Source organism: Zingiber officinale, chromosome 7A (assembly GCF_018446385.1).
Source record: "Zingiber officinale cultivar Zhangliang chromosome 7A, Zo_v1.1, whole genome shotgun sequence".
Classification (NCBI taxonomy): domain Eukaryota; kingdom Viridiplantae; phylum Streptophyta; class Magnoliopsida; order Zingiberales; family Zingiberaceae; genus Zingiber; species Zingiber officinale.
Window position 1 is genome coordinate 140,861,150 of NC_055998.1, and position 60,948 is coordinate 140,922,097.

General features: G+C 39.7%; 7 protein-coding genes across 11 annotated transcripts in view; 4 read left to right on the forward strand and 3 right to left on the reverse strand.

The window, feature by feature from the left end:
* LOC122002944 (plastidic glucose transporter 4-like) overlaps nt 1-4,019 on the forward strand; it is a 5,658-nt gene extending 1,639 nt beyond the window's left edge. Inside the window, exons 7-14 of one of the 2 annotated variants that reach the window (XM_042558344.1) lie at nt 47-159; nt 1,482-1,575; nt 1,665-1,818; nt 2,002-2,148; nt 2,247-2,320; nt 3,245-3,333; nt 3,439-3,553; nt 3,717-4,019. In XM_042558344.1, the coding sequence (XP_042414278.1) occupies nt 47-159; nt 1,482-1,575; nt 1,665-1,818; nt 2,002-2,148; nt 2,247-2,320; nt 3,245-3,333; nt 3,439-3,553; nt 3,717-3,899 (969 nt within the window). In that variant the 3' untranslated portion in view covers nt 3,900-4,019. Of the gene's footprint in view, nt 1-46; nt 160-1,481; nt 1,576-1,664; nt 1,819-2,001; nt 2,149-2,246; nt 2,321-3,244; nt 3,353-3,438; nt 3,557-3,716 lie in introns of those variants that run through there. The other variant, XM_042558345.1, reaches the window with a different exon arrangement.
* A 13,361-nt stretch (nt 4,020-17,380) lies between these two features.
* LOC122002945 lies at nt 17,381-20,795 on the forward strand. The gene is made up of 7 exons (XM_042558346.1): nt 17,381-17,678; nt 17,875-17,960; nt 18,110-18,256; nt 18,348-18,456; nt 19,673-19,796; nt 19,910-20,180; nt 20,292-20,795. The coding sequence occupies exons 1-7, from the start codon at nt 17,549-17,551 to the stop codon at nt 20,391-20,393; spliced, it is 969 nt and encodes a 322-aa protein (XP_042414280.1). The 5' UTR covers nt 17,381-17,548; the 3' UTR covers nt 20,394-20,795.
* Nucleotides 20,796-25,780: 4,985 nt separating this feature from the next.
* On the forward strand, nt 25,781-29,078 carry LOC121999789 (aminotransferase ALD1 homolog). The gene is made up of 7 exons (XM_042554423.1): nt 25,781-25,891; nt 26,364-26,426; nt 26,506-26,610; nt 26,738-26,788; nt 26,871-27,191; nt 27,257-27,463; nt 27,538-29,078. Exons 1-7 carry the CDS (start codon nt 25,781-25,783, stop codon nt 27,835-27,837), a joined length of 1,158 nt encoding a protein of 385 aa, XP_042410357.1. The 3' UTR covers nt 27,838-29,078.
* Nucleotides 29,079-29,779: 701 nt separating this feature from the next.
* Nucleotides 29,780-33,641, reverse strand: LOC122002946 (diacylglycerol O-acyltransferase 2D-like). The gene is made up of 9 exons (XM_042558348.1): nt 33,331-33,641; nt 33,174-33,248; nt 32,950-33,035; nt 32,736-32,842; nt 32,470-32,625; nt 31,057-31,143; nt 30,748-30,845; nt 30,530-30,617; nt 29,780-30,252 (listed from the first exon to the last, which is right to left on the reverse strand). Exons 1-9 carry the CDS (start codon nt 33,624-33,626, stop codon nt 30,151-30,153), a joined length of 1,095 nt encoding a protein of 364 aa, XP_042414282.1. The 5' UTR covers nt 33,627-33,641; the 3' UTR covers nt 29,780-30,150.
* A 514-nt stretch (nt 33,642-34,155) lies between these two features.
* On the reverse strand, nt 34,156-36,089 carry LOC122002947 (uncharacterized protein At2g39795, mitochondrial-like). Its single transcript, XM_042558349.1, has 3 exons — nt 35,783-36,089; nt 34,955-35,304; nt 34,156-34,592 (listed from the first exon to the last, which is right to left on the reverse strand). The coding sequence occupies exons 1-3, from the start codon at nt 36,047-36,049 to the stop codon at nt 34,436-34,438; spliced, it is 774 nt and encodes a 257-aa protein (XP_042414283.1). The 5' UTR covers nt 36,050-36,089; the 3' UTR covers nt 34,156-34,435.
* Nucleotides 36,090-36,836: 747 nt separating this feature from the next.
* LOC122002948 lies at nt 36,837-45,252 on the forward strand. Of its 3 annotated transcripts, XM_042558352.1 has the most exons (5): nt 36,837-37,116; nt 39,658-39,957; nt 40,062-43,180; nt 43,289-44,603; nt 44,695-45,252. In XM_042558352.1, coding segments are annotated over exons 2-4 (4,395 nt in total). In that variant the 5' UTR covers nt 36,837-37,116; nt 39,658-39,955; the 3' UTR covers nt 44,563-44,603; nt 44,695-45,252. The 3 variants fall into 3 exon arrangements, with proteins under 3 accessions (XP_042414286.1, XP_042414284.1, XP_042414285.1); XM_042558350.1 differs by having other exon boundaries at nt 40,062-44,603; XM_042558351.1 differs by having other exon boundaries at nt 40,062-44,603; nt 44,761-45,252.
* A 1,663-nt stretch (nt 45,253-46,915) lies between these two features.
* Nucleotides 46,916-59,791, reverse strand: LOC122002949 (kinesin-like protein KIN-4C). Of its 2 annotated transcripts, none has more exons than XM_042558353.1 (26): nt 59,437-59,791; nt 59,032-59,178; nt 58,793-58,945; nt 58,355-58,602; nt 57,477-57,658; nt 57,288-57,412; nt 57,011-57,047; nt 56,833-56,924; nt 56,639-56,752; nt 56,465-56,578; nt 56,136-56,222; nt 55,890-56,052; nt 55,553-55,653; nt 52,817-52,915; nt 52,634-52,747; nt 52,439-52,555; nt 52,278-52,358; nt 52,032-52,103; nt 51,851-51,941; nt 51,748-51,779; nt 51,514-51,599; nt 50,666-50,941; nt 50,385-50,523; nt 48,470-48,571; nt 47,629-48,222; nt 46,916-47,543 (listed from the first exon to the last, which is right to left on the reverse strand). In XM_042558353.1, exons 1-26 carry the CDS (start codon nt 59,569-59,571, stop codon nt 47,235-47,237), a joined length of 3,810 nt encoding a protein of 1,269 aa, XP_042414287.1. In that variant the 5' UTR covers nt 59,572-59,791; the 3' UTR covers nt 46,916-47,234. The 2 variants fall into 2 exon arrangements, with proteins under 2 accessions (XP_042414287.1, XP_042414288.1); XM_042558354.1 differs by having other exon boundaries at nt 58,793-58,941; nt 59,437-59,578.
* Nucleotides 59,792-60,948: the final 1,157 nt, after the last annotated feature.

A 60,948-nucleotide genomic window follows, 5' to 3' on the forward strand; every position in this document is an offset into this window, starting at 1 on the left:
AATTGGTGTGTCTGTCATGTGGCTAAACTGCACCTGCTACTTTCAGATATCTCCAACTGAAATCCGTGGAGCTCTTGGATCAGTAAACCAGCTTTTCATTTGCATTGGAATTCTTGTGGCATTGGTAGCTGGATTGCCATTAGCTGGAAACCCTTTATGGTAACTTTTTTTATCACCGTATCTGTTTTGCGGCACATAGCATCTTAAAATTTGTAGTTCAATTATTTAAGTTTAAGATCTTGTTAAGGATGTGTTTCTTGTCACTTACTTGGTGAATTTACTAGTTGTGAAATGTTTGTTACACAGACAACGAACTGAATTTCTTGCCCTCGTAGAAGGCATATATTAAAAGGGAAAACGAAAGAATTAACAACATATCAGTGTGTTAATTCTCGAGTCCTATCTTCTCATGTTTTAGAATGGTAACTAAGTTGAAGAAGCAAAATAATTGTTGACAATTGGAGCATGCTTCTGTTCATACCTTATGAAAATTTTATGGAAGAAAGTAATTGAATATATCAGACAACCCTAAACTAAACTGGATGATCCTTATAGTTCCATAACTGCATCCAAATCAAATAACAGTTGCTTTTCAGTGTGCCATTTCTTTTTCATTAAAATTCATTTGCCCAATTTTTAATGCTTTAAAATGGTAACCGGGTGATTAAATCTGATATTACTTTTTGTGTATCTTTAAATTTTTACCAACCTGCACTTATTGCTCTAGATGCTGGTTAGTAGTTTTGCATAGTCAAATAATTTCTTTGCTAATTTTGCATCCTCACCATGATTCACTGGAAAGCCAATTAATATTTTATAACATTGCTGTTAGGATAAGCTTTTTAGTTTGTGCTGTTATGGTCATGTATCTATGTTAGCATAGTTTTGTCTTATGTTCTTGTCTAGTACCTGATTAAACAAAAAATATTTGGTGATATTCATGTAATCCATGTAGATCATAATTGCAAATCCTGGAGATACTCCAAGTCCTTGGACAGCAAATTAGAACTGCTGAAAGGTGGCTTTTCCCTCTTGATTTCATCCATGTAGTCATTACTGCAAATCTTGGATATACTCCAAGTTCTTGGACAACAAATTAGAACTACTAAAAGGTTGAGTTTTCTCATGAATTAACTAGAACTCTTAGTTCCTTACAAGTTAAACTATACTATGAAAAGCATGATAAACAATTGCTTGAAGTTCTTACTTTATACCTCAACATCTTACTTTTTATTGTCTATTTGATGGCACCTTACCCTCTTCTATTTGTGACAAGATACATCTGAAATTTGGTAATACTGATTGTCATCATAATCTTAATTGGTCTAATTTTGTCTATTCTTTCACTGTGTTGTTATTGCACTTCTTTCATGATAGTCTTAATCTAATTTACATTCTTGTCCTTTTAGAATCGCATGGTGTAAGCATCTTTCCTTATGACCATATTTTGGTGTTCTTATGTAATTTTGACCTTCCGTCAGGTGGAGAACAATGTTTACCATTGCAATCATTCCCTCGGTGTTGATGGCAGTAGGGATGGCTTTCTGTCCAGAAAGCCCTCGGTGGTTGTTTCAGGTTCATTTTTTTTTTTATTTCGACTTAAAGCAATGTGATTATCAATCTCTGTTGCTTACCCAACGTTCTTGTCATCTTGTGTGCTGCAGCAAGGAAAACTTTCTCATGCTGAAACAACTATAAGGAAACTATATGGCAAAGAAAAGGTTGCTGATGTTATGTATGAGTTCAGGTCAGGTGGTGAAGGTTCAACTGAACCAGATGCTGGTTGGCTCGATCTTTTCAGTAAGCGCTATAGGAAAGGTACTCTTGATAATATTTAAGTTGCCTAGATCTGTTATAATGTTTTTCCCATAGAAAATTTCTATTTCAGCCTCTGCATCTGGCTTACAAGCATTCTTTCTTGTAATATATATTTTCTTCTTTGCTTCTTCATGGTAGCATCATTTATTATAGCTAGTTCTCTCAGCACATTACCAATTGCAGTTGTTAGCGTTGGAGCCGCATTGTTCTTGTTTCAACAACTGTCTGGGATAAATGCTGTTGTGTACTATTCTACATCTGTATTCCGCAGTGCGGGAATTGCTTCTGATGTCGCAGCTAGTGCTCTTGTTGGGGCGTCAAATGTTTTGGGTATGTGTTTCCTGTTTAAATGTAAACACAACAATTTCTAGTTCAAGTCATTCACACAGCATAACCTATGATTCACTATTAATATGCAATTGTTACAGGGACTGCTGTTGCATCTTCTCTGATGGATAAGCGAGGAAGGAAGAGCCTCCTAATAACAAGTTTTTCTGGAATGGTAGTCCTTTTTCTCTTGTCTATATTATCGATCTCATTAAAGTATCACGAGCTTAGAAACAACTTTTTTTTTCGACTTGGTTTATTTCTGCAATTTGGAGTAGTAGACATTTGATATCATTTTGAAAATCTGTTTTTGCTTGCTTCAAATTGTTGTCGTTCAATGACTTTATAGTATCTAAGAAATCATGTACTTTTGGCTGAAGGTTACTGAATTAACTCTAGGAAGTTTAGTCCTCTCTTTGTATTTTCCGTTGGTTTATCTTCATGGATGCAATATTTTTGACAAGATACAATGTTTCTAGAAAGATAAGTTCGATGGCTACTATTTGCAAACACCAAGGTTAACTTGTTCTCTAACAAAATTTAGTTTTCCCTCATAACTTGTCATCGATTTAAGGTATAAAGTAAAGCATGCTTCACCATTTGTCATCCAACTTCTCATGTCTCCCTTCTGAGCGGATAAAGTGTTACATAGCCATTATGTTTAGCCCATTGATTCCTCGCATTATGGAGCAATATAACTGTCTTGAGCTTATTTTACTATTACTATTAGCGCGCACAGCCTAAATAAATTTGTTGTAGCTGTTTCAATAACTGTAGTTTGTGGGAGATAATCACTGGATTCCCCAGGTCAAAATGGTTATGAGACATTTTTTCTAGCATTTCTAGCTACTTAACTCGATGCTACTATCTCTATACACCGAAAAATGTTTGAGATGTGCAAGTTCTTGTTCTAAAAGTCCATGATGATTGCTTGATAGAGGAAATCAAGATGAAAATAGCTAAATGCATAACATTGTAGGGAACTTTAAAATGCTTCTCTTAAATCTGTTATGCTCCTGAAATATGATTGTTTAAATGACTCTTTTCAGAAGTTGATTTCCCAACACTAATATTTGCCTCGTAATTTCTATTTCTGTAGGCTGTTTCCATGTCTTTGCTTTCCTTGTCTTTCTCATGGAAGGCACTTGCTCCTTATTCAGGAACCCTTGCGGTCCTAGGCACCGTCTTGTAAGTGAATGGAACTTCGGTAGAATTCGCATCTCTTCCCCCTTTTGTACGTGATTTTGTACTTCTTCATCGTGGCTCCAACTTTGTTAAATTGTATTGCAACAGATATGTGCTGTCCTTTTCGCTGGGCGCTGGCCCGGTACCGGCTCTTCTCCTTCCGGAGATATTTGCCTCTAGGATCCGAGCTAAGGCAGTCGCATTGTCTTTCGGTATGCATTGGGTAAGAGAATTCCATCGCCTAGTGCACCATTCTCAAACTGAATCATAAGGGATCAATGTAGCCAAGTCTATAGAATGCAAACTTTGCCTTCAATTGTACAAATGCAACAAGTTTGGTCGATCGGTCGGAGCCGTTTGTACTAACTCGAATCCTTTTATCGTAGGTCTCCAATTTCATCATCGGTCTCTACTTCCTCAGTGTAGTGAACAAGTTTGGAATCAACAAAGTCTATCTGGGATTCGCGGTGGCATGCACTCTTGCTGTTCTTTACATAGCCGGCAATGTCATGGAGACCAAAGGGCGGTCACTTGAAGAGATCGAGCGCGCCCTCAGTGCTGAAGTTTGATCCAAAGAGCAGCCAAAACCGCTCCGACCGCAAACATCCATGATCGAATTAGTGTCATGTAGTTCTTTGTTGATCTTAAAGCATGATTCTCTATTTATGCATTGCAAGTTTTTTGATATTTTTTTCAACGGTTTGAATCGGACGGAATGAACTCTCCTCTCCTTACTCAAACTCATGGCCTTGTCTCGTTCGAAAATAATCTCTCACAGTGTTGTTTCAAGGTCGATCGGGTGGCTCGTGAGGTTGCTCATATCGGTCGTGAGTGATCTCGTAACGACGAGGTCCGGTGAGGTGGTTGCAAGCCATTGTGAACTTAGTCACAAATGAAATAATTGATATTATTTTTTTTAACTATAACAATGGAATAAGTTGTGTACTAACATATTAATTCATTCAATTTTTTTTAAAAAAAATTATATAATGTATTTAATGATGATCCTGTCCGAACCAGAAGTCAACAGACGCTGGGCACGTGGCGTTCTCCGACTCGCTGATGTAGATCTCCAACTGGCGGCGCGATGCTCCGGCTAACCTGCACAGAAGTCGGGCCGGGAAAGGGGTTCCCGGCGGCGACCCTCCGACGCTCAAGTCAGGTAAATTACGATGAACAAGGTGGCTCCCAAAGTCTCAGAATACCTCGCAAAAAATATCCCTCCCTGCCGGCGAAGTCTGAGGCTCTTTATATAGAGCTGTGAAGGGTTTGGGCACGTGTACCGAGGTGCATACGTGTCCTCTGTCCTTTTCTAGGTATGCGGCTGTCAGAAAGCTTACCTGACCCATATCGCTACAGTCAAAGCATGCCCTTGATGGGACAGCAGAATCCCCTGTCACAAGATTTGGAGCATGACACACATGTGAAACCTACCGGTTGTCAGAGAAAGAAGTCCCCTGTCCTTTTCCCTTGCTCCAAACTTGTCGTCCGGGCGGACAGCTCCCTCAACATCCGGCCGGACATCCGCAGTGGTTTACTTGTGCTTTGTGGAGACTAATAAACAGGGGTGCTTTATGACTTTGGTCGGTCAAAAGGTCAGCTCGGTCCATGACCTTTTCCACTGAGCGTTGGAACACCGATTTGACAGGGTGCCTTCCAACCATAAGTGCGAGCCGGTCGGACCCATCCGGGTATTCGATTCCATCGGCCGGCCGGCAGTCCGGTCGGACCGGCCGTCTACGGCCGTCCGTCCGATCAGACCACACTCTCCCCGGATGGGTGGCTGCTCCGGTGACTTCCACTCGGCGTTGACTTTGCAAAGGGGGGGGGCCGCTCTCACTACCGGATCAATGGCCTTCACCGGATCTCCTCGCGTTCTGCGCCAATCTTCGACATCAAGGTTGATCATACCTTCATTAAATGCTCCGAATGATTGACTGCCACGTGGAGCAATGCCATCAGAGTACGGAGGCGGTGGCATGATATTTTGATGTGATCGAAGCAATTCGAAATACACGGCTAGATGCATGCTTTGATTCCCGTGACCTGGATCCGACGGTGGAGGCCGCCCGACCCTCACCCTATAAATTCTTCGTTTCCTTCTCACCTTCACTCACCTCCGTTACCTCTACTGTTGCCCTCTGCGCTTTGGAGCTCCGGCGATCTTGTTTCTGCCCTTTGACGCTCTTCGGCGCCTTTCCTCGATCCCTCTCCCCTCAGTAAGGTTTTAGATCTTTCCTTCTTCCTTTCCGGTATCTAATTCGCATTTCTTCCCCTAGCTCCAGTCTTTGAAACTCCTTTTCTTCGTCTTTGAAACTTCTTTTTTGATTTCTTCTGTCCGGATCATGGCCAGTTCTTCTCATCCCGAAGAACAATCCCTAGGCCCATGGTATACTACCATGCGGTCCCGTTTCGAACAACGGGATTTTGATATTTTGGCTGACAATTTCGAAATCCCCGAGGATTTCGAAGTTCGCCTAGCTGGTCCCGCCGCTCGGCCACACAGACCGCCGCGCGACGGTTTCTGTGTCTTTCGCGACCAATTTACCGCCGGTCTGCGGTTCCCCGTACATCCTTTTATAGTAGACGTCTGTAATTATTTTGGCGTGCCGCTCGGAAGTTTAGTACCAAATACCTTCCGTCTCCTCTGCGGTGTTGTCGTTTTGTTTAAGATTCACAACATTCCCCTCCGACCGGAGGTCTTCTTTTATTTCTATTACCCTAAGCAAGCCGAGCCGAGCACCTTTATGTTCCAAGCTCGGCCCGGTCTGGTCTTCTTCAATAAACTACCCACTTCCAATAAACATTGGAAGGGCTATTATTTCTACCTCCGCATGCCCAGTCAGCCAAACTTTCCGACCCAGTGGCAGGTCAGTCTACCTCCTACTCCTGAGTTGAAGAAATTCAAGACCCGACCGGATTATCTTCACGCCGCAAATGTACTAGCCGGTCTGCGGCTTGACATCAACAAACTTCTTCACGAGGGAGTGATGTACATTTTTGGGTTGAGTCCTATACGGACCCCGCTTCCGACCGGCTTCGGTAAGAATTTTGCTTGGGCATTTGCTTTAATTGCTAACTGATTTCTTCTTCTTTTCATGCAGCTGACATCGTCATGGACTCGGTGATGGCCGGCGTTCTGAAGAGAAAGGCAGCAGCGCTGGAGGCCGCGGCGGCCAAGGAAATGGAGGCGCGGGGTATTCAGCCGGTTGGTTCTCACGAAGGAGAGAGCGGCACCCAGGCTGAATCGGCCGCTCAGGCCTCTCAACAGCAGGTGGCCAGCGGAGCTACCCCCTCCAGGGAACCAACGACCCCCGAGGAAGGGTCCGTTCGGGAGGAGGAACAGCCACTGCAAAAGAGGCGCCGGGTGGAGACTCCGCTGCGCTCGGCTACCTCCGCGGTCCAACCCTCCTGGGACGCGCTGACTGCTCCGGTTGAGGCCACTCCGGTCGACACTCTCCCCCTGCTCACCGTTCAGTCCAACGCTCGACCATCCATTCGCGGTTTTCTGCGCCAGCTTCTGATCCCGGTCGGGCGATCCCTGGTCACGGCCGCACAATACGGGTTACTCTTCATCTTCCAACTGAAGAGTTGCTACCAGAAGCCGACCGGCCAACCGTGCCCGAGCACACCATTACTTTGAAAGGGCCCCTCGCCGAGATGTGGGCCGACGCTCGGGCGCGCGTAGCAATGATCCCCCTCCGGAACTTAGCCAACAGCCACATGCAAGCGGCTACGGGGGTAAGTTTGTTGTTGTTTTTTTTTGTTTTTTGAAGTTTTGCCTGAATATTTCCGCTCGGCTTTTAACAACTGCGCCTTCTTGCTTCAGAGATGGGTGGAAGAGATAGCAGTTTCCAGCCGCCTGGCTATGGCGGACGAGGAGATAAGGCAACTGCAGGCGGCAGGCGGTCCGAGCGGCTCCCAAGGCCCTTCCTACTCCGAGCTGCAAAAAGAGCTGAAGAAAGCTCAAACTCTGCTGGCTGCTGAGCAGAAGAAAACAGCTGACCAGGCCCACGCCCTAGCCGAGTCCGAGCGACAAGTCAAGTCGCTTGACACAAAGATAACTCTGGCCACCACTCGGAAGAACACAACCATCTCCGATCTGGAGAAGAAAAACGTGGAGGCCCGGGGCCTGGAGTTGAAGATAAAGGAGCTGACGGAGAAGGCAGGCCGCTTGGCCGATGCGGAGAAGATTGAACATCTGAATGAGGCCCTCACAAGCTCCCAGGCGACCTTCAAAGAATACCAGTATGCCGAGCCGAGCCGAGTTGCCGCTCTCCGACAAAGCCATATCCGATCGCCCGAGTTCTCGGAGAAAATTTGCTAGCGGATGTACTCAGCTTTCGACTTGGCCATTACGGCCACTATGACCTATCTGAAGTCGAAGGGCCTTCTTCCGGAGTCCACCAGTATTCCAGCCGGCGATCAGGTGGAGCTCCTGAGCAACATTCCGAGGGACCTCTACGACTACATCGAGTAATTCTTGTAATTTCGACGCTCGGCTGAACATGAATCTTTTTGTACTTAGGTCACTCGGCCTAAGGTTTTAATTTCAATGAAATGCTTTCCTTTCGTGTACTCTATCTTTTTGCACTGTCCCCTTGCTAATACTTGTGCTGCCCGTTCGTCTACTATCACACCTCTGGCATTCGAGGTGCATTCTTTAAGTGTTTTCCACAGCCCTTCCGTTTAGCCGAATATCATTCTTTTTTGCTAGCAAGAATCGCTCGTTATAAGCCGATCAGAACCTTTATACCTCGAGTCTGAGCGGAACTTAGCGTCGGTCTAACAATATCGGCGGAGAATACGGATAATTGCAGTGTCGACGATATTCCGCTCGGATTATTTATAGACGCCGACGCGTCTCTCGATGTTTAACGTCGGAGCTCGACGGCACGGATATTTATAGCCGGACGGCGCGGCTCTCGATCTTTAACGACGGAGCACGTCGGTTCGTCCGCTCGGATCATTTATAGACGCCGGCTCGTCTCTCGATATTTAACGTCGGAGCTCGACGGCGCGAATATTTATAGCCGGACGGCGCGGCTCTTGATCTTTAACGACGGAGCTCGTCGGCGTGGATATTTATAGTCGGTCGGCGCGACTCTACGGTTTAACGTCTGGCTAGACGGTCTTCCGCTCGGAGGGTTTATAGACGCCGGCTCGTCTCTCGATCTTTAACGACGGAGCTCGTCGGCGCAGATATTTATAGCCGGTCGGCGACGCTCTACGGTTTAACGTCTGGGCTAGACGGTCTTCCGCTCGGAGGGTTTATAGACGCCGGCTCGTCTCTCGATCTTTAACGACGGAGCTCGTCGGCGCGGATATTTATAGCCGGTCGGCGCGGCTCTACGGTTTAACGTCTGGGCTAGACGGTCTTCCGCTCGGAGGGTTTATAGACGCCGGCTCGTCTCTCGATCTTTAACGACGGAGCTCGTCGGCGCGGATATTTATAGCCGGTCGGCGCGGCTCTACGGTTTAACGTCTGGGCTAGACGGGCTTTAGCCCGGAGGGTTTATAGACGCCGGCTCGTCTCTCGATCTTTAACGACGGAGCTCGTCGGCGCGGATATTTATAGCCGGTCGGCGCGGCTCTACGGTTTAACGTCTAGGCTAGACGGTCTTCCGCTCGGAGGGTTTATAGACGCCGGCTCGTCTCTCGATCTTTAACGACGGAGCTCGTCGGCGCGGATATTTATAGCCGGTCGGCGCGGCTCTACGATTTAACGTCTGGGCTAGACGGCGTTCAAGGCTAACTCCTTATCAGGTCGAGCGACCTTGGCCTTCATAACTTATCTCGCGCTTGAACAGTTTTTATGCCCGGCCGAACAGCACGGGTCATTTGCTTGCGAATCTAATCGGCTAGGAGGCCTTCGCTATTCGGGCGCTTGGCTTGGATAATCCATACGCCCCTGCCGAACGGTAAGCCGCTCAGCGGAGAATACTCAATGTGTTTTCATCTTTTTGCTTCCTGCATCGCAAGTACATAGGCGACCAAAAAGTATATAAATTTATATTTAGCGCACCTTTCACCCAGCTTGGAGAACGTACTCCTGGCCGAACGGCTCAGGGTCTGCTTCGTCGAGCATTTTGGCTCGGATAATTTACCTCCGGTCGAACGACGCGGGGCCTTCGTTTCTTGTTGACAATGCCTTATATTTGTTCTCTTGATTCTTCATTTCTGCATTTCCAGTATTCAGTCGAAAAAAGTACACAGGATGATTTACAGTGGTACACCTTTCATCCCGCCCGGTAAGGCTGGAGGTGGTTCGCGCTCCACGGCCTATCTAACTGCCGACCGTCCTCATCCTCCAAATAATACGCACCCGAGCGGAGCTTTTCGATGATTTTGAGCCCACGGAGCTTCAAGCTTGCCGACGTCGCCGACCGGTTTGACTTTCTTCCAGACAAGGTCGCCGACCTGGAATGATCGGGGAATGACGCGGCGGTTGTAGTTTTGCTTCATTCGTTGACGGTATGCCATCAGCCGAACGGATGCCTTGGCTCGCTCCTCGTCAATCAAATCCAGCTCCATGTTCCTCCGATCGGCGTTGCCTTCATCGTACAATTGGACCCGGACGGACTCGACGCCGACTTCAACCGGAATGACTGCTTCGCCGCCGTACACCAGATGAAAAGGTGTGACGCCCGTTGCTTCCTTAGGAGTCGTCCGGATGGCCCATAAAACGCCCGGAACTTCATCCGGCCAACTTCCTCCCAAGTGGTCGAGCCGAGCGCGCAGAATACGGAGAATTTCCCGATTGGCTACTTCAGCTTGACCGTTGCTTTGGGGGTAAGCCACGGATGTGAAGTGTTGCTCGATGCCATAGCTTTTGCACAAATCTTCTAGCACCTTCCCTGTGAATTGCCGCCCATTGTCGGAAACCAATCGGCGAGGGATACCGAACCTACAGATGATGTGTTGCCAGATGAATTTTTTGACCATCTGCTCGGTGATCCTGGCTAGTGGCTCGGCCTCCACCCACTTGGAAAAATAATCGACCGCCACCAGCAAAAATTTCCTCTGCCCGGTCGCCATCGGAAATGGACCCACAATATCCATTCCCCATTGATCGAACGGACATGAAACGGCTGATGTCTTCATCTCCTCTGTCGGTCGATGCGAGAAGTTGTGATACTTCTGGCATGAAAGACACGTAGATACTGTCCGAGTGACGTCCATTTGTAAGGTCGGCCAAAAGTATCCAGCTAGCAAAATCTTCTTGGCTAGTGATCGTCCGCCCGGATGTCCTCCGCACGATCCTTGATGTACCTCTTGGAGGATGTAAGCCGAGTCTTCTGAGCTCACACACTTCAACAGCGGGCGAGAGAAAGCCTTCTTGTAGAGCTGATCGCCGATGAGTGTGAACCGACCGGCCCTCCTCCTGAGCAGCTGGGATTCTTCCCGATCGGCAGAAGTGGTGCCCGAGCGCAAAAACTCCATGATGGGTGTCCTCCAGTCGTCCGGAAACATGAGGCCTTCCATCCGGTCAACATGTGCCACCAAAGATACTTGTTCAATTGGCTTCGGGATAATGACCGGCGTTATAGAACTTGCTAGTTTGGCCAACTCATCGGCTACCTGGTTCTCCATTCGGGGAATCTTCTGAATAAGAACCTCGCGGAAATTAGCTTTGAGTTTTTCAAAGGCCTCAGCGTAGAGTTTAAGCCGAGCGCTGTTGATTTCAAAGGTGCCAGATAGTTGCTGAGCGGCCAACTGTGAATCTGAATAAAGTGTCACCCGACCGGCTCCCACATGCCGTGCTGCCTGTAATCCGGCTATGAGGGCCTCATACACTGCTTCATTGTTGGTAGCTTTGTAATCCAGCCGGACGGATAAGTGCATCTTTTCTTCTTGAGGCGAGAGCAGCAATATTCCAATCCCACTTCCGAGCCGAGTGGAAGACCCATCCACATATATTCTCCACAGAGCTTCCGTCTGCACTTCGGTCACAAAATCAGCCAAGGATTGCGCTTTGATCGCCGAGCGGGGCTGGTACTGGATGTCAAATTCACTTAGTTCTGTCGTCCATTTGATGAGCCGTCCGGACGCTTCTGGATTCAACAGCACTATTCCTAGTGGGCTGTTCGTCCGGACAATGATGGTGTGAGCCAAGAAATATGGTCGGAGGCGCCGAGCGGCTAGAACCAAAGCAAAGCCAACTTCTCGAGCCCGGTGTAACGAGATTCAGCATCTTTTAAAATGTGGCTCAGAAAATACACCGGCTGCTCTTCGCCGCTCGCCCTCACAAGTGCTGAGCCTACAGCATGCTCAGTTGACGACAGATAAATATAAAGTGACTCACCCCCGATCGGCTTGGCAAGTACAGGCAGAGAATTGAGATATATTTTCAATTCTCCGAATGCTCGGTCACATTCTTCATCCCACTGGAACTTAGTAGCCTTGCGTAGGATCTTGAAGAATGGTAGGCTCCGGTCGGCGGTTTTGGAGATGAATCTGGACATAGCAGTTATCCGACCGGTCAACCGCTGCACTTCCCTTGTATTTCTGGGAGGCGACATGTCTTGTAGAGCTTTCACTTTGCTGGGATTTGCTTCAATTCCCCGCTCGGTCACTATGTACCCCAAGAAACGCCCTCCTTTTGCTCCGAACAGGCACTTCTGGGGATTTAGCTTGACTCCATATTTGCGTAGCGTTCGGAAGGTTTCTTCCATGTCCTTGAAGAGATCGGCCGCTCGGACTGATTTGATAAGAATGTCGTCCACATAGACTTCCAGATTCCGCCCGATCTGCTCCTTGAACACTTTGTTCATCAAGCGTTGATAGGTGGCCCCGACATTCTTCAATCCGAACGGCATCACATTGTAGCAATATGTGCCGTCGGCAGTCACGAAGCTAACTTTTTCTTGATCTTCATGGGCGAGCGGCACTTGATGATAGCCTTGGTAGGCGTCGAGCATACATATTAACTCGCAGCCGGCCGTAGAGTCCACCAGCTGATCTATCCGGGGCAGGGGATAAAAATCTTTGGGGCATGCTTTGTTTAAGTCCCGAAAGTCGATGCAGACTCTCCACTTGCCGCCCGGCTTGGAGACTAATACTACGTTAGCCAGCCAGCTCGGGAACTGCACCTCGCGTATGTGGCCGGCCTCCAGAAGTTTCTCTACTTCCGCCCGGATGATGGCATTCTGCTCGGCACTGAAATCCCTTTTCCTCTGCGTCCGGTCGGACATGCAACTCATGCTGCGCTATGCTCGGCGAAATTCCGGGCAACTCATGTGTCGACCAGACGAAGACATCATGATTTCGTTGGAGGCATTGGATCAGCTCCTCCTTCTGCTCCTCCTCCAGATCAGAGGCGATAAAAGTCGTGGCCTCCGATCGGGTCGGATGGATCTGAACCTCCTCCTTTTCATCATAAATTAAAGCAGGAGGTTTCTCGGTTATGGCGTGTACCTCGATCCGGGGCGCCTTCCGAGCGGAACAGGCTTCTGCTCGGATCATCTCTATATAGCACCGCCGAGCTGCTAGCTGATCTCCACGTACTCCTACTTTGTCCTCCACGGGGAACTTGATCTTCTGATGGAAGGTTGAGACGACTGCTCGGAATTCGCTGAGCGCCGGTCGTCCCAAAATGACGTTGTAGGACGAAGGAGAGTCGACCACCACGAAATTTATTGTCCTGGTCCTCCTGAGCGGCTCTTCTCCCAGTGAGGTAGCCAACCGGATCTGTCCGACCGGCTGCACTTCGTTACCCGTGAACCCGTAGAGCGGCGTTGTCATGGGTAGCAGCTCGGCTCGATCAATTTGCAGCTGATCGAACGCCTTCTTGAATATAATGTTGACCGAGCTCCCTGTGTCAACAAATATGCGGTGAATAGTGTAATTTGATATTACCGCTTTAATGAGCAGAGCGTCGTCGTGGGGCACTTCTACTCCTTCGAAGTCTCCGGGCCCGAAAGTGATTTCCGGTCCACTTGCCCGCTCTTGGCTACAACCGACTGCGTGGATCTGTAGCTGCCGGACGCCCGCCTTTCTGGCTCGGTTGGAGTCTCCTCCAGTCGGCCCACCAGCAATAACGTTGATCTCGCCTCGGGAAGTATTGCTTCTATTTTCCTCTTCCCGAGCGGACGGCCGAGATCGTTCTCTTGACGCTCGGCGATTCTCCTGCCTTGGAGATCGATGCCGATCGGGCGTCTGTTGATGTCGCCTCTCGGTGCGAGTCCGGTCGGCTTCATGGGTCCTTTGCCTCCTGTCGATGGAAGGAGACCGTCGTTCGGCCTTCCTGGGAACGGGATTAGCCACGAAGGGAAGACTTCGACAATCCATTGTGTTGTGCGTATCCGTCCGGTGGAAGGAACAGAACATAGGGGTCCATTTCTTCTTTGGCTTGCTTCGAGCGGCAGCTACCTCTTGTACTTGGGACCTTACACGAGGGGAGCGGATTGCTTCGGCCCTTGGTCCCCTCGGCGGTTGATGAGCGGAGAAGGGCTTCCGCTCGGCAGGAGGTGCCCTTTCGGTTGATGTTTCTTTTTTCCTGGCCGCTTGCGCTTCTTCCACGTTGATGTATTCATTGGCTCGGTGTAGCATGTGATCATAATCTCGGGGCGGTTTCCGAATGAGTGATCGGAAAAAATCGCCATCCACAAGGCCTTGCGTGAAGGCATTCATCATCGTCTCCGAGGTAGCCGTTGGAATATCCATTGCCACCTTGTTGAACCGCTGGATGTAAGCTCGGAGCGATTCTCTCGGCTCTTGCTTGATGGCGAACAAGCTGACGCTTGTCTTCTGATAACGCCGACTGCTGGCGAAGTGGTGGAGGAAGGTCGTGTTGGTGCAACCTTAGGTCAAGGTTGACCTGGTTGACCTGACTCGAGTTGACCTGACTCGAGTTGTGTTTTGATGTTTGACGATGTTTGACGAGAAGAGAGTTGTATTCTTGATGTTTGACAAGAATAGGTGTTTGGGAGATTGTAGGTGCAACCTGGTTGACCTGATTCGGGAAAAGTCCAAGCAGGGAGCTTGGCACGCGAAAAGTCCAAGTATGGAGACTTGGCACTGGAAAAGTCCAAGTACGGAGACTTGGCACGGGGAAAAGTCCAAGCAGGTAGCTTGGCACGTGGAAAGTCCTGGTGAGTGAAGCCAGGCAGTGGGAAAGTCCTAACTGGGATGTTAGGCAGTGTGGAAAGTCCTGGTGAGTGAAGCCATGCAGTGAGAAAGTCCTAACTGGGATGTTAGGCAGTGTGGAAAGTCCTGGTGAGTGAAGCCAGGCAGTGGGAAAGTCCTAACTGGGATGTTAGGCAGTGTGGAAAGTCCTGGTGAGTGAAGTCGGCTGGGAAAGTCCTAACGGGATGTTAGGCGGTTGGAAAGTCCCGTGAGTGAAGCGAGCGGTGAGAAAGTCCTAAGCGGGATGTTAGGCGGTGGAAATCTGGTGAGTGAAGCCGGTGAAAATCCTAGTAAGTGAAGCTAGGTAAAGTCCTAGTGAGTTAGCAAGGAAAAGTCTAAGTGGGTCAAAAGGATTGACCGGACACTTAGCGGGAGTGCTAGCAGTCGAGGGAGTGACCGGATGCTAGGGATGATGTACCAACAGTCAAGGTTGATTGGATGTTGGTGTGGAAGCCTTTAGGTTTAGGGTGAGAAGTTTGGATCGGTGCGGTGACCGATCCGGTGATCGGTTGCCCGATCGGTCGTGACCGATCGAATCGATCGATGGCTCATCGATCGATGCGGCCCGAGACCGATCGAGGCAACACAACCTCGCGAGAAGAAAGTCGTGGATCGGTCTGTTGACCGATCTTCTGATCGGTCGGCGGACCGATCTACTGAAATCAGAAATCAGAGGTCATGGACCGATCAGGAGGTTCCTGATCGGTCCACGACCGATCGAACGATAGCGGACCGGTCCGTGGACCGATCAGGAGGTTCCTGATCGGTCCATGGACCGATCAGAAAGCGTTCAGTGGCGCTAGTTCTTCTGTCTTCTCTTCTTCGCAGGTGGATGCAGGTATAAGAGGCTGAGGGCTTCTACTGTGAAGGGTCTTCTTCTTGCTCTTTTTCTTGCTGCTGTAAGTTCTACTACTGTGATTTGAGTTTGCTGAGCTCGATTCTGCTTGAAGCTTCGCGTGAGCTTCCTTTCGGGTGGGTTCCTGCTGTTGTAGGCGTCGCTTGAAGCTGTTGCTTCATCCAATCGAAGAGAAGGCAAGTAAGCGAAGGTGTTTCATACATTTGTATTGTACTTTGCTTCTTGCTGCTTTCTACTCCTGTATTGCTGTTGCAAAGTTTGTGGCGAGGTTTCTCCACCCACAAGGAGTATTTATTAGCCGGTTATCCGGGGACTCATCCACCGACGGATTGATAGGCTTCGTCCACCTTACGGACACGCCGAGGAGTAGGAGTATCATCTCCGAACCTCGTTACATCTTCGTGTTGAGGTTTGCTTCTTCTTTTGCGTTTCTATTTAGTTATTTCCGCTGCGCTAACCCTAGTTTGTAGAAAGAAACGCGAGAATTTGGGGCGGCTATTCACACCCCCCTCTCTAGCCGTGTCCATCGATCCTAACAGGCCGTTCGGAAGTCCTTGAAGCTTGTGATGGATCCATCCGGCAGCCTCCGAAACCACCGTTGAGCCGATCCCGAGAGAGTGGTAAGAAAGACTCGGCACTTTACTCCATCGGTGTATTGATGGAGCGTGGCTGTGTTATCGAACTTACCCAGATGATCATCCGGGTCTGTTGTTCCATTGTACTCGCCGATGGTCGGAGGCACGTAGTGCTTGGGCAGAGGGTCTCGTAGAATAGCCTCTAAAAATTGGCGATTGATCCGCTCGGGAGATGAGTCCGCTCGGGGAGCTTTCCCCTTTCTGTCGTCTCGCCTAGGCATTTCGTCGGAAGAAGATCCTCTATCTCTCCGAGCTGGTACGGCTTCAGGGGTGCGGAATAAGGCCCGATGGAATGCGACGGTGGCTTGAGGTGCTTCCGCTCGGCCACCCGACGCAGATGCTGCTTGTTGCTCCGGCCGCTCGGCTGATGCTTTTTGTTTTTGCTCCACAAGTTTGGCGGCCCTCATCTCGACCAGAGCATCGAGTTCTTCTGTTGAAAGCGCCACCGTGTGTTGTCGTCCAGCCTCGTCCATCGTTCCCGTTCGGATGCAGGAGCGTTCCCACAGACGACGCCAAATTGATCCTGTCCGAACCAGAAGTCAACAGACGCTGGGCACGTGGTGCTCTCCGACTCGCTGATGTAGATCTCCAATTGGCGGCGCGATGCTCCGGCTAACTTGCACAGAAGTCGGGCCGGGAAAGGGGTTCCCGGAGGCGACCCTCCGACGCTCAAGTCAGGTAAATTACGATGAACAAGGTGGCTCCCAAAGTCTCAGAATACCTCGCAAAAAATATCCCTCCCTGCCGGCGAAGTCTGAGGCTCTTTATATAGAGCTGTGAAGGGTTTGGGCACGTGTACCAAGGTGCATACGTGTCCTCTGTCATTTCCTAGGTATGCGACTGTCAGAAAGCTTACCTGACCCATATCGCTACAGTCAAAGCATGCCCTTGATGGGACAGCAGAATCCCCTGTCACAAGATTTGGAGCATGGCACACACGTGAAACCTACCGGTTGTCAGAGAAAGAAGTCCCCTGTCCTTTTCCCTTGCTCCAAACTTATCGTCCGGGCGGACAGCTCCCTCAACATCCGGCCGGACATCCGCAGTGGTTTACTTGTGCTTTGTGGAGACTAATAAACAGGGGTGCTTTATGACTTTGACAGGGTGCCTTCCAACCATAAGTGCGAGCCGGCCGGACCCATCCGGGTATTCGATTCCATCGGCCGGCCGGCAGTCCGGTCGGACCGGCCGTCTACGGCCGTCCGTCCGATCGGACCACACTCTCCCCGGATGGGCGGCTGCTCCGGTGACTTCCACTTGGCGTTGACTTTGCAAAGTGGGGGCCCGCTCTCACTACCGGATCAAATGAATATGTGTTAAAATTATTATATTAAATTTAGTAATTAATCCGATAAAATTTGGGGCTTATTGAAATATAAAGCCCATTAGGCCTGTTTAAGTTTAAGCCCATTAAGCCAATCCTACCTAATTCGTCGTCTTCCCACTTCTCTCCGATTGGAAGCGAACCAAAGAAGAGAGGAAGAGGACAGTCTCTTCTTCTTCTTCTTGATTTGGTTGAATCGAAGTGCGTACTCTGTTACTGTGTAATCTATATCTGTAGATATAGAATTATCGGTTAGATCCACTGAGGATCCGGTCAATGGTCATGGCGGAGGAGGGGAGCTCTACCGCTCTCATGGCGCCAGCCCCCGTCACCGAACCCGACGAGATCGACCTAGAAGCTGGACCCGGAGAGCAATTCCAGTGCCGGATCTGCCTCGAAACTGACGGTCGTCTACCTTGCCTCTACTGTTTGCCATCTTCTTAATTTATTTACTTTTTTTTTTTAATTTTTAATTTCTTGCAACAAAATACTGAGCCTTGATCCTGCATCTTGGATTTTGAAACAAAATTCCGGAGTTGATCAAGGTTCTGTGGTGATTAATATATTTCGATCAAAATAAAAATTGGATTTTGGATCTTCAGGACGGGATTTCATAGCGCCATGCAAGTGCAAGGGGACTTCCAAATACGTCCACCGTGAATGCTTGGACCACTGGCGTTCTGTCAAGGTGAGTGAATTGTGAGCCTGGAATTATGCTTTGAGGTTTAGAAGTCTTTGCTGCAGATGCGAATCGTTGGTTGTTGATTCTTTAGATCAATTAGTGAAACACATGCAGTTCTAAGGTAGCTAATCATTTGTCTTTTTCCATTTTCTCAGGAAGGTTTTGCATTTGCTCATTGCACAACTTGCAAGGCTCCTTACTATCTGAGGGTTCATGTTCATGCAGACAGGAAATGGAGAGTCTTGAAGTTCCGATTCTTTGTTACCAGGGATATGCTAGTTATATTTGCAGCTGTTCAACTTGTAAAACTTGATTCTTCATGCCATTTTTGATGTATTTAGACAATTTTAACAAAAAAAAAACACTAAATCATCATCTGTAAATTTGAGGCAGATAATTTCTTCATTGGCATATGCGGTCTATTTGATCGATGGCTCTCAAGACAGTTGGTTGCGGTTGGCTTGGGGCTTTGACAATGAAATTAGTTTCTACTATATATGTGGTAAACTTCTTAACTGTTAGAGCACTTGATGATAATTTTATCTGTTGATTGAATTACAAAGATGCTGTCCCACTTTGGTCCTTGTTATTGAACATTGTTATGATTTTTATTGTTGATTGAATGCAATACATTGGATGAAATTGTTAGTTCATCTCATCTGTCGCAATAATTTGTGGGCACATATAACATTTGGATCTTATTTTGTGATATGTAACAACTATATCATACAAAATATCTGAATTTTCTTGTTAATTTGTGTTACCTTGAAACAACATGCTTTCTTCTATAGTTTAGGATTTTGTGGTTGACTAGCTCGAAATGCTGGGTAGACAAATGTTGGAAACTTGTGAGAAAGTCAGGTCAACCAAGGAATACCTGATTATAAAATTGTAGAAAACGAAAGCACGATTTTTGTGAATGGAAGTGAGATTACTTAAACCATGATAAACTTAAACAGTATCACATCTTTCAAGATGAAATTTCTCTGCGATGAAGAGGAAATCTAGCTGAAGTTTCAATATGTCATAAGTTTCAACTAAAAGCTTAGTTATTTCTTATATAAATAAAGCACAGAAAACCTAGACCAAAAGGAATTTAAATAATATTATGCTTGATAAAGTATACAGAGCTATTCAGGACGTCGAAGTCTCCTACTTGTGTTGAGAAACAGCATCGACAGTTGATATTATCTTACAGTGCACAATAGTCATTTCAGACATTAGGTTTAAGACGTAAGATTCATTTGTTGCTTCTACACAACAGTTAGGCACTTGTTTGTTTTTTTTCCATGGTTCGACAACATAAATCAAGAGTTCAAAAGAAGAAATAGGATATTTCTATTAGAACCACAAACAACTGTGATTCCAATGATAGCCTCCTGATTATAATTCGCCATATGGAAATTTCTAATTCCAATAATTCTTCACAACTTATAAGGTAGTTCTATGAATTCAAATAGTGGAATATATGTGATAATGGTTGTACCATGCTGCATCTTATTTGTCAAATTTTAGGGTTCTATGACCTTCTCCCCCTCTATATCAGGTGATAATGAATCTCACCACACTATGATCAAAATTGAATTTAGCACATGCTCTTAACTCTTTTCACTTGTGTGTTAGACACATCTCCTCCATAAGCATTTTCATATTTGGTCTTTTAGATGAGACAGATTCTTGTTTATGCTTTTCCTAATCGTACTTGCTTGCAAATGTAGGGGCATTATTATTTTTTGCTCTGCTTGGGTTGTCCGGATGCTTTATTACCTGTTATGATCGAAGAGTGCGAAATGATTTGGCTCAGCCGTGTCGGGAATTGTGTCTTTGTTGCTGTCAACCAGGGTTTGCATCTCTCTTCCTTGGTTTTCAAAGTTTTCAAATTTAGGACATCATCTTCCTTTGTTCCCGTTGACGTGCATCTCTCCATATTAGAGGTTCTCTTCTTCCTCTTTCAGAATGTGCGCCGACTGTCATCTTCCGGGCACGCTTTGCATGTGGACTGACTGTACCACTTGCTTCGAAAGTTGTGCGAGTACAGCAGGAGAATGTGGATGCTTAGGAGGGGCTGGTGAAGCCGGATTACCATTGCTCTTTGTCGTAGCGCTAGTTGTTCTTGGGCTCTTCACTGTCATTGGCATATTCTATAGTGTTCTTGTTGCAACGATGGTTGGCCAAAGAATTTGGCAGCGTCATTATCACATTCTTGCTAAGCGGATGCTAACAAAAGTAAGTTTGGGTTTTTACTTATTTACGAATGAAAAAAATCTCCTCGTTCTGTTGCATTCAGAGAGATTATCGAATCTGGATAGCTATTTCTTGATGTGTGAATGCACACAGGAGTACGTCGTGGAGGATGTCGACAGCGAGGGCACTGATTGGTGCCCGCCCCCACTACCACCGGAGCATATTCAGCAGCTCAGGGCACTTGGACTTCTGTAGTCTAACCTTTGAAGACAATATACCATCCACCGAAGAGACTGGTACAAAAACTACTAGTATCGACAATAGGCGCGACACTTTGAAGATACTACATTTATATTACCTTATCCTCTGTTTTCAGCAGTTGTACTATTACTGTAAACCCTACGTCCTTGTGTAAATGTTCTGAAGATGTAGCTAATCATCCTTTTGCTATCTTCTTTGAACAAACTTTGTCACTTTTCTTCACACAATACAGCATGTAGCATCATTTACAATTTTCGGTGTCGATAGGCCAAAGATTTGTGATCTTGAGAAGTTGTAAATGCTCAAGATCACCAGGTTGGTGATCTGCTTTAAGATATCAGTCTGTTTTTGCAAACATGTTTCTGGTATCTATAAAAGGATTCATATGCATTATCAGTTTCTTTTTGCAGTTAAATGATAGATTCTGGAATTATTTGGATTTCTGATAGGAAAAAAAAAATTGTTCAGTCATTTTTAACGCCAGTTGTTTCAGCAACTTCTATGGTTTCTTTCAGTTTACCCCTCATTTGGAATTTTAAGGGGTTATTAACTAATTATCCAAATTGTAGACTGTTTTAAGTAGTGGTGTAATTTGCATAACAAAACAAAAAAAGAAAGAGAAAATCTTTCATAAATTGGTATTAATATTTTTAAAAAAAATATTTGTATTTTTGTAACATTCGTCTACGTTAGGTACACATTAAAATAGTAGAAATTTTTAGAATAAAAGATGCGGAAAATATTATTTTTTAAAAGGAGCTTTTTTTTATTTGAAAAAAAGTGTTTTAACATATTCTTCAATTTGAAAATATTTTCATTTTAATATTATTATACAAGCTATAATATAAGGATTAAAATTATTTAAATTTAATTTAAATTATTTTAATTTAATTATCTATGGTATGATAACAAAAGGGGGAATCCGTCATCTCAGCGGTTCCACACGGTCAATCTCATGATCATCTGTGAGAAGATAAATTGGGAAGTTATAATTCACCAATGTGGAGGAGGATTTTTTCTTGAACTTTGTCAAGATTTGAACTCTTACCTTATGATAGTAACTCTGTTTAGTACTAACCAACTTAATCTTACAATGAGGACTTTAATTTAATTTAATTTAATTTAATTTAATTATCTATGAACAATAATTATATGTAAATTAATTTTATCTCGGAGACATATTATAAGGGGTGACTAGGATAAATATAATAACTAGTACGTTTACTACTTTAGCCATAATTATAATTATAGTGTTAACACGATTTTGACCCAATTTAAATCATTTTGATTAAGTATTTTGATTCGTATATAATAATTTTATTCAAATTATTTTTTTTATATTTTGTAAAAACTACTTTAACCCGTAGCTACTATAATAGGAAATTTATACGGATAGCCATTTTAACTTTTTATAGCAAAGGAACACACTTTTAACCAAAACGATAATTAGAGATGTTGACTTTTTGCCACAAAAGACCTTATGAATACAATAAGAATAATAATAATAAGAAGAAAATATTAGTCAACTTAATAAAACATAATTAATTGATTTAAAATTAGTATTATGAATTTGGCACGTGTCGATCACCTCCATTAATTCGAATAATTAACGTGACCATTAAGCTAGTCAATTTAAATTATTGGATAATTCCTGATTCATCTGGATTCCGAGCCGGTTCAACCCCCAAAGAGCAACAAAATCTACCGACTACGGATTTAAGAAACATTCTCCATAAACAAACATTTGTCTTTGGTGACCAAGTCAATCAAATCTATCAATAATTTCCATAAATAAACAGTTGACTTAAAGCGCCAAAGAGAGGACAGGTGTGAACCCTAATTAAAGATCTCCAAAGTAAGTAAGTAAGTCATTCATATGGACTTTTAAGCGACTAATTGTCGATGAATAATATATTTTAAGAAATATATTCTAAAAAAAATCGATTTAGGGTTCTTTAATTTGATAACAATGCATGCATTCATCATCGATGCACATTTTGTCCTAAAGTAGGGAAGCTAAGTCAACTCTATTAAAAAGAAGGGAAATCTAAATACATGAGTAAACAAATAATAAATAAAAAAATAAAAATATCATAAGAACAGCTGTTTTTTTTTTTACCTAACCGCATATTGTTTAACCGTATAGGCATATTTTAAGATTTCTGACCTAATTTTTATATATAATACCTAAATCATATATTTTTGAAATATTCTCCTCTTTCTCTCTAGATCGATCAATAAATTTCGTGTAAAATTATTTAATAGATCTAGAGAACTCCATCTCACTCTAAATCAAAATTAATGTACTCTTGGTAGCCTGTTTAATATATTTATGTCTTCATATTATAATTTGTAAATTGAAATAAGTGAATTTTTAAACTTGTAAAGTTTGATAAAATTTGTCACAACCTCATTATAAGGTTTAGGATAATGATACTCACTAACCAACACTATCAATAAATTCTTGAAACTCGCCTAATTCAAAAAATATCAAATTTTTAAATTTTTAAATAGTGTAGATTCATGGTTGACGAAACTGATTGATGGACCTAGATAACTTAGAATCATTTCAAATTAAAATTAATATACTCTAGGAAATTTTTTAATATATTTATGTCATCGGATATGAATTTGATAGCGTAAATTGAGAGTATTAAATTTTTGAATGAATAAAATAAAAACTTAAAGAGGTACTCTCAATTTAATTTACTATTTTCAATTTACACTCAATTCATATCCAAGAATATAAATATTAAGAAAATTTACATAAATACATTATTTTTTTTATTTGTAATGATTCAGAATTCTCTAATCTACTAGTAAATTGATGGAGCTAGAGAGAGAGGAGGGGTGTTTTGAGAATACGATTTGGATATTATGAAAGTTAAATATGTGAAATTCCGAAATCTAGATGAACGGCTTAGCAAAATGCGTCATAAAAATAACTAAGAAATAATAATATAATAAAATAAATATAATTCTAAAGGAAGAGAAATGACAAAAGAGAAGTAAACTAAAATGAAGAAGAAGAAGAAGATTGAAGTTCAATTAGGAAATTCATTTGTAGAACATTATTCCACAAGAATGACGAAAGAACTGGACGAGTGAAAGTCAATTAAAATAAAAAGAAGATGGAAGTCCAAACATATGACTAGTTAATTCAACATGCTTGGAGCATTAATTATTATATACCGTGACAAACACAAGATTTACCAAGTAAACACGAATTGGTATTAGTTCTTCCAAACGTATTTGAATACGTTTGGGGTTAATTCAGAATCAATCAATTTTGAAGGTAATTGATCAAATTCTACGGAAGTTTCTCACAAACAACCAAAATAAATCTGAAGGTACAAAATAAATTATGTACCTCATATCCATTTTACTTCTCTTTAGTATTCCCAATCTACTTATAGATTTACTAATCGATTGCTAAAGTATATCCATCAATTGGTAAATCTATCCATCGATTGAGAATGAATTTTTTGTTGTCATAAATTCTAAATTCTAAATTCTAAAATTTGATTCATGTTTAAAATATCTCTCAACATAGTTTGCCAAATTGATGTTTAAGGGTATGAATAAAATTAGAAGAACTAAACGAGCACATATGACATAGTTTCATATCATTTCGAGCTCTTTAAGTTCATAATCCTATTTTGACAAACATAGAGAGTCAGGTCCTATATATTTGTTTAGTTCTCCTGATTATATTTATGCTCTCAAACATTAATTTGACATGCTATATTAAAATTAGTGATTTTTTTAGCACGAATATGTACGAAAAATCTGATTTCGTTTAAAAAAAATTAATATTGATATTATATTAAATTGATATTTGAGAATATGAATATAATTAGTATATTTGAACTCTCTAAGCTCATCAGCTACTTTTGGCAAGGTATAAATCGATTAATTTTTTTTCTTAAACTGACAAATTTAAGTATAAAAAGATTATTGTTTGTAATATATTATGTATATTTGATGACATGAATAAAATAATTCTATGTCATTCTGAGTTCTTTATATCCATCAATCGGTTTTGGTTCGGTTTCGATTAAAATCAGTTAATGGACCTAGAGAACTTAAAATGACATGAAATCAAGTCCTATGTGTTTGTCTAATTCTACTAATTATGCACTCAAAATTTAATTTGACACAATATATCTTGTGAACAATAATTTTTTAACACAAATTGATTATTTTTTTTAAAAAAAATTAATCGATTATTATACTGTAGCAATTGATTGAAGTAAATGTAGAGGGACAAAATGGGTATAGGGTATGTGATTCGATAATTTTAAAATTCAAGTATATGATTGAGATATTTTGAAACTTCATCTAATTCGATAACTTGCTGGAGAAGTAATGCATTAAATAGTCAAGATGAAACATGTGCAAACCCTAAACTTTAACCCTATCAATTAATCGTACCTTAGTTGTATTAAAAATAGTTATCCGAGAAAAAATAAAAAAGGTTTACTATGTTCCCAAGTTGCTTGAATGAATTATGATATTCTCATCCTTTTAATCATTTGATGGTCGATTATAAGTTGATTTGTTATTTATCTTCCTTCAAATTATCTGGGGACGGATTACAAAGAGTGTCTGGATGAACATAATCACATTTTATTATAATGATTTTGGAATGAAAATGAACTAAGAAAAAGAATCAAAGAGACCGTTTTGAATACGAGAGATAAGTAGCCATGAAGTACACGAAAAGAACCTCTTACCAAATTCCCCCACAACCCAATCAAAGTCATATTAAACACCATGGTCAAACCCTTAAATGACACTTCCAACACTTCACCACCTTCTTCTTCTTCTCCTCCCTCCCCTTATAAATACCCGAGCAAACATCGAAACTTTTCAGGCATTAGTTTCTTCCAAACAACTCTTCACTGATCTCGACGACGACGACGACGACGACCATCCCTTTCATCCATGGAGTTCAGTGTGTTTGTGCCAAAGTGACATCACTCAACTCAACTCTTCATTTCTAGCTCTCACTTGCTTTCCGTTCGTAAAATGTGAATCCTATTCTCTTGCTCATTATTCTTCTTCTTCTTCTTCATCAGGTCAATTCATCTCAAGGCAGGGCCTTCATGTATCATGAAGAAAACAATCAAAATGGGTAAACTAATACCTGTTCTTGTCTCTTCTACTAGTTTTTATTATCATATAATTCTTTTTCTTTTACTGAATCTTTTAGGGACAGTGTGTCAATTAAGAGTGTCTCGCAATGCAAACATGGAGAAGCTTCAAAATGGCTATCTGTTTCCTGAGGTGGCATTTTCAGAATTACAGTTTAATTAATTATTCATAATTATTGTTATTATTATTATTAATAGTTTTTTGAAAAAAAAAAAAAGATTGCAATGAAGCAAATAGCGCATATGGAGAAGTATCCAAATGCCAAGATTATCAGCTTGGGGATTGGTGACACAACTGAGCCTCTTCCTCTGCTCATAGCATCAGCTATGTCTAAGGTATATATTTTAAATATATGTTTCTAATAATTTTCTACTCATGTTTCTTTTTTTCATTTTTGTTGTTCGTTTGATCGAGGAGACAAAATATATTAGGATTTTTTAAGTGTGCTTTGAATGATACTTTTTTTTTTTAAAAAAAAATACAGAGTTCAATTTAAGAGAACAAGAGCTCATTTATGGTGTTCTTAAGTTTCATTTAGTATGAAATGAAATAGTTCTCCATTTGTTCAGAGGCTTTGGTACAATAATAAGTGGTAGGACAAGCTCTTTAGACAATGTGAGTTTAAAAAACTTATGACATTGGACAGTCCGTCAGAATCCATATGCACTTTCTGATTTACTATGATGATTAATTAAAAAAAAAAAAAGATCATAATCAAAATGATCACCTGTTATAGAAAAAAAAAAAAAGAAATAGTTCTCCATTTTGGTTAATATTTTGGATAATTTAGTTTGTTCCAATTTTCAGTATTCTCATCTGCTCTCCACCAAGGAAGGGTATCAAGGATATGGAGCAGAGCAAGGAAATAAGGTGATTAAAGCTTCACAATTTTTTAAATAAAGTATATTTTTTATTTATTTATTTTATTTTATTGAAAATATGATTGCAGGAACTGAGAAATGCAATTGCAGCAACCATTTACAAAGACATGGGCATCAAAGACACTGAAGTCTTCATCTCTGATGGAGCACAGTGTGACATCTCTCGTATTCAGGTCACTCAAATTCCTTATTTTTCAAAAAAGAAAAAAAACACTTTTTATTTTATTTATTTATTTATTATTATTTTTATTTTATATATATATATTTTTACCATCAATGATCATTCTCTCATTGTTGCAGTTGCTGTTTGGATCCAATGCCACAGTTGCAGTGCAAGATCCAACCTTTCCTGTAATTTAAATCACCATTATATTAATCTTCCTTATTTTGAAAAAAAAAAAAAAAAAATCATACCTATAAATGTTCTTACCAGGCCTATGTCGATTCGAGCATCATAATCGGGCAGACCGGTGAATACATGAGGCACAGCGGTACGTATGGCGGGATCGAGTACATGAAATGTGGACCGGAGAACATGTTCTTCCCCGACTTCGCGGGTGTTTTGAGGACCGACATTATCTTCTTCTGCTCCCCTAACAATCCGACCGGCCATGCCGCGTCCAGGGAGCAGTTGGAGCAGCTGGTGGAGGTCGCGACCAGGAACGGTTCGATCATTGTGTATGATTCTGCGTATTCCGATTATATTTCAGACGACAGTCCTACTTCCATTTATGAAATCCCCGGCGCTAAAGAGGTACCCCTTTCGGTAGTTCAATTTCATTGTAGTTTCGCGTTGGCTGTGTTAACTTACTGTTTCAGGTAGCCATAGAGATCTCATCCTTCTCCAAACTAGCTGGCTTTACCGGTGTCCGACTCGGATGGACCGTGGTGCCTCACGAGCTCTCGTACTCCAATGGCTTCCCCGTGCACAAGGACTTCGACCGCATCATTTGCACCTGCTTCAACGGCGCATCCAACATCGCGCAAAGAGGGGGCCTAGCATGCCTCTCCGATGAAGGTCGCAAGGTTAGCTAGATGATGAACTAGTATTAACTTTGAATTGAGACGATGCTAACTCTTACGATAAGTCGCGGTTGCAGGCTACGAAGAACCTGATCGGAGTTTACAAGGAGAATGCGAGGGTGTTAACTGACACATTTGCCTCGATGGGTCTCGAGGTTTATGGGGGGACTAATTCTCCTTATGTTTGGGTTTACTTCCCTGGAAGGAAATCTTGGGATGTGTTTACCGAAATCCTTGAGAAGACCCACATAATCACTGTGCCAGGGACTGGCTTTGGCCCGGGTGGGGAAGGGTTTATCAGAGTTAGCTCATTCAACAGCAGGGAGTGTGTCCGAGAAGCATGTCACAGGCTCAAAAACTTCCTCAGACGATATTAAGATCGATCTGCCGAAGAACTATGAAGGAATCAACTGTCTCGGGTCGTCAATTTTGATAGCTTTCACTTCATATTTAAGCAAACTGAAGGACTTGAATGGCTCCTTGTCTTCTGAATAAAAAGGAGCTTTTACTGAAAAACTTGTTCTGAAATAATCAGTCGAAAGTCGCAAGAACCTTTGCTGAAGTTGTGGGATAATCGAAGGATGAACGAGTTAACAACTTATGCAGCATAGTTATCAAACCCCTACACTTCTAACCAAACTATAAAGAACTTGAATTATGAAGCAAAATTCTGGAATAAAATTCACAGAAATCAGAACTGAACTCGAAAAATGCATAAGAGACGAACAACCTAACAACTTTCGAAACATTGTTAACGAACACTGATCTGATCAAGCTTCGGCTAAGAATCAGTTTAAAATATGGCCTGCTACTTATCTGAACATGAACTGTGTTGCTCGACAAAAAGTATCTAAAGAGACGTAAAAATAAAATTGATCCTTCTTCCCTTTCAGATAAAGTCACTAGATCTTATCCAAACAAGATATTTCAGAGCAACAGATAACTCTGATAATGATACAAGCCCGAATCCACTAAATGAAACATCATCTGCTGATTTGCCTGCCTTTTATTGCAGGGAGTTGCAAATCAATGATCCATCAATTCAGTGTCCCTTTTAAATATAAATATCAGGTATTGAAACACTTGTAGAGTTTTTTGATTCATGATTCTTCTGATATAATTGAGGAAGGTCAAAAGGGCACTTGTAGGTGTAAACAGTTGTTTCATCCACTCAAGGAAATTATTATACCTGGAAATATATTAAAAATAGGGGAAGAAAACTAAAAAGAAGAGGCTATAAATACTTACTGTGGCTCAATCTCACTTCAGCAAAAACATACAGAAATCAGAGAAAAAAAGGAAGTCATGTTGTCCCTTGGAGCCAGTTATGCACAGCTTCATCTACAGCAGGAGAAGTGCAAGCAGAAGACTAAGGAGAAGAAGGAAGGGCAGAAGGCCAAGGAAAAGAAGGGAAGTGAAGGAAGAATCCACCCTTCTTCACCAAGAGAAGAAGCCAAGGGTGAGCAAGAATGAGAGGAAATAGGAAGGAAAGAAAAAAAAAAGTTTAGTCATGTTTTTTTTTTCTTTTTCTTTTCTCTCCCAGCTAGTAAACATGTTTTCGGAGTCATGGTTTATGTAGTTGCTATATATTTTGGTACATGATGAATTCAGGTTCTAATATACTAGTTTTTTATTTTGGTAAACATGAAAGATTAAGAACCATATGAAAGAAGCTATAATAAGAGAGTGATTCATTGCGAATTGACCACCTCCGGGGAAGAAAGTAAAGTTTACCTCACATCACGAGGTTGAGTAGAATAGAAATGAAGGTGTTCTAAATCTTCTTGTGAAGACTATTAGAGTGAAGATTCCAAGCCCTCTGATTAGGGTTTAGGTTCACCATTCATCAATTTCCATTAGCACCATCATAATCTTCTCACATGAGAAAAATAGGTGAGAAGACAATTCTTCGTGACAATGAAGTCAATGGACAAAGAGGGCAAGAGGAGCTCTCTTCCTACCTATGTTAGTCCAACAAAGGTCTCTATTGTTGACAAGGACATAGGTCAAAGAAAAAAAAGAACTTCTACTTGGAAGCGCAAGAGAGCACCAAATGGCCTTTACAAGTCTACAAGTATCTTTATGTTTGTGATTACTTGGATGGAAATAAGAAAGAAAAGAAAGGACAAGAGATAAAGTTTGATATTAATCTTCTTTGAAGAAATACAAGAGAAGGAATTTAATTCTCTGCAGTTACCTATTCTCAATTGATTCCATCTGGAAAACAAAAATAATGGAATAGGGTGAAAAAGATTTATTGTTTTTTTAAACTCTATTATGTTTAGGAAAATGATTAGGATGAACATTCACACATCTAAATTCAGAGAAAAACAGAATATATTATGAATGTATTTTCAGTGAGTTGACTATTTGTGGCTGACTACATGAATCTTATCCCTCGATTACAACCATCCAGCAACAGAATTGTCATTAACTTTAAAACACCATTCCACTTCATTGTAATCATACCATGTGATTACAATGAACAATCAATATAACTAATTTCTATCCCAATCATGCAACATATCTATCTTCCCTAATTGGGAATGAGTTGGCGACTAGTTTTGAACTTCTTAATTGATGTTTCTGATGCCATGAAGTATGGTAACAAGGCCCGGTCACCTTCACCTTCACTAGGATGTTCTTAAAATTCGTCAGAGTTCAGAAAAGAGGTGAGGAAGATGAACATATTACATGACTCTGAGTTCGAGATCGGGGCGACCAACTTTACCCTTGTACTTCTCGAAGAGTTCCTCCAGGGCATGAACGTATTTAGAGTGAACCTCATTGATCTGGTAAAAGAACAGAACAAGCTTAAGCCCCCTAGATTGAGGATTTCCCAATGATACATAGGAGTTTTTCAGTTAAAAGTCAAAATTTTGATTCAACTGCAGTGATGACTAAATTTAACAGGGCTGATTGGTTCAATTGGTTGAATCATGAACTAAGTTCAGTAAAAACATTGATTCCAGACCATAAACTGGGACTCGATATGATTTCAACTATGAAGGGCTGATGCAGCGCATGAATAATCACTAACAAAGAGAAAAGCTCGATGAAACACTTTACCTCCTCGGTGGTTGGGTTGGGATTTTTTACCAGCTCAATTGGTCTCCCCACAATTACATCAATTGGGCGTCGATGCGGTATGGGTGTTCTACATGAAAATAGTCAGTCAAGCCTATAAGAAAACTACCACAGAAAGAAAAAACAGAGAAAAAGGATCTAACAGGGAAAGTTGCAAATTTCTGGTACCAACAAGGAAAAAACTAGGCAATGTTAGTTACCCAAATCTTCCCCAATAGATTAATGGTGTGAACTTGAGTGCTCGAGCTATCTTCACAAATGATTTTCCAGTGGGCTTCCACCATCGATAGACGTCACTCTGCCACCAATTACAAAAGAATCAGCAATCAAAATAGACTTAACTTGCAATGGTGATATGCAAGTATGGAGATGTATCATTAGATTCTTCAAGTGCAACACCTTTTTGTTTATCAACATTTTGTAAAACAATATTGGTATCATCAAGCTCACTGAAACTTAATTGTGGTAGACATTTTAGTATAATTTTGGGATCAAATGTAATATGAAACCTGGCCAAAGGCAAAAACTGGCACTAAAGGTCGACCCATCTCCATAGCAATTCGCACAAATCCTCTTCTTGATTTAAGGAAGGCAACCTGTACAGAACCAAAAAATAAAGGTTGCTTTAGCATAGATCTAGTTAGCTATCTCAAAGCACCAAAAGAAACAACATTGGTTGTTCATTTACTGACAACAACGTAATGTGAGTTTCAGGAAGGGAAAAAAATGACATGATTGATAAATATACATGTAAGCATCAACAATTATACAATAAATGCATAATACAGAAAAAAGTTTGATATCACTGATCATTCTTGATTCATCTAAACAGATATTTTGGTTCTATCATTGTCACCCACCTCACTCTACAGTCTAATATTTTGAAGTGTTGATCACCTCATCACTTTACCATTATCCTACCGCTGATGAACTTGCTGAGATCACCTCTGGCACAAATTTAGCCAAGTACATCGACTAGAATTCAACATTTACACCAACCATTCTAATCAATTATTGAAACGAAAAACACAACTAAATATACAACACAACACAGACGTAACCTGATAAACGGTGTGGAATCAATTGACCCCATGAATTTTTATTATATATATATTGACCCCATCAATTAACTGAAAGCTAGTATTTGTAGCATATAAATTAGACCAAGTGGTTCTTAAAAACACTAGTTACCTAGATAACGATAAATTATTTATAACACATAATTTAAATTGATCTAATCCTAATTTCCAATTCAATTCAATAAAAGCCAACACATTTCTCTGTCTCCATGCTTGTCTATAACTGGTTGGCTATCCCTGCATTCAATACCATCAACTCAGCTCTTCTCCACCCCAACGTCATTGTTGCTTGCCAACCTCTGTAGCCATTCTCACCAGTCAGCCAAAATCAACATCCTATTCTTTTAATTATCATCAGTTTTTCTATAATTTAGCAGTTGGAATTGGAGACATCGTGTCAAATTTATGAAGATTAAAGAAAGTGAAACTCAAACAATTGTCTATTTGTACCTCAGCAACATAATAATAAGGAAGGAAAATTGTGGATTAAGTATGAATTACAAGATATCATAGACTAAAACTGAACAGTGGTGCCAGCCAAAGGTGTATTAAAAAACTATTATTTCTCAATATAGAAAATCCATTTAGATCGTGGATATGTGAATTAGAAGGTGGATTAAGTATGAATTACAAGATATCATAGACCAAGCCCCTAATCTGTGATCTATACGGCATGATTTTAAACTAGAGTGTATAACTCAAAACATTGCATATTTCTTTGACTAGAGATATGGTAAACCATGAAATTTATTCTGATCAGAGAAATGATCTACCAAATGAAATAAAAGAGAGAAATTAAGTAACATTAGATTTCTGTGTAGAAATTAAAGTACAGAATTGGACCTCAGAGTCACGGTCCATATGAAGCATCTCCTGGACGCCACCAGGCACAATGACGGAACTGTACCCAGAAGCAAAGTTGGAATAGAAGTTCTTCCTCGATGCAGGAGCAACTCCCATCCATGTCCAAATATGCCTCAGAAAGGGAGTGTAGAAGACCTGACCGTGAACATGACACAAAGCAAACACTTAATCATATGCTGACAATAAAAAAGAGAAATTGTGCCAAAATTTAAGAAAGGAAATTATCAGGAAACAACAAAACTTACAGCACTGCTCGCGAGAGCCTTGATTTTGGGCAGTGGCATGAATCCTGTGTCAGCGGCAAGAGCACAAACAGCTATTGGTAGCACCGAGTGTGGCTCGTATCCAAAAACTACAAATGTCCGAACTCAGTTACTTCACAGTAGTGCCTGAAGTAACAGTATCACTTCATTCACATCAATAGCCAATCTTCTGAACAGTAGCTGGATTAGAGCTCACCGTAAGCTTGATCTGGACTGAAGTCTTTGATGTTTTCCACATGAAGGGTAATCGGAAAGTACCCACAGGCGTACTTGCAAATAAACCTAAGTTTTAAGTTTGACCACATTTACAGCCAAAAAGGGATCCAATTAGCGGGAGAGGAACAAGAAAACAAACTTGAAACCTAACGATGAGACCAATCGAAACTGAAAACTAAATTATCCATGGATAAAAGCACGAACCTTGACAATCTCCGCTCAGATCTACTCCTTTCATCGATCGGGATCACCATGAAGAATAGAAGAATGGCGAAGACCCTGCATCGGAGCAAGCAACCAAGCGGCATAAGCTAGAAAACCAGGGGGAAAGAGAGAAAGATAGAAGGAGAGGGATGCGGACGGTGCGGCGAGGCGGAGGGGGAAGAAAAGGATGGCGACGAGAACGAGGGCGGCGTCGAAGTGGATGGCGCCGAGCCAGAGGGCAAGGGCGAGGTTGGTGCGGAGGAAGGAGTAGGTCGTGCATCGGAACACCGTGGTGCCTTCGCCGGTGACGACTCCGTCGTCGCCGTCGGTCGATTCAGCGCCCATCGACGAGTCAGAGTTCTCTTCTTGGAACGCCGACGAGGAAATAGCGGTGTTGGTGACTGAGCACGAGGCAGTTAGTCCGCATAATAAAGGGTCGACCGACGTCCGCATGGCGTTCCAGAGAACTAAATCTCATTTTAGATTATTATTTTTTTCAAATTTCATTTCAACCCTTATTTTAGATCAATTTTCAAAGGAAAAATACTTTATTTCGTCCCTTACACCTTTATAATTTCATTATTTCACACTTGCCTTTTCTTCTCGCTCTCTCCACACTAAATAATAATGATACACTTACTATTGTATAAAAATAATATATGATGCTGCGAATTAACAAACAATTGAGGTTGAATATGAAAGAAACATTTAATCTTCAAGGAACATATTTTTTTGAAAAAATATTATTATTATTTTTTTGTTACTTTGTTGTTGTTGATTATTTTGGAGTAGATTACTTGTATTGTGAAGATAAAAACAAAAGAGTTGAAAAAGATAGCACTTTTATTCCATCACGTAAATGATGATTTAACTTAGGAATACTGTCGTTTCATGGATTTGTATCAATTCCAAATGGAGGAAAAGCACAAGAAGAAAGAAGCCAAAACTTTAAAATAAAGAAGAAAAGTAAGTGAGATAATTGTTAGGAGAACATAATCATGGATAGTACAAACAAGAACAATGGGGAATTATAGAGGTTCGCCTGAAACAGAGAATATCCAAAAACACAGTTCTTTCTCAGATCAAATACAAAGTTGAGCCATCACATAATCATGGATAACACAATAGAATCTGACCTAGAAAACCAGAATTGGAAGAGATTTAATACCTCCAAACACTATTTTAATTCTCGCAAGTAGACCAAACTGAGGGAGCACCCGAATCCCCTCAGCCTTATGGATAACTCGAAGTAGACGAAAGTTCTAAGCTATGAATTCTTTCATGCTCTTTAGCCACACCAAATACTCCCTCTCATCTTTGTTCAACATGTATTCGTGCAAGAAATCAAAGAGGGAGCTGTTTATGCCTCTCTCCTCGAGGTATTTGTGCATCGCCTTCTGCAAGTTCTCGTCCAAATCCCTGCAAGAAAATAGAACCAGTTAACTTTTTTTGTCTTAGAAAATCTGAACATTTATCAGTCATCTTATTTACCCAACTTAAGGACAACAAATACAAACAGCTGCCAATTCTATCAGTTTTAGCACCACTAATCAGAAATGATATGCTGAAACTATCGAGTTTGGCACGTCCTGCAGTGGTAGAATATATTGTTTCAAGTGGCTTCAGTATGTATATTACAGTCACATACAAGGTTAAATCACTATAGTTCAATATTTGTAAAACTAACATCTCAAAAGAAATACTCTTTCCCTTGGTTAAAATGCAAGATTTTAGCAAGGACGCATGATACAACAAGTATAAATACAAGAAATGAAACTTACGAAAATTCAGGGCCTTGGTATGCACTTTGATCATCAGGATCATCACGCTTCTTGAGGACCATGGTCTCAATTTCAACTTTGTCCAAGTTAAGGCTGCAACAGAACTCCAGTAAATGGTCTTCTCCTTTATCAATTGTCACGACCAAAGATAATGAAGGCTCCATAGAATTCTCATTGCCATCTTTGTCGTTATCATCTTCATCATTCTCCTCCACATCATTTTGTTCATCCAAGTTCATCAGCACAACAACCTGAATGTTCTCACCAGCAAAGTCCCGTTTAAGAAAAATTGCTTGATCACCAGGATTATCAACAATCTCAAAAGGGAAGTCTTCAGGCCTGTCAATATCCTGTAAATACAGAGAACAAAACTTATCAATTAAGTACTAAAAAAGATAACCCATCAAGTGCTTATTCTAAATTTGTTCTTTCATTCCCACTGTTTTTCATATGCTAATCGTGGCAGCATCAATTCTAAAAAACAATTGAAGAAAACGAAATCAAGAGTTCACATGCGGCAGATTTGCAAAAGTTTGGATTAAACCATACGAAAAAAAAACAATTAAGAAATAAAAAACGAGAATTTCAATTTTCCTCGTCTCAGTAACTATGAAACGATTCTTCTTTGTCGGAAAAAAACAAATACATAAATCCATGGATTAATTAATCTGAACTATATCGTTTCCAAACCTATACCCTATGCAATGGAGCATCTAAAAAATTAGAAGAAAAAAACGTATTTGCATCACCACGAATCGTCTAGTGTCACCAAGAAAAAAAGAGTCAAAACCAACATAATAAAACAACACCAGAGACAGGGAGATCGACCTGACCACTTATATGTGCCTCCTGCGCACACTGAATCTCGGAATCAATAACTCGCTTCAGACTCTCATCTCCCGATACCTTGGAGGAAGCGAATCGATAGCAGAGAAGAGAGGAGGGCAGTTTAGGATCCTGCAGCATTGCTCCGCGGGAAGAGACAGGAGAGAACGAGGAGGTGAATAGGAAACGACGGCGGGGAATGGACGGGGCAGAGGGTAGGTAGCGGCGGAGTGATCGGCGGAGGAGCGAAGCGAAAATGGAAGACGCCATAGCTGCTGCTTCGCCTAGGGTTTTTCTTTCCGCTGCAGCATTCAGTGGGTTTATCGACTATATATATAGAGAGACAGGAGAGTCTTTGAGTGATTTGATGGGGGTAAAATAGTCTTTTTCTTATTTTATACGATAGTTTTGTCAGTAGAAGTGTAACAAAGTCCAACTAAATTAATATTTAAATTTTATTTGTTTATAATCGAGTCAAGATTTTTATTTAACGAATATATTCATGATGCAAAATTTATTCACATTCTTATCAAACTTAAATGAGTTTAATAAATATAAATTATAAATTTAAATATTTATTAAAAATTAGATTATATATTTAAATATTTTTATTAAAAATTATAATTTTATACTAATAAAAAATTTAATATATTTATCTATATATTTTATAAATGTAATGTAAAATCTATAAATTTAATATCAAAATTATTATTTTTTATTTAAAAATTGATTCATGAACTTAACGAACATGTTTATAAGTTAACGAGTCGAATATTATGAAGCTTGAGTTTGACTTATTTATCTTAACAGGTCTCATTAAACGAATTCATGAACGGGCTTGATTCATTTACACCTCTAATTATCCGTAAAATATTATTTTTATAATCTATATCTCTAACTTTTGCCATCCGACTAAAATAGAATATTTGAAAACTATTAAATTAAAAAAATAACCCTTTTATAATTATTAAGGCCGAGAGAAAGGTTTCCAGAAACTTTGAGGGGCAAAATGATATTTCTTCCTTTCCTTTTCTTGCCGATCCTCCCATTTGCCCAAATTATCAATTTCGTCACTTTTTCGTCAGATCGCGGAACCCTCGACCCAAATAGTCCGCCCATCGCCTCTGTCTCGCAATCCCTAGAATTCCATACTCTGCCTCTTCGCGGATCGCTGTTCTTGATTTCTCCTTCGGCGCCGATTTCGGATTGCCATCGAGCTGAATCAGAGTTTCTCCGGCTAATCCTTCGAGAGGCTCCCCGTCGGCGTAGGGAAGCGCATAGGCCGGATCCGGACGGCAGCCTGGTGTGCAGGGGAGCTCGTTGTAGCCTTTGATTCGGTGCGCACCTCCTTCGTTTTTGCTCAGTCCGTGCTGCTCTTTACGAAATTTCCATCCTTTTGCCTTGATTCTCGGAATTTAAGTGTCATTGCTTCTTCTTTTTTATTTTTTTGGATGTTGGGGCTTTTGAGAGATTGATCATGTGTTGCTAATACAACCATCGATCCAGCTGGTGTTTTTTGGACCTGAAATGCGCCAGGCGCCATATTGATGTCGTTTTTGGTATGATACAGATATTCAGGCATAGCTATTTGGGTATTCTACTTTAGTTGACTTTCTGTTGGTGCTTAAAGGATCATATAGAACTTTAACGTTGAGGCAGGAGAGTCTTTTTGGCGCAAAGTATCGAATTTTTTCTCCTTCAAAATATATTGAGATTTTTATTCAAATAAATGGATTTTGTTACCTTTTTCAAATTGCGGAGATGAACTTAGGATATAACATAATTTGTCTTTGGAGATTAGGCGTTACTTTTATTATCATAGTTGCTTTTCTGGTTGCTGCATCATAAGTCTCTAGTTATTCCCTGAGGGTTCGGATTCGACTTAGTAGCTACTAATTTAAAATTTGCATACACTTCTTCAGATCCAACAGTTACAATTTTCTTGAAAAGCTTTTGTCATCTATAGGTCTACTAGGCTTAGGTCATCGAAATATTCTCAGACTTTTGTATCATGTTAAAGTTGGTTGCTAGTCTTTGTACTAGACAGATATCATATATCCAAGATAATTTGCTGCAGATACTTATTTAGTTGCAATTAATTTTTTTAAGGAAACAGTAATGATGTTTTTAGTATATCTACAAGAATATCTCACTATTTAAATGTTACATGAGTTACAGTATGTCACTCGAAAAAATGTTGCAGTATGGACAAGTATTTTTTACTTTGTTTGACCTATGATTTTATACAAACTTCATGGTACAAAGGTAATGCAAACTTTTATGTCACTCAAAAAAATGTTGCAGTATGGGTATGCAATTTTTACTTTGTTTGACCTATATGATTTTATACAAATTTTGTGGTGCGAAAGTAATATTTCTTTGTATGTGTGATCATGTTAGAGTTTGTCTTTGTTATTGAAATTATCCATATTGACTGAGAATGAAGATTGACCTCGTTATTTTTTTTTGCCAGTTTTCGAATGGAACTGTATTTGATAATTATTGGTTTATTACTTTGGTTTCTTATTCGAGACATAATTAATTGTGCTCTACTACTCTTTAACTTGAACTTGAATTGTGGAAATGGTTGGTAGGCTCACCACTATTTTTGAATGGCAATGGTGATTATTTAAGGGCAAAAATCAAAAGGGTGCCTCTTTTGTAACGAATCGTCAAAGGGGTGCTCTATGTCGATTTATTATCAAAAGGCGCCTCACTCCCTATAAAATGACACAATTGTCCTACATAAAAAAGTAGCAGCTTATTTCCATTAATCTCTCTTTTATTTTTTTTCTACCTAAATCAATGCATTGTAGCAGCTACGAATTCATAGCTGCTACAACTGAGCTTCTACAGAGGTGTAGTAGCTACGGTTCTGTAGCCGCTACAACATTGAAAAAAAAAATCTAAGACTAAAATTGCTCAAAGACTTTAAAAAAGATTTAAATGATATTTTTTTAGCATGAAACCTGATTGTTTTGGATTCCACCCCATATCAAGTTATAGATTATGAACGAGCTTCGATTTGATATATTATGTGTCACGTCCTGATATATTATGATTTCGTAGCTGCTACAACGTGAATACCAAATCCTAAACTTTGAGAGGTCATAAATTTTAACTCAGGTTGAACCACATGACGTTGTGGTTCAACCTGAATCAAAAGTTATGATCTCTTAAAGTTATAACTTGTAGTTATAGCGGCTACGGTTTCATAGTTCCTACGTTTATACTGGAGAAACTTTGAGAGAGTATAACTTTTAACTCGAATTGAACCACAAGGCGCACAATATATCAAATTGAAGATCTCTGAATTAGCTTCGATTTGATATATTGTGTCTTTTGTGGTTCAATCCGAGTCAACAGTTACGATTTCGTAACTGTTGCAACTTGAATGCTAAACCCTAGACTTTGAGAGGCATAACTTTTGACTCGAACTGAACCACGGAACACAATATATCAAATCGAAACTCGTTCAAATATTTACAACTTGTTATGGGGTGGGACCTGTAACGGCCAGGTTTCAAGTGCAAAAAGAACATCGTTTAAATCCTTTATGGAGACTCCAAACAATTTTAGTCTTAAATTTTTTTCCATATTGTAGCAGCTATGCAACCATATATTGCAGCAGCTATGGAACCATAGCTGCTACAACCGTGCTGATTTAGGTGGGATAAAATATGAGAGAGATAATAATGGGAATAAACTACTACTTTATTTATAGTGGAGGATAGTTATGTCATTTTAGAGGGAGGTGGAACGCCCTTTTGGTAATAAATCAACATAGGATGCCCATCTTCTGTCACATGTCTCATCTTTTTGTTCTTTTTGTTTATTCTTATGTTTCATCATAGTTTTAATAAATCCTTTCCGTGCAGGATAGATGAAAAAATCAAATAAGTGTGGCCTTGTCCAAGATGGCAATTGACAACCTTGCGTTGGAATACTCCCTTCAATTAAGTTATAGGTTAATTTGCTCATGGCTGTCCCAAGTGAGCAATTTTTGTCCCATTCATCAAGGACTCGAGTCCTGTGGATTTCACTGATTCATACATTTTGCGTTGCATTTTCACGGTGGGTGTCATGTTGCCAGAGGTTTATCTTCATTTGTATGCAGACGGATTTATGACATTACTAACATGTGTTTGTGGCGGCTAATTTATCAAGAAAATATCAATGTGAGTTTGCACGATCTCTGTTGTTTTTGTTCTATTTGGCAATAATTGTTTTCCCCTTTTTGACATTTTAACTAGTTTAACTGGTAATTATTGCCTCCTCATAGGAACATAACAGAGGAAGTAGATCAACTTTTGGACAAAACCCATTCGGAAATGCATGCGTTAATACAGTCAGGTGGTGTTTCACCCAAGCCAATTGATGGTCCAACAAACAGTCGACAGCTAAAATCTGTTTCTGACAGTCTAAATAATGCTGGATCATCTCTGCAATCTCAGTCTAAGGCAAAGAGGAGGGACAAGATTGATCAGGGTACATACATAATCAAGAGAGAGTGTCCCTCTAAGCAAGATGGCAATTCTTCTAACTTTAAAGCTGGGAATATGGTAAAGATGGAAATAGTAAAAATTACAGATAAAGGTGGACTTGGAACCACTGATGGGGTTGAGAAATTGGTGAATCTCATGCATCTTGATAAAACAGAGAAGACAATGGATGTCACTGTCCGTGCACTGGTTGCTGATGTCATTACAGCTACTCAGCGACATGATTGTCTTATTAGGTTTGTTCAACTTAGGGGTCTACTGATCTTAGATGAATGGCTTCAGGAAGTTCACAAATCTAAGACTAATGATGGTAATAGTCCCAAGGAAAGTGATAAAACTGTTGAGGAACTCCTCTTGGCTCTTCTTCGTGCGCTTGCGAAATTGCCAGTGAACCTTAGTGCTCTTCAGAATTGTAATATTGGTAAATCAGTGAATAATTTGCGAAGCCATAAAAACCTTGAGATACAGAAAAGAGCTAGGGGTCTTATTGACACCTGGAAGAAACGGGTTGATGCAGAAATGACCAAGATCAATGATGCAAAAGTTACCACATCAAACCAAACTGTTTGGCAAGTTAAACCAGGTTCTTCTGAGCTTTCTCAAGCAGGAAATAAGCGCATTGTAGCACCAGAAGTGGCTATGAAGAATTCTGACAGTCAAACTTGGTCTGATAAGCCTGGACATTTGGATGCTTCTGTCGAGTCATCTTCAGTCTTAAAAGGATCCTTTCCAGATGGATCAACATCAGTAATATCTTCTGCAGTTGGTCTGAAGGACCCATTTTGCAAAGTAGCTACTAACACTAACACAGGGAGTATCGACATGCTGCCAGTAGCTGTGAATGAGAAGAGTAGTAGTTCTATTCAATCCCAGAACAATAGCCAGACTTGTTCTATTGATCACAGAAATACAGTAGGGAGTTCACGGATGGAAGATTCAAAGAGTTCAAATGTTGGGTCATTAAATGCTGCTAAGGCTGCTGGTAGTTCAACACATCATCGAAGATCTGGCAATGTGGTTGCAGGAACACTCGTTCCTGGGGTGCAGAAGGAAACTCATCTAGTAAAGTCTGGCTGTCTCAACAGGGCTAAAACACTGGAAAAATCATCACAATCAAGTGTTAGATGTGAAAAGTCAATTGATATGCTCATTCCAGATCATGGGAATAATAACCACAGGCTCAATGTCAATCTTTCTAACTCTGTTCAAAGCCCTGCAAGAAGTACAAATGGAGGTTCAACCGAGGATCCCACAAGTACAAGTGGCAGAGCATCATCTCCCAGCTTATCTGACAAATATGAGCACAGTCATCGTAAAGTGAAACTAAGGAGCGATCCTCATCAGTCTAATATCTCCACCGATAGCAATAAAGAGTCGCAGAAGAACAATGATGTCCATGAACTTCCATTTGAAGCCAGATGTCTTAGATCATCTGGTGGCGATGAACAAACCAGGGGTGCCAAGGAGAAAGATATAGAATCTGTAAGAGCTACAAGTTCACCATCTGGTAATGAGAAGATGATTTCCTCATCTGAACCCAGGACAAAAAGTTCTTTTAGTTCTATGAATGCCTTGGTTGAAAGTTGCATCAAATATTCTGAAGCAAGTACACCTAAGGTCTCCGAAGATGATATTGGGATGAATTTACTTGCCAGTGTAGCGGCTGGAGAAATCTCCAAGTCTAACTTAAATTATCATAATATTGTCTCACCCGAAGCCTCACTAGCTTTGGGGGACATATCAATAGAGGACAAGTTGAGATTATCAAGTGATGAAGACATTGCTCATTGTCCCAAGTCAAGGTTAGGTGATGGTGATGCAATGCAGAGGCATGTTCACTCTGATGAATCTGTTGACACAAGCTTCAATAAGCAAGATAACTGTGTTGATATCATCTTTAATAAAGATGTTGCATGTAACAATGAGACTGTTCTTCATGGAAATAATGAAACTACTCTTTCCGCACAAGATAGTAAATTGACAAACAAGCAGGATGATCAATTTTATGCCTCCATACAGTGTCATAAATCTGAAGACTTGTGCAGTAATTCGGAGAAGAAACTGGAGGGTGAAAAAGATGGAACTTTCTCTGAGTACATGTCATGTGATGTGTTGAAACAGGATATTGGTGAAACTTCTCAGCTTGAGGAAAAACTGATAGAAGATAGAGAAGTGCTAGAGCATCACACAGATTTCAAGCTTACAGAAAGAAGCTTATTAGCAGAAAAAAGCAAGCCTGATGATTACACTTGTCAAACTATTAATAACAATACGTGTTCCTCTGAAGTTCCTCCCAAAGATGAATGTCAACTTGAGAATGCTGTTTCAGGTTGTGAAGAATCAGAAAAGCTAGTCGGCGGTGAATGCCAATCACATACTGCAGCTAAAGAGATGGTTGAGATCGGTACTTCATATGACCTGAAGCAACCTTTGCAAGGGAGTAAAGTGGTTATTTCATCTTACACTCCTGATGTTCTGTTTCCTGAAAATCACGATAAGTCCAGAACTTGTATGGTTGATAACATGGAATGCAGTGACATGGAGTTGAATGGTAACGATGAGAATAACAAACCCATTCTGTCTAACATTGATGAATCAGTAAGAGAACCAACCATCTCCAACTGCACTGTTGGAGCCATCAATGATAATAAGACGGAACAATCTCATGAGAATTCAATGGGATTAGCCAAACAGGTAGAGCCATCGAGTTGTATGTCCCAAGAAACTGAGCATCTATCAAAACCTGCAGATTCTCTGTTATCTGAGGCTATAGAAGGTGCTAAAGATTATGGCTCATCACCTACAAAAACCTCATGTGTTGTTATGTCGGCATCAGACTCTGCCAGTAAACTTGACTTTGATCTGAATGAAGGCGTCATTGCTGATGATGGATACCAAGGTGAGACTGCTATTTCAGTTGCAACAGTTACTTCCTCTACAATTCATTTGCCCATACTGTCTCCTTTTACAAGTCCCATGTCAAATTGCTCACCTGCTCAAATAACAGTTGCTGCACCTGCAAAAGGACCCTTTATACCACCTGAAAACTTGCTCAAGAACAAGGGTGAAACTGGATGGAAAGGCTCAGCTGCTACTAGTGCTTTCAGGAGAGCAGAATCACGAAAAGCTATGGAGATGACACTCAATAGTTCAGAGTCATCACCATCTCAGTCTGCTGGGAAGCCGAGCTATACACTACTTGATATTGATCTGAATGAACCTGATGAGAGAATTCTTGAAGATGTGGTCTGCAACTCTTTCGAGTCCAGAGGCACTCAACTGGGGACAGCGAGCAATCTTGATGCAACTCCACATAATTTTGAAAGACTTGAGTTTGATTTAAATAGAGTTGATCAGGATACAGAAAATTGCCATGCCTTAGTAAGCACCTCCCGTATTCAGGATGTTCCACTTTTAGCTAATGAACCTGCATCGACAGAATTGCAGCACACAAAAGCTAATATGTTAAGGAACTTTGATTTGAACAATGGGCCTGGAGTTGATGAAGTTACTGCTGAATCTCTAACTAGGAGCCAGAACTTGAAAAGTGCAAGTGGTTTGCCTTTTCTTTTTCCTGTGAGTAACATCAGAATGAACACGAATGGATTAAGTGCATCATCATGGTTCCCCTCTGGTAGTCCTTATCCAGCTGTTGCCATACCATCTTTCCTGTCCAACAGAGAGCAGCCATACCCACTTGTCGCAGCTTCAGGAGCCCAGAGAACCTTTGAGCCAAATACTCCTAGCGGCCTGTTTGGGGGGGACCTTTACAGGGGTCCGGTGGTTTCGTCAGCTCTTCCAATGGGATTTTCTCCCCCAGCATTTCCATATGCTGAATGCACTATTGGACCTAATTTTCCAATTTCAGCTGCTTCCTTTTCGAGTGGTTTAGCAACCTTTGCTGATTATTCATCCAGTGCCGGTTCAGGTTTCCAAGCTATGCCTTTACCACTTGGATCTGCTGGTATTGTTTTATCCAATTACCAAAGGCCTAATGTAGCAGTACTTGCTGAGGGTAGTAACAGCGGTGGATCTTTCAATCCTCCGAGATGGATCACACCAAACCTTGATTTAAATGCAGGTCCAGGAAATATAGATGTGGAAGGTAAAGATGAGAGGCTGACCTTAGCGTCAAGACATCTTTTAGCTGCAACATCCCAGGGTTTCTCAGATGAACAGTTAAGAATGCATACTGTTCCTGCTTGGGGGTTAAAGCGGAAAGAACCTGAAGGAGGACGGGAAGCTGACAGATCTGCCCACAAGCAACTCTCCTGGCGGTAATTAGAAACTGAACGAGCAAGTTATACGTAGCAGCTGAAAGCGTGAGTTATTGTTAGTTGTTTTATTATATGCAATGTTTGCAATGTTCAAGACCCTATCTCTGATTTAGCTCCATGTTCCTGGTTAATTCAGATCCAAAAGCTTTTTGTATCGGCTTTCACTCTGTTATACACAAGCCCAATCACACCATTTTCTCAGGAGTGAAGTGAACTTCTTGACGAAACAAATTTTAACTGCCATGGCGGATGGAGTTACTTCCTCAGCCGGGATGTTTCTTCTTTACCAACCGTTCCACCGGAGCTGCTGCGTCAGGTGCTTTTACTTTCTTCAGTGTTCTTAGTACGGGACGCACCTGTGCTCGATGCACCCTGCAACTCATAATCTGTTTGTGAATTCCCAGCATGCCACATAAATTGCTTGTATCTACTCCATGCTTCTTTTTTATCATACATTCCGTTACCGAGTTTTGTCACATGAGTTTGCAACAGCTTCATCGACTAGTGTAGCAAATCGATCCCATGTTTCTCTTCCAACCTAAATGCAATTCCTTGCCTGTTTGAATGCATGGGTTTATATGAATCATAATGCTATCAGGTTATCCATGTTCAAATTTCTTATTATGTTGTATGCTTTTTATTCATGATGCAATTCATGCAATGATAGTTTCAAATGAACTCTCTTTTCTTGGAAGTCATGGGTTCCTGTGATGATTTTCCCTCTTGTTTTTTTTTTATTTGAAATGTATATTTCTCAATTTGTCAAAATAAGATTCATTTTGATTATTTTTTGTAATATGTTTTCTGTTACAAGAACTGGTATGATAGTCAATTTTTATATAAAAATAATAATTGTACATATTGGTCACTCCCTTTAGCAAGTTGACTAAAGTGTTCTGGTAAACATGGGGTGTTGTCACATGAGGTTTTGGGATCAAAATTCGACGTGTCCTAGCATACCTCCTCCCCTGTCTTGCCACCTGCTAGTAGTCATCCATGATTTATCTCTTCCGTGTTGGTTTAGAAAGAGATTGACGGAGGCGCTGGGAATAAACGAATCGCTCACTAAAGTGTCTTGAGCACAGAGAGATACAGTGAGCTACTCCTAGAGTTCAATTTTCATGTAGGGCACCTTACAATCGCAATGCTCAAACTAATGGAACAGTTGGACTGTCATGTCAGGAGTCCGCTCATATTTTCAATTTTATTTGATGAGGGAACTAGGGGAAACTTTGTAGACCTCCAGACTAATTGGAAGGAAAGTTAGTTGCATTAACAAAATAAAAATAAAATCACTAAAATGCGCATTTTGTATGTGAAACTTTTTTGTCTGTGTTCCATTAAAAAACTGACTAATTTGAAATTTTTAAAACATGTAAGAAGAAATAAAAGGAAAATATTTTATATATTTTTAAGTTATTTTTTTCCCCTGTATTTGAATTAAAGTTTCTTAATTAAATTTCAGCCTAAGTAATTGTCACGTTAACCGGAAAGCCTCAAGCCAAGTCTTTTTATTAAAATGATAAATCAAGTAATGTCGAATTTGAAACGATAGATTTGATTTTATGATAGTTTTTTAATTATCAAGATAAATTGAAAAACGTTCGTGATGAATTATTTAAAAGTTGATGTTCAGCATCCCTTAATTATATGATTCTTTTGAAGAAATTTTTTTTATAAATTTGTCATAATTAAAAATTGAATTACGGACATTTAAATGATAATTTAGTGTACTTATATTGCATTTTAACCCTGAGGTCCAAGTCTTTTCATTAACAAAGTCAGAGAGGGGAAACTACGAAGAAAATTTATTTAAAATATAACTTTAACTTAAATATTTATATAAATATATTAATATAAAATCGGTCGTTGTTAAAAATAATTCATTTTAAAAAAAATGATAAAATTTTATTTTTTAGAAAGCCTAGTTGATTTCATATGATTCATTTATGACGTCATTAATTATGATTATTGATAACAGAAGTTAGTTCTAATAGGACTGCCTATTTTAAGATATTAATTTTGTTAATGTTACATTCCTTTTAACTTTTACTTATTAAAATACTTCACTTTATTGAAAAGTAAATAATTTAGATGATGACTTAAAATGGTATTTAAAAAAATATTAAAGAATGAGTTAATATTTTATAAAATACTCTTTATCATAACTCTTTGCTTGCTATAGAGTGTATTGTATGTAGATTTATTCTATATTGTAAAAATTATTTTCTTGATTTAAATTTGTGATCATAAAATTACACAATAATAATTTTATGTTTCGCGAAAACTCTCCTTTCCTCTTTGCTTGCTATCAACATAGATAATTAAGCGTTCTTGAAAATGTTGAACACATAGTATGCCAACGATCTTGACATTCTCTAAATAGACAATTCCATGAAAACAAATAAAAAAAATACATCGATGTGTAATTATCCAAAACACATCTAGAAAATATTCTCATGTCACATTTGGAGAAGATTGAATGCCGTTTGATTTCTGCTTTTCAATGGGTTTAGATTCCTGCAAAGCTCGAATCAAACATGAACTAGTTGCGAGATCCAAAATAATCGTTACGACTCGTAGGATGGCCAGGCCGTGGTGTATCCCAGACAGCATGCAACAATATCCATCGAGTGGGTGGATGAAGAAAGGCATCAGAACTTGGATCGACAATGTCTACTGCATGTGGTTCTCTTTCTCGTCGGATGATTTTCGTCGAGGAATCATGCTTCTTGTCGTTTCTTTATCGCTTGCCGCGGCCAATTCACTAGCTCTGGACGTGTTCTTATCGCCGAACGGAGGGTTATTGTCGACCGGAAACGACTCCATTGCTCGGGGGAGTCTCAGAGGAGGAACATCTTCCCTATGCCTTTGGCTTTCACTGTTTTGTGGCAAGGAGGATGGGAGAGGCTGAGTTGGAACTAGCTGAACGGTCGACTTGCGCCATTTCTTGCGACGGGCTTGTGAGGTCGGGTTCTGGTTAGCCTGATCGAACAAGATTCGAAATTCTGAACACTAAAATCTAGTGAAAAAATAAGTGCAAAAGGATGAAGGAAATGAAGGCCTTTACCACATTCTTTATATCAGATAATGGCACTCTCGGCTTGACTTCATTGTCATCTGGTTTCTTGCTCAGTGCACTCTGCAGCAGCCTTGTTCCTTCTGATATCAATTTTCTCTTCTCATCATCTAAATGGCTATGAACTCTGCCGATTTCCACTGACATTTCATCCCCATCGACCATCATTTCTCCATCTTCTCTATTAGTACATTTCGAAGGAATGCATCCGCAGTAGCTACTGCAAAGACTCCCTAGAGCTCGGCACTCGCATCTCTTCGTTTTACAAGATGAGCCTCTTGTGCAAGAACAGCAAGGATGGAGCCCAGAATCTTCATCCTTGGTCACTGCCTCTTCATTTGAAGTCTCTGAAGATTTGGCAATAGAAACACTTTCATCCGGTCTAGATTTTCGAGTTTGATGGATTGGTGATTGCTTCATCCGGTTTTTCTTCCCTGATTCTACCCAATCTAAGTCGGATTCGTAAGCATCTTCATCTGATGCCTCAGCTTCAGATTCAAATATGAAAGACATCTCAGAGTCTGATATATCCATATCATCCAGGTTGTTGACATTTTGATTGAAAGTCTTATCTTTACGTGAGTTCTGAACAGAATAATAGATTTTTCAGACAATTAAATGATCTAAATGTCAAAAGAAAGCGAAGATAGTAAGCCAGAATTCACAATTGACGAAAGGAATACCGGATGGAAACTAGACCTCTTTCTATAATAATGGTGAAACAAATAGGGAAGAACATCAAATTTAGTATGCACGAGTAGAGAGTAGAAAAGCAGTGCTGCATAAATACTTAATGAAATTTTAAGTACCAAGCAATGGATAGTAAAATTACCTTGTTCTTGGTAGGCAAAGAATCTCCATCCTCAGAGATGCAGGCAACGGGTCCAGAGTTTTCATCAGATTTCTTGTTATTATTTGTCTGTGCAGTTAATTTCTGTTTAAAGTGTTAACAACAATAGAGATGAGATATTAAGCACCATTAGCATCAAGAAGAGAATATGAAACATAAAAACTTGATTTAGAAAATAAAAAACATGTAAAGCAATTGAGCTAATTGAGGGGCACAGAATTATGAGCTTATTGATGAAAAAAACTAGTGTTATGAAAACTCATCCATAATATCCAAGACATGTTTTTTCATGAAATTTTGCAGAACTAACAAAAATCAAGAATAAATATCGCTTAGAATATTTATGCAACTAGTTCAAAAACACTAAATTGAGGTTATTCTGAACTAAATCGGCATCATCTAATAATAGTTATATATATTATATATATATATATATATGATACGGTGCATGAGGAGGGGGTCATGCGACTGACGTGGTCCAAAGTCAAGCCCATGGGATGGTCAAAAGTCTAGCCCCCGTGGAGGTCAGAAGTCAAGCTTATGTGGTCGCGGTCAAAGTTTTCGTTGATGGAGCAGTCAAAGGTCAAGAACACAGTTAGGGCGAGAGCCAGCCTCGAGGGCAATTAAGGATCGGGCCCACAGGGCCCACAGGGCAGATACAGTTGCGGGCCGGGCCCACAGACTAGGTAAAGTTGCGGAAGAAAAGGCCTCTGGCGTCCAAATCTGGCGTACAGGTCGGAACGTACAAATCAGGGGTAACAGCAGACAGAAGCAGGTCGGAATATAGACCTGGCGTACAGGTCGGAACGTACAAACCAGGGGTAACAGCAGACAGAAGCAGGTCGGAATATATACCTGACGTACAGGTCGGAACGTACAAGTCATGGTTAACAGCAGACAGAAGCAGGTCGGAATACAGACCTGGCGTATAGGTCGGAACGTACAAGCCATGGATAACAGCAGACAGAAGCATGTCGGAATACAGACCGGGCGTACAGGTCAGAACATACAAGCCATGGATAACAGCAGACAGAAGTAGGTCGGAGTACAGACCGGACGTACAGGTCGGGACATATGAACCAGGGATTACAGAGAACAGAAGTCGGTCGGTATACAGACCTAGCGTACAAGTCAAGGATTCTAGCCTTGTCGCACAAGGTACCTGGACAAGGATACAGGTCGGGCTTCTAGCCCTGCGGCATAAGCATAACGTACAGGTCGGGATCAGCAAATACCAAGAGCCAGGGCAGGGATAACAAGAGAAGGAGGTCGGGCGCTACGCGACAAGCAGTCTAAGGAATCGTAACCACCTGTCAGAGAATAATCACTGCCTGTCAGAAAATATGCTAATGGTCGGGTATTCACAGCACTCTGATTCCTTCCTAGACCTATAAGAAGACGCCACGTGTTACCCACCGCCAGACAAAGCCTGACATCTGACGTTCCCTGACACCCGTCAGACTCTAGAAGAATCTGTTGCGGTATAAAAAGGAATGTTTTGTCCCTTACACAGGTACGCTCACTCGTCATTTCTGACTCGTCTTTACTTTTCGTCCTTTCTCTGTGCTTCTGGGGAAAAAGTATCTGACTTGAGTGTCGGAGGGTCTGACCCGGAGACCTTTTCCCTGGTTTCTGGTCTCTAACGACTCGTGGGCTCGTCTGAATATGCGCAGAGCCCTAGCGTCATCATCCTGATCATCAGCCTTCGTCATCCGCCCGTGTGAACCCTTTCGGATAGTGCCAGATAGATCGAACGCCGTAGCGACTTTCCGTCAACCTTCAGTACATCAAGATCCATTTTTATCCGACTCAACTTCCGGACGGGATCAATATATATATAATATATGAACAAGCAAGCAAAACTCAAATAGGAAAAACACTTAAAAAATTGATTAACCTGCATGTGGTTCTTGGTCACCATCAATTGTTCCTCTAGCTGTCTCTTTGATATATTGAGTTTGACTACCTTGTCCTTGAGTTCAGCTACTTCAGAATCCTTCTCTCTGTAACTCACCTCCTTATCATACAACTGACATCTACAAAATAGTAGGAAACGGTTGGAGAATAGGAAATGCATTTACAAATAACTCCAACATGAATTCTAAAAGGTCACTGAATGTTTCTCTTAACAAAAGGTATAATCGAACTTCAATTATTATGGATGATGTGTCTTCATACCTTGATGTTGATGCCAGATTAAACAAATAGTTCATCATATTTTTAGCATCCGCAAGTGATCTAATTTGATTCCATCGTCCTCTGCCACTAAAAGCCCGTTCACGCTCCTCAGCTTCCGATAATTGTGAAGCCATGGCGACCAAAGTAGTGGATGAAGTTTTCAACATGTTATCAAGAGCGAAAATCCTTGAAGTTCTGGCACTTGGTGACATTGTTTGAGGAGTGTCACTAGTTTCTTCCTTAAGCTTTGCTCTCTCGTTAGCCATTGCCGCCCTTCTGAATATAGCAAAAATATAAGAGTTAAAAATACTTCCCAAGTATCATCTTCCAAGCTTATGCAGGTGATCTTTTTCAAATTTTAGCAAAAAGTATAAAATATGCTTGATGGCTAGTTTATGATTTCTCATCAAAATAAAGGAAGCATACTATGTTACTGGAACACCCAACAATAATGTATAGCAATATTCCTACTTGAAAGTTCCTACGAACAATAGTAATCCTTACAGTAATAATTTGGTTACACTAGAGAACTGAAAATTCCTAATCAAATCACAGAATACCACCATATTGAACAATATAAAGTCTTGTTGATCATAGCCCTTCTACTATGTCAATCACGGTCAAAGCATAGCAAGTGTCTAGAGAAAAAAGCTAGTTTGCATAACAATGTTTTTAATCCAGAGATTATCCAAGTACTATGTGATAGCATAACCTGGTTATACTTTTGGAAATAAAGGGGAAAACAACATAGAGGAGCATCAAATTTGTCAATTATATATTTCTTAACCCTACCTCAAGTCCAGAAATAAAGAGATTTTTTGGTAAAAAATAAGAGAGATCAATCTTACGCTTGTAGCTGCCTCTCATACTCTGATCTTACTTCATGCACTTGTAGCATGAACTCAAGTTCATCCTCTATAGTTTTCGTCAAAGCCTTTTAAGACAGAATCATGAATCAGAAGGTGGATATAACAACAAATAAGAATGATTAAGAGAGTGCGTACTAAAATGGCATAGATCAATGAAACATGTTGATCTATGTAACAGAATGAAAAAGAGAGATTTAATTTACATTTTAGTACCTGTATTCCAGGACCGTTTGCATTTCCCATAGCTGAATACAATACAACATATCTAAGTAACAGAATGAGAATGATACAATCAGCTCTGAAAGCTTGAACTTACCAGACACATCGCGAGAGGACTTTTTTGCATCTAGCAGTTCCTTCAATCTTTTGGTAGCCAAAGCAGCTTCTTCAGTCTTCCTTTGCAAGACCTTTAAGCGGCCCAGATAAAATTGTGCATTTGAATTACAATAAAAAATTGATTTTTCATAAAATAAAACCTTAATATAAAGTATATTTACCATTTTTTGTCGTTGATTCAAAGCCACTAGCTTGTGCATTTCATATTCATTCCTTCGACCTTCCTTCTTAAGCTGATGAAAGTAGATATTGGATTTCATTAGAAGGCATTGTATTGCACTAATCATGACATCAGAAAGTTAAGAGTACTTTAATATTTACAATACATGACAAATGACCACTTTCAGCAATTAAGTGGAGCAAAATAAATCAAATAGTAAGTACACATGAACATAACCACACAGTACCTGCAGAACCTCCTTTTCACGCGAAGCCTTCCAGGACCTAAATTGCTCGGATTCTTGCTTCATTTTATGGTGCAATTGGACCTACTTAGCCATAGCTAATTAGACATGCAATCAACAGATCCTAAACATCTTTAAACAGCTTATGGTTATCAAATATAAACCTTCTGAGATTTTATCCTCTGAATTTCTTCTTGTAGTTTTTTAGCTGCTTCATCACTCTTCTGCTTCTGTCGTAATAATTGAGTTTGTGCCTCTTGCTTCTTCTTCAATTCAGATACCTTCAAAATACAAATAAATTATGTACAAATTACTTAACCATAAGTGCTAACTAGATACCTATTTTATTCTTGATAAACCTGAGTTTCCAGCATAGTCAACTTCTGAAGATAATCTGCCTTAAGCTTTTGAGCACCATCATCAGAAGTACATGTGATACTTGAAAGGTTGAAACGAAGTTCCTCAATCTCTTTCTGCAGTGACAAAAGAAAGCAGAGTGACAAGACAAAATGAATCCTACAGGAGTTAAACATAGATTTTACCATAAGTGTTTTCTTTTCCTGCTCCAGCTCCAAAAGTTTCTTTTCATAATGTTGCTTGAGAAACACTGTATCAGGCCTTGTGTATTGCTTCATTTCCGCCTTTAGCAACAAAAGAAAAAAGCTATTGGTAAAGATTTTGATTATCAACAAGCTTGCAAATCAAAAGAACAATTTTTGGTTAGTGAATGGATTCACATTACAAGTTGCTAATACATTTTACATGCTCGGTAAACTGCATTTAGAATTTGGATCTAAGAGCTTCCACAGTGGGAGAGGATATTTCTCTCAGATATTTGTGGTCTCCACTTCCACATTACTCTTCAAATATCTCACTTTTCAAATATCCCCAATCCCACAATCAAATATCTAACCAACCAAATATTTATGAGTCTCAACCATTAAATATCCCACTCTCAAATATCCCAAATTTCATAATCACATATCTCACCAACCAAATATTTATGGATCCCACGATTATTTTATTAATTTTTATCTAATTTTATATTTAAATAAAATTAATTATATTTTTCAATTTTTTAATTTAATATATTTCATCTATTATTTATCTATAAATATTTTTTACATATTATTTAATATAATATAAAAATTATTTAATATAATTATTTTAACATTAATATTTTATTAAAAAAAGAAGCAATACAAGACATACAAATTTAAAAAAAAAAATAGTATACCATAGGAATACAAATATTTTAAAAATTCTAAATTGAAAAACAAAGTTGCAAACAATGTTAAATTAATAAAACACATAATGATAAACCATAGAAATTACTAACCACAATTAATAAAATAAACAAGGAGTTGATAAAATAAACAAATTTATTACATGTTCAGTATTTTCTTCAGTTGTTCGCATATCGCTAGATGGTTCTTAGGAGTTGATATTTTTGGATGAGTTGATCCACTTTCTTACTATTATTATACTCCTCCAAATATGCTACTGATTGTTGCATAGCTTGATTTAATTCATCAATTAGGCCTACTCTTTCTTTTTCTTTCCTCTTTGCTGCCTTCTATCTCATTGGACGAGATCAGACTTCTCTATCAACCACATCAACAGTTGTGTTAGGATTAGAAGAGTCAATATGTGCACCTAATGATTCTGATGTTCTTGTTTTCTTTGTAGCTCATCGCTATGAGGATTGAGGAGCGTACATCGGACTATCTTTCACAATCCTCCACACATTTTCATATTGGAAAGTAGATTAAAAGTACCCTTGTATTCTTCATGAGCCTGCACCATCAAATCATCATCCCTCTATCCGCTTAGTCGATCATTGTATCATTTATTGTAGATTTCATTATATCTATTCACGACCTTTTTCACCGAAGCCTAATGTGATTTTGCTTTATCCGCGGTTCTCTTTTTAGCTCCCTTATCTCAATTGGTATTGCAGTATATCACCACCCGTTTCCAAAAAAAACCCACTCTTCTAGGCATTACCAACTACTGAATTTTCGCTCATGATTGAATAGGCTATTACAAGGAGTTTATCATCTGCTATTGTCCACACTATTCACTTGCTATGATCTCCACCTGATTCATTGTCTATCTTTGTTGCTTCATTAACAATAATATCATCAAGCCCTATTTCAAATGAGAATGGCGGAAATTGAGAATCGAGGACTGCATGAGGTGTTTTTGTACCTCAATCCCTGTCAGTTGCATCAACACTGACTCTTCTTGATTCATTTGATTAAATCCTAGTGATGGAAGCGGATTAATTCCATGAGATGGAGCTTGCATGAAATATTGGCAAAGTAGCCAATATTTCAGGGGACGGGTATAAAACGGAGTTCGAGGATAACTTTGGAAATTATGATAATATGATAGTGGGTATGGAAAAGATTGGAAATTAGGTAGGTGTTGAGTGAGAAATGGAAATTGAGGATGGAGGAGATTAGGACGAACTTGAGAATTTTTTTCACTAGGATTTTCGTCGATATTTAGAGAATTGAACAAATCCCTAAAACAATGATCGGAATTTCATACATTTCTCTCTAAATTTTTTATCTGCAATGGTTTTTCTGTAGTCAAAGATAGATGAAAGAAATGATCTATATATACGGGGTATAAGGGGAAAAACGAACGTTGCTCAACATTCCAAAGAATGAACGTTGGCAACGTTCATTTTTTATTTTTCCAAACTTTGATTGAATTTTTTTAAAAAAAATAAAAAGTTGGCAACATTCATTTTTTAATTTTTCTAAACGATTGAATTTAACAAAAAACAAAACAAAATAAAAATAAAAAAGTTGTCATTGCCCACATTTTGGCGGCCCAGTTGCATGCCACTAAAGAGAAATCACCAAGCACAAACAATCTTTCAAATACCTTTCAAATATCCCCTCCAATGGGGGATATTTGAGAGGGGAGGATATTTTGAGAAATATTCTCTCCAAATATCTCCCATTGGGGATGCCCTAAGATGACAACCCAGTTTCTAAATGGTGCAATTTTAGGTAAAAATAATTTTCACTTGTAAAGCAATCCAAGAAAGACAAAGATTGTAATTCTAATATTGTCATTCAAAAACGCCAATAATAATCTGAATTTATATCCCAGGTTACTGCAATTGCTCTTCCTCTATCCTCATTTCTTTTCTTCCTTTTTAAGAAATTTTATATTACTTATGGTCATAGGACATCGAAAAGTTTGTCCAAGCTTATCATGAAAACTTAAACAAGTGCTAGAATCAACAACATATGAATTACCTCCTTTTGCTCGAGTCGTTTGTCCAACTCCTGAAGCTCCTTATCAAGTTGACGTTGGAGCATGGTGTGGTCCCTCTCCTGTTCTTCTTCTTCCGCTTCACCTGTAACATTTTGTGGTAAATTTTAAATAGAGATTTTAAATATGGCAGACACATACAAGAAAAAAACACATTTTGATACAAAACTTAACATTCTTCACTACTATGACATTCACTACATCATCATGTTAGTTATGTTCCATGCAGCACATGAACATGGACAAACTAAAATTGTTGGATCTCATAGTATATATGTTATTAAGAGCCTAAGACTTAGACGAGAGCATACATATACTTACTGGAATCATCAAAACTTCTTGCATCGCAACTTGGGCCTGCCTCATCCAAAGTGGGAAATTCCATCATAAGATTTTTGCAAGGACGAGATAAGCTTTGAGCCCGTATCAAATCTGCTTCCAACTCTTGAATTTTTGAAGCATAACCTTTCAGAAGATCTATTTCCTGCTCAATATTTAACAAGTATCAAATACAAGCACATTAACAAGTGTCTTAAAATATCATCACAAAGTTGAACTTGCCCCAACCTTATCGTTTTCGGTATCATCAATTTCATCCCAAGATTTTCCATTGCGAGCTAATTCAATCTTCAAAATTAGTTTATCCTTTTCTAGCTGACCAAATTAAAGAGTTCTCTTCAGGAAAAAAAAATAAAGAGGAAAATACACATTCCATAAGGAGTTAACAAACACCTTAACAGTGGTGAAATCCTAAAGCAGTAATTAGATGCTCAGAACTTTAACACACTATGTATAGTACATGAGATAAAATGTGTCGCAATTGCAATCATATCATCATAGTTTCTCAGGATTTTCAAAAGAGCGTACAAATTAAGCTAGATTAAACATACACTTACCTGAGCATCAAAGGCACATTGCTTTAAGTGGTCACAAGAAACTTGTCGATCCTTCAACTCCTGGCGGAGTTCTGCATTGCTTGCCTCAAGCAATGATATTCTGTGACGAAGAACCTGAAGGTACAATCATCAGCACAGATATAATTTCTGTGAAGCATGCAAGACATTTTATACCTGAAGTTCCTCCAAAGATGCACCTCCACCACGACCAAAAACCAATTCGGCTTGTAATTGCTCCAATTGGCTACGCATTCTTTGCATTTCAGCAGCAACTGGATCACGGTTTATCTGCAATTAAAAGATCTAGTAAGATCCATTCATGTGGTGTTCTAATTTGTTAAATCCACTATCCTTCATAAGTAAAGTACCATTGCTTTGTTCTGGATATTCCTTGCACGATTGGCATATTTAAGAGTATTAATAGTCTCTTCTGCATTGGAGTCGGCAGGGCTAATACAAGCTAGCCACAATCAAACATGCATCAAGTCAAACAAAGAAAATAGGAAAATGCAGTATCAAAAATGACGATCTAATTGTAATTAATACCTATCATCACTGTTTTGCTATTGCCGCCAAGAGAGTCCTGAAAAAGAGCTACATCATGTCAGGATGCATGTATCTTGTGTATGTGAGGATTAGATATCTTATGTCAACTTGAAAGATGGAATGCCCTTGATTTCTAGGGATAAGCAAAGTAGACTCATCAGCATGTTGGGATTTATCTAAATATGCTAGTGGTGATATACTCAAGGCTAAGGCATGAACACTGATATCATTGGCCTAGTAGTAAAAATAAGAAAGTTGAAGAGGGAAAGCTTCATACTTGCAAAAGACGAGTTAACTTGCTATCACGATAAGGGACATGTCCTCCTTCTTTTCTCCTTTTTTCATCCCCAAGTGCACTGATCACGTTGCCAAGAGCCAGCAAACCCCTATTTATATGTATGCCTGTACATTATATGGTGCATTAGTCACTGAACATTGTGTTTTTAAATTAGATAGCATACTTCACCTTCTTTAAGTCTAAGTCCATCAGCCCCAGTTCGTTTGGCACGTTCAGATCCAGCAAGATCCACTAAGTGAAACTTTCCAAGTAATATGTCATCACCAGCTACTTCATTGTGAGCCATTCCATTACATTCATTACTAACTTTCTTTTGTTCCATGTATATTGTGAAAATGGCATGTGAACGACTACATGAGAGAATAGATAAGAAAAATCCAATTAACACTCATAAGATTAATGTGTGACCAATATGAGCTATAGAAGACATCAATGCATCCATGATCCATGAATCATGTTCATTAATTTCCTAGAGAAACCAATTATTAAGATACAATATGCCAATTAACTTTAAAAGGCCAAATAAAGAGCCTACTAGCTAACTATGCATAAGCTAATATAATGTTGTTTTGTTGCAAATTTCTTGCACCAAGTAACATGACTTTCCAGGATAAAATAGCATGATAATTTTAATGCATTAATCAACATTTATTAGCCTTATTACAAATTTGTTGGGTTCTAAAGGATTATTATACAAATCAATGAAGCTGTAGTTGACTAGATTTATCAAGTAACAGCAATTACTTGTTGATTGACAGCATGTAGATTCATCATCTTTCACTATGGACTATAGTATATGGCTTCAAAAATAAATTTAAAAAAAAAGTCATTTTGACCAAGTTGTGAATAGATAGCAACAGAAATATAAATAATGTTACAAGCTAACTAGTATACCTAAATAGATATACTGACTACATAAACTATGCTAAACCTTCCTACCTCAGCACAGGGGATTTCTTATCACAAATCATTAGTAAAATATTAAGGGACCAAACATGACATTACATTGCCAATACTTGGATATTAGCTATATGATGAATTCTAACCTTGACTGACTATTCATGTTTGTACTTGCGGTTGCACGAGCAATTGATCCACGAGTCAGATATGATGCCATTTCTTCCTTTGATCTCACTTCTGCTTCAGTAACACCTGCAAGGGCAATCCCACCACTAGCTGTCTCTCTGATTTGGATGGGAGCTCTAGAAGTTGGCCTTGCTACAACTGCGCTCTCAGTTTTTGAAGTAGCATGAAATTGAGGATCTAACAAGTCGAAAACTTCCTCCTTAAAAATCTGCCAAGATACAATTTTAAGTAAGTCCTATCAAACAAATAAATTATAGAAAGAAAGCTTAAATAAGAAAATAGTTTCGAGTGAGAGATTCAAATGTGAAAAAAGATCATAATATCACAAATCCACAATTAATAAGTTAAAGAGAGAATTCTACATAACAAAAAAAAAAAGACAGACTGGACCTGCATACCTCAATAAAGGAGACTCGAATTAAAAATTCAGTAGTGGCTTTCATAGCATCAACTTTCCTGAAAATTGTCTCCATTACTTCTGGTATAATACCGCCACAATTACCTTCGCCAGTATAATTCGTCCCCATTGTGTAAGTCTTACCAGAGCCTGTCTATAAATGAGACAAACAGTATTATATATCTCAAAAAAGAAAACAAAGTAAATTAAAATTATTACAATAACAAAATGATGAAGTACCTGCCCATATGCAAGGACGGTGGCATTGTATCCGTGGAAGAGTCCTTCTATTAAAGGAAGAACACATTCTTTGAAAATGGAGGAATATGGAGATCCTGAACTCCCGTAAACATGATCAAAGGTAAATCCATGAGAACCAATTTGAACCTGCAAATTTGAAATTCACAATTAATGAAGCTGCCATAAACATAAGCATTTAAGCTGCGTCTGAAAGAGATCAGGGCCTGCTCGGATGATGAAATAGAATTTCACGAAGGTATCAGCTAGAGCCACTTCTTATAGGACTAGAAGGAAAAACACCAAAAGCAACTGCTACCATCATGAATCCCTTAAACGGCAAATGAGATCGGACAACGAAGCATGAAAACAGTAATTTTCTTTTCTCCCGAATCAGAAGATATCGACCTGTGGCTCCCCGGGAACAACAGTGACGCAATCGGTGCAGCCCACTAGGAGCTCTGTGGTGATGAGCGGCCGGATATTGACGGCCACCTTCACACACTCCTTCTGTGACGCCTTGGCCTCCTCCTGGCACTCCATGAGAGAGAGATACGACTTCCGAAGACGACGCAATCGCCGGAGCGAAAGGGGGCCGATCGAGAGGAACGGGCTTGGGATGAAGACACGGATGGGAAGGTCCGGCAAAGAGATCGCCGCCGAGAGGATGAACCGGAGAGGATGAGGAAGGGGAGGACCTAGGGCCTTCGGCGATTCGGCCTCGAGTCTTCTTCTCAGCGTCTGATTATGGAGGACAGGACCATGGAAATGGAAGGACGCCCGCTCGACAAATTTGAAAAATAGGCCGTCACGTGAGACCAGACCCAGATCGGGACCGTTGGCACGTGACATGTCGGGGCTCTATTTATTCCGCCGGGTTGGAACGAGGTGAAATGACGAGATCACCTCTATTAAAAGAAAAGTTTTTCTGTTTCGACCCTGGAATTCAAATTCAAAATATGATTAAAATTAAAGTTGAATATTCGATTAATTCGGTATATAAAATAATTGAATTAATTAAAAATTAATTTAATATTGGTTAATTGAATGGAATCAAATTAAAGTTTTGTTAAAATCGAATTAAATTAAAAATAAATTATATCGATTAACATAGAATTAATCAAATTTATTTTAAAAAATAATTAAAAATTATATAATATTAATATGAAATTAATTGAATTAATTGAATATTTATCCCTACTTAAAATTATTATAAAATCCCTTATGCATATTTTAAATTATGGAAGACTAAACAAAATAAAAATAAATTAGTTTATAATATTTGTTTATTATGAATTACAAAAATATTAATTTAATCGTATTATTTACTGATATATATAAAACATTATCGAATAAATAGATATTATTAAATATTTTAGATATTTGGAATCCTTTTAATATATTAATATTATTAATGGTCGTTATTCAAAAGAAGGGCAATTACATTATAGTTTCACATAAAACAAAGTTAAAAATAAACATAATAACTCACCTGGATTAACAAATTAACAGAGAACAAATAGAAACTATATTATAAAAAAAAAAATATCTAAAAATATATTTATTTTAAAATTATTATAACAATTATGGACATAATTAATATAATATAGAAATTGTAAAAACCTGTAAGAGAAACTCGTTCATGAAAGAGAGCTTTGGTAAATGTGACACTAGGTGTGATAATGCAAATAATATACGTACCCGAAGTTAGTCTTGAAATCAAGAAGATTCATTGATGTAGTGGTTAAAGTTAAAAAAAAAATTAACACTCGTGATTAGTATGATTGTATGACTTGGTCGAATAGTTTAATTGATTGGACTTTTTATTAGATCAGATCCCAAGTCCCCGACTCGATAGAATTTCAAATCGTCTTAATTCAATTTAGAACCGAATTCTCTCGGTCTGATCGAATATACTAG

Excerpts from the sequence above, each read along its gene's own strand:
- LOC121999789 (XM_042554423.1), top strand. The coding sequence starts at position 25,781 with ATGAAGCAAATAGCGCATATGGAGAAGTATCCAAATGCCAAGATTATC. Across the intron at positions 26,611-26,737 it reads GTGACATCTCTCGTATTCAG|TTGCTGTTTGGATCCAATGC; the intron begins GTCACTCAAATT and ends TCATTGTTGCAG. Across the intron at positions 26,789-26,870 it reads TGCAAGATCCAACCTTTCCT|GCCTATGTCGATTCGAGCAT; the intron begins GTAATTTAAATC and ends TGTTCTTACCAG.
- LOC122002946 (XM_042558348.1), bottom strand. The coding sequence starts at position 33,626 with ATGCGGACGTCGGTCGACCCTTTATTATGCGGACTAACTGCCTCGTGC. Across the intron at positions 30,846-31,056 it reads CAGTTTTTGCCTTTGGCCAG|AGTGACGTCTATCGATGGTG; the intron begins GTTTCATATTAC and ends AATTGGTGGCAG. Across the intron at positions 30,618-30,747 it reads ATCTATTGGGGAAGATTTGG|AACACCCATACCGCATCGAC; the intron begins GTAACTAACATT and ends ATTTTCATGTAG.
- LOC122002945 (XM_042558346.1), top strand. The coding sequence starts at position 17,549 with ATGGTCATGGCGGAGGAGGGGAGCTCTACCGCTCTCATGGCGCCAGCC. Across the intron at positions 18,257-18,347 it reads TATTTGCAGCTGTTCAACTT|ATAATTTCTTCATTGGCATA; the intron begins GTAAAACTTGAT and ends AATTTGAGGCAG. Across the intron at positions 20,181-20,291 it reads CTAAGCGGATGCTAACAAAA|GAGTACGTCGTGGAGGATGT; the intron begins GTAAGTTTGGGT and ends GAATGCACACAG.
- LOC122002949 (XM_042558353.1), bottom strand. The coding sequence starts at position 59,571 with ATGGAGTGCCAGGAGGAGGCCAAGGCGTCACAGAAGGAGTGTGTGAAG. Across the intron at positions 56,925-57,010 it reads TAGCAAAACAGTGATGATAG|CTTGTATTAGCCCTGCCGAC; the intron begins GTATTAATTACA and ends GATTGTGGCTAG. Across the intron at positions 55,654-55,889 it reads AAGAAGTTTTGATGATTCCA|GTGAAGCGGAAGAAGAAGAA; the intron begins GTAAGTATATGT and ends AAAATGTTACAG.
- LOC122002947 (XM_042558349.1), bottom strand. The coding sequence starts at position 36,049 with ATGGCGTCTTCCATTTTCGCTTCGCTCCTCCGCCGATCACTCCGCCGC. Across the intron at positions 35,305-35,782 it reads AGGCACATATAAGTGGTCAG|GATATTGACAGGCCTGAAGA; the intron begins GTCGATCTCCCT and ends CTGTATTTACAG. Across the intron at positions 34,593-34,954 it reads TACCAAGGCCCTGAATTTTC|GGATTTGGACGAGAACTTGC; the intron begins GTAAGTTTCATT and ends ATTTTCTTGCAG.